Source organism: Vulpes lagopus, chromosome 22, assembly GCF_018345385.1.
Source record: "Vulpes lagopus strain Blue_001 chromosome 22, ASM1834538v1, whole genome shotgun sequence".
NCBI classification, from domain to species: domain Eukaryota; kingdom Metazoa; phylum Chordata; class Mammalia; order Carnivora; family Canidae; genus Vulpes; species Vulpes lagopus.
The window spans coordinates 4,771,940-4,844,028 of record NC_054845.1 but is presented as its reverse complement, the minus strand read 5'-3'; the positions used below and the strand labels follow the sequence as shown (position 1 = coordinate 4,844,028).

At 35.4% G+C, this 72,089-nt stretch overlaps 1 long non-coding RNA gene across 1 annotated transcript; it reads left to right on the top strand.

Moving 5' to 3' along the window:
* The first annotated feature begins 21,371 nt into the window (after positions 1 to 21,371).
* Positions 21,372 to 57,002, top strand: LOC121480739. Its single transcript, XR_005985094.1, has 4 exons — positions 21,372 to 21,522; positions 25,038 to 25,120; positions 54,610 to 54,678; positions 56,593 to 57,002. It is a non-coding gene; the product is annotated as an uncharacterized LOC121480739 (long non-coding RNA).
* Positions 57,003 to 72,089: the final 15,087 nt, after the last annotated feature.

Below are 72,089 nucleotides of genomic sequence, written 5' to 3'. Positions count from 1 at the left end.
ATAGTTCACATAATGGTACTTTGACTCTAAGGACAAGATGATTTTGTTTTATTAAAAATATTAGGGACACCTGGGTGGCTCAGAGGTTGAGCGTCTGCCTTTTGCCCAGGGAGTGATCCCGGTCCTGGGATTGAGTCCTGCATCAGGCGCCCTGCATGGAGCTTGCTTCTCCCTCTGCCTGTGTCTCTGCCTCTCTCTGTGTGTGTCTCTCATGGGTAAATAAATTTTAAAATCTTAAAAATAAATTAAAAAAATATTAACTTGGGACACCTGAGTGCCTTAGTTGGTTAAGTATCTGTCTTCAGCTCTGGTCCTGATCCCTGGATCCTGGTATTGAGCCCTGTATCTGGCTCCCTGCTCAGTGGGGAGCCTGTCTCTCCCTCTCGCTGCTTTCACTCTCCCCTTCTCACCTCAAATAAATAAATAAAACCTTCTAAAAAATTAACTTGGTGGAGAGGAATAAATTGTAACACATATCCCATTAAATGAAACTCCCAGTAAAATTAGACTTTCCCCATTCAGATATGAATGCATTGGCTAGAATTATACTGGAGAATGCATCCCACAAAATAAAAATTTAATTTGTCATATAATACAAATGCTGTATTATGGAATATAATTATTTGTGGACATTGGTGAGACATTGAGATACTCTCATAAATGTTACTACCTTCATTTTACCATGATTTCTTTTCTTTTTTTAAATCTAAACTTTTTAAAAAAGATTTTATTTATTTATTCATGAGAGACACAGATAGAGAGGCAGAGACACAGGCAGAGGGAGAAGCAGGCTCCTTGCAGGGAGCCTGACGTGGGACTTGATCCCAGGACTCCGGGGTCACACCATGGGCCAAAGGCAGGTGCTCAACCGCTGAGCCACCTGGGCTGCCCTATTCTAGTTGTATAAAAATAGGATCCAGTAAACAATTTTTCTATAATAATAAACAATTATTCTAGTTGTATAAAAACAGGATCCAGTAAACATTTGTTGGATTGTTGGGTTGCTGAGGGAAATTTCTAGAGTAGAGTTCTCTGACTACATAAAAATCCTATATATGGCATGGAGAAGTTGCAGCCGAGGTGGTAGAATTTTTAAGCCATTCCAGACTTCACTTGTCCTTGAGGATTTTCCTTTATCCACGTGTTCACATTTAGTGTGGATCAGTGAGGCTATGATAATCATTAGTCATATTCACTGTTATTTCCACATCTTCTTCTGGGAATATAATAGGATTCCATTTCTCTAACCCTGCTTGTTAGAGATGGTCTTATGAATTGATTTGACCAAGTAAATATGAATAGAAGTGACATACATGTTGCATCTGGGATGACGCATTTATGGGAAAGTGCTCAATCGTTCATGGTGATGTCCTCTGCTGTGGTAAACAAGGGTGATCCAGATAATGGAGTTTTCAAAAAAGTCTGGGTCCTTGAGGGGGGATGACATGGAAAAATCACTTTATTGACCCAAGATTATGTGTTGTATGAAAAAGAAATAAGCCTTTCTGTTTAGTGCCATTGAAATTTGGGGGTCGTTACTATTGCCTCATCTCGTCTGATTTTGCCTGATACAAAAATTGGAACTAGAAGGAAGGTGCTGTTATTAAAACTCTCTCTCTCTCTCTCTCTCTCTCTCTCTCTCTCTCTCACACACACACACACACACACACACATGCCCTATGAAACTAAACCAACAAGAGCAACCTTTGAAACATGTATCATCTATTTATTATTTTTTATTATTTATTTATTTTTTTATGTATCATCGATTTAAAGGGTCAAGTGGAAGATAGAAAAGAAACTGTTACCAGAGACCAAGAAGATGATGACTCACAGTAAGATATTTGTAGAATTCTCATCAGTGGTGAAAGAAAAGGCAGAATAGTACCTAAGGCATTTATTGTTTCAGGTGAAAGAGTGAGAAACAGAGGGTTAGTGGTGTGTGTAAGTTGCTCTTTGGCATGAAGTGTGAAAAAAAAAAAAAGGTTGTGTTCAGAAAACAGTGGCCTAGTTTGTAAACATGTACGCAGTCCACAAATTCAGGAAGTGTTGGGGGGTTCTGATGAGTCCATGTAAATCACTCAGTTGTGACAAACGTGCTCCTCTGGTGGGAGACACTGATTATGAAGCAGGGTAGTCAACCCTGGGAGTGGGGGTAAAGGGGAAATCTCCTCCTTCCCCTCATTTGTGCTAAGTGTGAATCTGAAACTGCTCCAAAAAAATAAAGTCTTGACAAAATAAATAATTGGGATAGGAGGGAAGGACATTCTTCTGGCTTCTCTGCTGTTATTTTAATACAGGATGTAAAGATTTTAGCTCTCATTGATCAGGAATATATCAAAATGATCTATTTTAGTGATATTACTTTCTATTTTATAGATTTTAGCATCTCCTCAAACACCTTGTATTGGACAAATAAAACTACCTCAATAATTTAGTTAAATGATTGGCCAACTGGTTTTGGGAGGCTGTATCTTTCCGTCGATGTGGATGATATTTATTATTTCTGAAATGACAGTTGAAATACTTGTGTAAAGTTGTGTTTCTGTTTTTTGAAAATGTATTTCCCCTCGTTACTCCAAAGTCTAGCAACGTTTCTCTAATTTCATTGCCTCCACAATGTGAATGATATTTATTAATCTAAAGGAAACGAAACTCCTCTCTTTTGTTCCATAGCCCTCTTCAATCCCTTGTCACCCTGTGGCATGGCTGTACAATGTCACCACTACAAGAAAATGAACACAGATTCAAATTTAGATAAATTTAATTATGTGTTTCGTTTAAGGAGGTTATCTGGGCTAGATTTTCATGATAAGTTAAGATGAAAGTGGGTGGTCTAGGGCAGGATTTCTCAGCCTTTGTAGTGTTATTTTGGGCTGTATAATTCTTTACTGTGGGGAGCTGCCCTGTGAACTGTAGGATCCTTGTGGCATTCCTAATCTCCACCTAGTACAGGTTCAATTAGCCAGTAGAACTCCCCAGTTGTGACAACTGAAAGTATCTCCAGAAATTGCTAACAATCTCCTGGGGGGCAAAACTGCCCTCAGTCTATTGTGATAGATAATAAGTATATATGTAATATTTATAATATATTTAATAAGTCTAAATAAAATGTTGACAAATACTTAGAATGTTACTATGTTTGCAAGATGATAATAAGATTATTGTACAGGGCCAGCCAGAAATGCATATTTAAATATAGAGGAATTAAATGTACGATAAAGGAAAAAAAATTCTTCAGCTGTAATTTCACATTAAATGAATAGGGAAAAAAATATTCTTCAGAGGTTTATTTTCTTATTGTATTCATTACTGCTATCCGTTTAAAACAACACCAAAACTTTCAATAGAAAAAAAAATGGGGAAAACATAATCAAACGTACAGAATCAATGATTTGGGATAGAAGAGGGGACCCTCACATGGAAGTGGGAGCTATGCACCAAATTTATTAATATCATGAACATTTTGCTCTTTTTGCTCTATAAATGTGCGAGGAATATGCAGATACATATTTCTCTATTCGCCCGCACACATTTGTTAGAAGCCCTAATGAATTTTAAAAAAATGTCTGTATGCCCTGATATTCCATAAATTTCCTTAATCATATTCAATTTTTCTCCATCCCTTCATCACATTTAATCCCCCCTCCCAATTTAAATTAGTGTTTTCTCTGAGTGTGCAGGGCAAGACAGGTCCTTTTTGATAAGCCAAAACAATGGTACTCTTGCACCATAAAATAACTTTCCTCACTGTATGTGCCAAAACCACCTTCTCTAGTTCTGAACACTATGGGAAATAGGATTTTTCAGAAATGGGAACTTCCGACAGGAAGACAAGCATCTGATAACAGTAACACATCAGAACTAGTCTGGACATGAACAACTTGTGATACATCTGAGTGAAGGAAATATCTACTTAGTACAAAAGAAGTGTCATATGTGGTTTCAGAAAACAAACAAAAAACAGAGCTAACAGCAAGGGCTGTGAGCTGGTTATCGCAATCACAGCATTCCAGAATGGGTTCCTAAACTAATTTGTTGTTACCTGACGGAAAGGAACAAAACAAAAAAAAGAATCTCCAGCATGTCACCTTTCATTAAAATTGTGTTTCTCTGAGATTTTGTTATTTGCAATTGCTCATCTGTTAAATTAAAACTTTTAATTCTTCACAGTTTGTCACCTTTTTAATTCTGGTCTGTTGACATGCACTTTTTTTAATAAATCCAAAGAAAGTTGAAAATGCAATTTGAAAGCAAATTAACAATTTTGCTGGCTGCTAGAAAAAAAGGAAAAAAAGCTTCATGCTTCATCTGTATTGTTTTAAGTATGTTTTAAAAAGGGAACCAGCCATGTAAAGAGGTTGTTAAACTGTTTTTCCTAAACAATTGCAACATTAGCCAATGGAATGGAGTTGCTAGTAGTTTAAAGGTCTTTTCTCTGTCATTTCTTCTCTTTCATAATATACTGGAGGACGTTGGTGATTTGAAATAAATACTTATTTAAAACATACAAAAATCAGCAACAAATGAATCTTAATATAGTAAAGAAAGGAAAAGCAAGTAGAAAATAACAAAGATATATGATAAATAAAAACACAAAGTGAAAAGCATAATGTATAATAAGCCCAACAACAAAAATGGGAAGGTAGATATAGAAGAGAAATATCTTTATTTCTAGGGAGTTTAGAAAATTACAAAATGGCAAATTCTCAAGATCCATGAAAAAATATTAGACATCACTAATAATGAAAGGAATGAAAATTAAAATCTAATGGTGAAATTTATTTGGCAAAATTAAAAAAAAAAATCCAGGAGCAATATTGCCAAGAGTATGGAAAAATAAGATCTCTTACACACTGTTGATAAGACTGGATTGTTGCAGCATTTTTGCAGAGTGTATCAATGGTTAGGAATATATTCCTGGGAAAATGATTCATATGCACATTTTCACTGTAGCATTGCTTGAAATCTCAAACTATATATCTGCGGAGGAATAGTTTTAAAAATGTAATATAAAAAAATAAAAATAAAAATAAAAAAAATGTAATATAAATAGTAGATGCTATTTTTTTCTGCTTTACACAATGTCAATCTGTGTGTCCTATCTTGGAAAAATGCCCATGACCAAATAAGTATGGAATCATGTTGCAGACGTGTATGTCTGTATGTCTGTATGTGTATAGGTATAGTGGTGTGTATGTGCAGTACATGCGTAGTTGTGAGAACTGCAATGAATATAAAGTACCAGGTACATATGAAAAAAAAAAAGAATTAGTAAATATTCACCACCAGCATGAGTATTGCTAATGCCACTACCTCGATGCAGCCACTCCTACCACCTATCACCACCTGGAATTGACCAAGGGACTGTCAGACACGGGAATCCTAGCAGGATCTGATTTAGGAATTACTTAACAGAAGAAAATTGCAATTTGTGTTTAGGTCCTGGGCAAACACGGAAGGCTCAGAAATATTGTGTGTGAGAGAGCTCAAGGAGGGAGAGTACAGTGCACTGAATCATCCCCAAGAGCGATGCTATTTTAACTCTTTTTCATTTTCTTGGGCTTTGTTGGTGCTACTGCCAGGTGACATATGGTATTCACCTGATATTTGCATCACACCATACCCATAGGGTAGACAATAAAGTCATTGGCTTGATTTGAAACCTAAGTAGTCCAAATTTCGCCCGGACAATGATTCAGGAAGCTCCTTGGTACTTGTTCTGAATTTCTGAAAGATATTTTGGTGGAGAGTGAGGGAACTGGGGACCTTCCTGTTGTACTTAGCACCGAAGCATTTCACGATGAGGCAGTGTATCAGTTATTAATTCTGAGGTTCCCCTAGAGGGGCCATGTATCCAGGCACCAGGTCTGAGCCTTGCCCCTTGTTCCCCATCTCTCCCATTTGGTGGTATGCAGAGGTGTAAATGCCTTTGAGACCTTCCTCCATGAGTTTCACTTTATTTATTTAGTTTACAGTCTTGAGGTCTTTTATTTATTATTTTTTTTCTTGTACTTACCATGCCATGAATCCATAAGGAATGGGTTCTAGTAGTTCAGGTTCCTTTCCATTGGTTCTCACAAAGTATGCTTCTCTGGCTGGAACAGGCTGGCACTTCAGCTGATCCCAAGTACCTTTCTCTTTGGCTTCCTCCTTTTTCTAATAATTTTCCTTCACACTCTTCAGGAAGCTAAGTCAGCTCTTTGAGTGCTTAATAAGCTCAATACGTACATTAATTCCCTTGACAAGAATCTTGCCCTCGACTTGTGTGTTTGCATCAGTGCCAACAACATGCTGGATAGCACTGTAGACTCTTCCAGTTTTGCCATGGTAAGATTTGTGGGGTATTCTTTTTTTTTGAACAGTGCCCATTCTCTTGAATTCTCCAATATCACCTTTCTTGCAGATTCACATGTATGTGGCCAAATAAACAACTCCCTGTCTTCTAAAAGGGCTAGAGAATACATAGCAGGTGCCTCTCTTTCCTCTTTTCTTTTATGTTGGTCATTTTGGTGAATTACTAGAAGATGGACGTTCTGGGCAAAAAGCCCTCCATGAGTTTTAATCTTTCTTCCATTGATAACTGTCAACACCAGAATGGATGCTTTTCCAGGACCGGAGCCTGGAGCCTGGGAGACTGTTGCTTTCTCATCCACAAATCTAATTCAATGACTGACTCGTAGGGTCTTCCTTTGCTATTGCTCCTACACCTAGCAGAGACATTTATCTTCTCCCTTCAAAGTAGATCAAATATCTCATTCTCCTCATTATCCTCTTACAGCCATCATGCCATAACATGAACATTTAGAATAAATTGAACATGTTAATTAAGACTGCTTTTCAGATAGTTCTTAATTTCCCACCAGTAAAAAGATAAGGCACAATTTGTGTCGTCAGGTTTCCAAGGAAGAGTGAAGGCTGTTTTAAAGTCAAGCATTAAAACATATTAAAACACTTAAATATACGAGTTTGAATTTGACATTTTACTGTTCCTTCATGGTGGGTGCACCTTTCAGCTAATTTTCTTTGTTTTAACCCAGGGTGAATAGAATTGGGTTATTTCACTTGGCTGTATTGTGCTTCGAACTATTTTTATTTTTATCTGTAAGCATTTCTTTTGAGCTTGCCAAGGACCCGACTGACATGTTGTACTGATATCCTGACGTTACAATCATTTGGGTTGGGACAGAATGTAGGAGATGTGGAGGAAAAAGAATAAAAAGGTATGTGTATTTGAATCTCTCATTCTTTGCTTGACTTTAGTTTTTCATTGTCTGCTTTTTAAAAATTTCTTACCAGTAAGCTTACTATAATCTAGTTATTATTTTGTTTTAAAGATGGGGCTAGAGCAAAATGATATAGGGCCAATATCTTTTTTTTGCAAGGGCCTCCATACCCCACACACCACAACTTGGAAAGGGTGACTTGGACACCGAGGGCTCTGAGCCTGAAGCTTTTCAAAGCATTGACACAAGATTGAAGGACTTGAGGGAAGGAGAAAATTGGACCCTGAGAATCTGTCCAGCTTTTGTTCAAACAATCAATGAGAAAGATACTGGCCTTTTATGTTCCCAGCAGTCTCTTTTGAACAAACAGAGGCTGTCAGGCTTCTGATTTTTTTTTTTTTTTTACCTTGTTGATTTTCCTTTCTGGATAAAAAAAATGTACAGTATAAATAAGAGAAAATTCTCAAAGACAAGTCAGGATACTGCATTCAGTAATGCCATTGAGGCACTGATACCATAGCTTGGGTGAGTGGGTTCAATGTCATAGGGAAAAAAGGAAAAATAAAAGTACTGCGGTTTGACTTTCCTGAATAAATACACAACACAATCTGAAAATCTTTGGACTACTTTTTGCCAAAATATATATATATACATATATACACATATATGTATATATATATAGGTAATAATGCATTCGTAGTTAATGTTGAATAGAAATGTGACCCTTTGGTGTCCATTGTTTTGCTTACAAAGCTGCATTGCAGCAGTTTGAAAAGTATTTATAATTTGATATATTGGACATTGAGTTGCCCTCTTATTTATTTAATTTTATTGTTTCAGGCACTACAGAAAAAAACATCTGTTTTGGTTGCTTTACTAACTTAGGGTATGATGAGGTTGGTAAGCTTAGTTCAAGCTAAAATTTTTACGAATGATATTGCACTTTTGAAATCTATTACCATTCTAGTGGAAAACTGATCATAGTAAGCTAAATATTTATAGGCTTCTAGACCTTTTAGTACTACTAATTCTTTTTTTTAATATTTTATTTATTTATTCATGAGAGACACAGAGAGAGAGAGGCAGACGCAGGCAGAGGGAGAAGCAAGAGCAGGCTCCCTGAGAGAAGCCTGATAAGGGACTCCATCCCAGGACCCCGGGATCACGACCTGAGCCGAAGGCAGAAGCTCAACCCTGAGCCACCCAGGTGCTCCTTAGAACTACTAATTCCTATGTTTGTCTTTCTGACTAGTAATATTTTCCACACATACTGTTTGCTTTCCCTACATATGTAGAGAACATTGGGCTAAAAAAATTGAATGAATGGATGACCATAATCCAAAGAGCTTTATAAGCCAATAACTTTCTAGAGAAGCTGTTCTATCATCTACAAAATAGAGGAAATAACAATCTGAATATACAAATTAAATAACACATGAAAATATATTAATAGAGCATAACAATGCAACATTTTTAAGGCAGTTAAAAGACTAGAGAAATATTTATGTATATTTTATTCTTAAAGATGACCTATATGAACATTGAGATTTTACATATATATGTGTATTTTTGTGTGTATATGTATAGACACACAGGTCTATATAAAACAATGTATATCTGCATATATTTTATGCTTGTCTGTAAATCTCCATGTATATTTAAGAAAAATCATATGTGTTGAATATCTATATGTGATTCTAATTCCATTTGAGTTTACTTATGTATAAATGTATATTTATATATGAATTTACTCTTGGGAATGTGTTTTCTGGAACTTTCTGTATATGTTTGTACTTACAGTTGCCGTGGCCTAAGCATATCGGTGATAAATTTTATTAAGGTATGGTATTGAGAGGTATGGTAAAAATAATAACTGGATACGGAGTCAGAACAACTAGTTCTGAATCATAGATAAGTTAATACTCTGAGACCTTTAAAAACTAAAATCACTTTTCTGCAATATGGTAAATATATTGCCCAGTATACAGAACTACTGGAAAGTGTAAATGTGATTTTGTTACTGGAAGGGATTTATCACACCCAAAGGGCCATAATGCTGCTATCTCCATACCATTGTTTCCATGTCAAGTTTTAGGAATGGTGAGTGAGGACATGTGACATATGTTGGTACCTAGAGCAAACTAACACTTTGGGGAAAGGGTGGGGTGAAGGTGGTAATACTTTAAGAAGTGAGGATTTGTGTGCCCCCTCTTCTGGAGGGCAGAGTTTCTACGCAAATTATTTGTAATTCTTGTGCATGGGATATTTATTTTACCCCCTGATTTGTTTATTCATTCAATAATTTATATCAGCATGAACTCACAGATACTTATTTCATTGTAGGCTATAATCCAATATAATTCACTTATTGTCTTGCTCTAGGTGTCCCAGTTTTGGTATTTGGGAACTCTTTGCTTTTGCTTTTGCTTTCCCTTCCCTTTCCTCCCTTCCCTTCCCTTTGCCTGCCTTCCTTCCTTCCTAGCATTTCTTTTTTTTTTAAAGATTTTATTTATTTATTCATGATATCTATCTATCTATCTATCTATCTATCTATCTATCTATCTATCATCTATCTATCATCTATAGAGAGAGGCAGAGACATAGGAGAGGGAGAAGCAGGCTCCATACAGGGAGCCCAACGTGGGACTTGATGCTGGGTCTCTAGGATCATGCCCTGGGTTGAAGGTGGCACTAAACCCCTGAGCCACTGGAGCTTCCCCTTTCCTAGCATTTCTTTACTTTTTTGGCACTACAAGACACTCCAGATTCTTGTATATTTCATGTGCATAGACCTAAAATCTACCATTTCTCCAAAAACCCATGATTCCCTTTATTGGAGAATGCTATTAGAAACCGAGATCTGGCTGCTATGTGTCCTTGTTACAACCTAGACGTGGTTGCATCTAGGCCCTCTTGGCTGACCCACAAACATAGATGTGTGCATATCATCCATTTATAAATAAATCTCTATATAACCTTATATATCTATATTAAGTTGAACATGGTATTTCTACCTTTAATCCATTAGCACATGGATTATTTTAGTTGCTTCCTCCTCCCTGTCAACTCTAACAATGAGAAACTTGACAGCCCATTCACTATTGATTTACTCAGTTGTTTATTTCCAATGTACATGTGTAGCAGTATCAAAATTGTTAGCCCTTTTTCTGTTATTTTTTCTACCACTAAATAGAGATATTTGGATTTCTTCTTATTTTTAAACTTTTACATTCTTACCTAGTAGATTGTTTGCTCTCTTCTCCCTTTGCTCTACTATTTTTTTTTTTTTTTTTGGTTTAAAAGTCCTGAAAATACCTCTTCTCTCCACTTAGATATAATTTCGTCAAGTAATAAGTTTTAAGTTTGTAAGATGTATATCAAACTATTCAATTGTCTTTTTTAATAGGTCCAGGTTACAAGGAATTACTCATTTAGTTCATATTAGTTAAGAAGAAATCATTAAGAAAATAAAACAAACAAAAAAAGAAAACATCAGATCATTGACTAATTTTGAACCGTTAGATACTCTTAAGATTTAAATAGATAAATTTTGATATTAAAGCAATATTATAACTGCATCTGGAAATATACTTAAAATGTTTTTATTTCTTTGATCATATATCCTTTGGGTATAAACTGCTTCTGTTTGTCAACAATAGAAAAAAATTAGGTGGTGTATTTGGAAGTGAAAAGAATTATAACCTCCATTACTGGGTCAGAGACCGTATAAAGTTATGAAATATGATGCTATTTGTAATGCCTTTTTTTTTCCCCTGTGGAAATGGGTTTTGGAACACTCGCAGAACTATTTCAGTGCATAGTTTTAGGGAAAACAGGAACAATACAAAATATTTATTGCATAGTGTTTGTGCAAGATTCCACAGAATCTGTGTTCTAGGTATAGCAGAGGTGGTGTCCCATTGAAAAGGAAAGCTACGACAGCAGCAAAAGAATTGAAAATTTGCCTGGAAATACATGCTTATATAAGACAACAGTGTAGTCATTACACAGATTTATTCATGTATTGACTCCTGCCAATGTTACATCCAAAATCATTTCCACACATGTGAATTCCCATGTTCCTGTTTTTAAAGCACATATATGTCAACCATTGGTTCTCAAAACATTCAACATCTAGCCTATCTCTACAATGCACAGGACGGCCCTCCACAAAAAGGAATTATCCAGTTCAAAATGTCAATAATGCTGAAGTTGAACAACTCTGATCTAAAAAATGGATATGCAATATTGTTCATAATGTTGAAAATGGTGAGCCTATGTAGATACACATTTAATTGGTGCAATGACTTCTGACACCAGTTATGCAGAGTGAGGCCTAACTTTAAAGGTTAAAGACAATTGTTCTTACTTTAGAAACTGGTTACAGGTTTCAGAGTCCCCAGGCCACCTGCATTTCTGACTACAAATTTGGAGGTCCTTCCTCACCCCCTCATCATTTTGGTAATTCACTAGAACAACTGAAAAAAATCAGGAAAATATTATACTTTTTATTCCAGTTTTATTATAGCCAAATAATACAAATCAGATCAAGTCAAACTGTAGCTTGCATGTCCCCTCCCTTTGTTGTGGTATGTCAGTGAGAGACAATATGCAGAGTATTGTCAACCAAGAAAGCTCACCTGACCTCGATGTCCAGGGTTTCCATTGTGATTTCACTGCATAGGCATGATTGATTAAATCATTGGCTATGTGACTAAATTCAACCCTTAGGTCCCCTGTGCTTCCTGGAGATTAGGCTGATATCTCATGCCTTAAAACTCTAGTACTCCAACCACATGTTGGTTTCTGGCATGGCCAGCCTGCACACTGAGTCACCTCTTATACATAAACTCTCTAGAGACCCTCCATGATTCACCTCATTAGCATATATTGTCAGGTTCCACCATGAATAACAAAGATACTACTATCACCTCAGAAATACCAAGTATTTAGAGACTTGCCCAGAAACCAGGGGAAAAAAAACCCAGCCAAATTCTTTATTTTACAGGAGTTGGTTTACTAAATAGATGAAAGTGTAATGGTGAAATAACATCATTATAATCTGGATTTTTATTACATTTATTTTCTGATACTGAATTTGACAAAATATGGGCAGGAGGCAGCTAACTGAAAACATTTTAAAGGGCACATATACAAAATGTAAATAAATAGGAAAAAATAATGTGTAATTTCAATTAGAGAAGAGGATAAATTGAGAGTATACCTAAAAATATATTAACTTGGATATTAGTCTGCAAGTTTTTACATCCAGGAAGACAAAATTGAAGTAGTTTAGTGTAATTCAGGGAATTTGTATTTGTTAGAAAATTTTTTTTCTGACAATAGCTATATATTACTGAAATTACAATTTGAGATAAATGATTTTAAAATCTACAGAAACTTAAGAGAATATAGAAATGCAATAAAGGACATTTACAAGACCTAATGATAGAAGTTTTAGAATGAAGCAAGATGTTAGTTAATTCTCTTTAGCAAATACCAGGATGTATAATGCTCAGGTATTATTTGTCGAGATACACAGATTATGAAAAATTATAATTGCTAAAGTATACAAAGAAAGGAAAAACAGCATGCCTAAACAGAGAGAGGTTATTTGTATTAACTTGGAAGAGGTATACTTAGAAAAGTAATTTCAATAGAAGATAGGATGTGACGTGTTGTTTCAGAGAGATGCATGCAAAAACTATGTGTAAGACAGAGAGGAGGAAGAAAATAAATTGCAAATAGAATGCTATGCAACATACCTGTGTTAAAGCTTTTTAAAATGTTAAGATAAACAGAGTTGCAGTGTCATAAAAAGAAAGCCATTAAGGGAAAGAGATAATACTACAACATCTGGGAAGTGTCATATCTTAAAGGGCTACATCCCATTGACCATGATTTGAAGGGAAAACAGTGGCTTTCTTTTGTAGCTATGGTTATAAAATCTGGGTGGGCAGGGATAGGAGCATTGTTAAAGTTGAGGGAGGAAGACCAAGAAATATGTCTGGGGCCTAGTGCACAAGAGTAGGGATGGAAAAATAGATCTAACTTTGATTTTGAAAGATCTTATTATTTATTTATTTATTTATTTATTTATTTATTTAAGAGAGAGAGAGCACAAGTGGGGGAGGGAGAAGCGGACTCCCCACTGAGCAGGGAGCCCACGACTTGGGGCTCCATCCCAGGACCCCGGGGATCATGACCTGAGCTGAAGGCAGATGGTTAACTGACTGAGCCACCCAGGTGCCCCCAGAGCTAACTTTAAAGGAAGAAGAAAATAAGTAAAATTATTGATAACAAAAATGAAAAGTTGAATTCATTCTTATCGTTTTTAAGATTCTTACTTGTTTAAAGGGGGAAAATAGTAACGAATGTGTTTCTAAATATTTTCAATACATGTCATTCCTTTAAAAGTTCATTAAATGATGCTTCTAGTATGATACGCTTTGACAGCTTCCAAAGTAAATGTCTTCTCAAGGCTCTTTCCTCACTTCTGAATCTAGAACGTTGACCACCAGGAGTTTTCTTCATAGCCATTAAATCTTGTCTGGCCTGTAAACAGAGAAATGTAAGAGTTCTTTGGGAAGATGTATTATCCTCCACAAAAGAAGTGCTTGGATGACATTGTTCATGGCATTTCTTTAACATATTGCACATCATTTTGATTTTTAGTTTGATTCATTTGTATGATGCAAAGGAAAGCAATCATCATTTGTTATTTGTGGTTTGTACTGTAATTACAATTGAACTTACTTTTAGACTGAATTTCTTGAAATATCATTAGAATATGAATGTTAATAGATAAAAAGTTGTAAGGCAAATACAAACTCTTAACTTGCATTTGCTAATTAATATTCTTTTAGATATCTTTGTTCTTACTCCGGTTCCTGTAAGCCAAACACAGCCTGTAATCAACGGGGCACCACTCTGAACTCTGCAAAAACTTTTACTCAGATGCCTCCTACCAATATCATGTCCTGGGTCTGAGAACATACTTCTCTCTAGATGTATGGAAAAATATCATTAAGGCTTTACGAAATTATTCTCTGCTTTCATTTTTTAAAATAAGCCATACTTTATGAATCTGAGCTAGCTGACTTACTGTAGGAACACCTAAAGCAATTTGAACACCTGGTAAGGAGAAAACTATGACTATGGAGAGGTATTGTGGCCACCCATTAACACACAGAATGATGACTTCAGAGATGGCTTTTCTTTATAAAAGGCAAGTAAGTTTTATCAGGAGTATAGAGAAAGTAACAACTGCAGTGGATGGCCCATGGCTTCCTGTGGATAGTTAACAAGCAAAGTAGACAGTTGGTGAAGAGTAATGTGAATATATTCCTACTCTCTGATCTGACTATTGACCTGTCCTATCAAATGTTCGATCAGAACGTTAAAGCTACAGGGAACTCTAGAAATCCTATGGTTCAAGCCTCCTTTCCAGGTGGGTGTCTGTCATAGGTAATTTATAAAAAGTATTTGTTGAATCATTAAATAAATGAGGTAACAGACAGAGAAAGTAGAGAAACATGATAAAATTTTATGCTGGTTTCTAAGCAAACCTCATCTAGTGTTTTCTCTGTTATATCGCTCTTTCTTGATATCATATTAAATCTCCTAGTGAACAGTTGGTGGGCATATGTATTGAATCATTAACCAAAAATACAGTTTTATAAAAACTTTTTTGAAGTGGAGTAACTCACACGGTCTGTGATCTACATTTTCCTTCTTACTGAGTGGATAGTATCTATCCCAATTTTTATTAAACACACACGTTTGCATGTGCAAAGATATCAGCAGAAATTTCTATCACTAATGGGATTCAGGAAGATTTTGTAGGATTATGAACATATTTCTTTAAAATTATTTTTAAGGGCACCTGGGTGGCTCAGCGGTTGAGCGTCTGCCTTCAGCTCAGGGCGTGACCCCAGGGTCCTGGGATCGAATCCTGAGTCGGGCTCCCTGCATGGAGCCTGCTTCTCCCTCGGCCTGTGTCTCTGCCTCTCTCTGTGTGTCTCTCATGAATAGATAAATTAAATTAAATATTTTTAAAAAACACATCTGAGATTAAAAATTATGAATTCTATTAAAACACATAGTAAAAAAAATATTCTTCCTTCCCTGTCCCTCAGCCTTCCAATTCCTACCCCTAAGATATTTGATGCTTCTGATTTTATATAGGTTGTGTGTGTGTGTGTGTGTGTGCACATGTATGTGCACCCATGCACAATTGTGTCTATAGCTATGTTTATATGTATCATTGATATCATTTATAGATATATAAAATATTTGTATATATAAATACATGATGTAAATATCTAGTCCTCCCTCCTCCTTTGTTTTACACAAATAATGGTGCCTATTTCATTCATTCTTCAGTGTATGTGTATATGCATATTATATATATCTTTATATAAATATGTCTTTTATATATGGGTATACATTTATATTAATTTAATATTTTACCCTGGGGATATTTTCACATCAGTCATTGCATTTATTTCTCATCCTTTATAAAGTTGTGTAGCATTTTGCTGTATGGATGTGTCATTATGAGTATATTTGAGTGCTTTTGATGAAACTTTAAGTTTGCAATATTTTATTATTCCAACTGATAAGCAAATAAATATACTTGCATATATTCTTTTTGACATAATTATCAACAGAAAATTGTAGGCAGTTACAGTTTTTTTCTGTTTATCTACATTCTTGTAATTTTCTTCAACAAACACATACTGATTTCAAAATTTTTTTTTTTAATTTTTATTTATTTATGATAGTCACAGAGAGAGAGAGAGAGACGCAGAGACACAGGCAGAGGGAGAAGCAGGCTCCATGCACCGGGAGCCCGACGTGGGATTCGATCCCGGGTCTCCAGGATCGCGCCCTGGGCCAAAGGCAGGCGCCAAACCGCTGCGCCACCCAGGGATCCCTGATTTCAAAATTTAAGTTCCATTAAGAAGAGAAAACAGTGATATTAATCCTCTTATATGAAGTGACCACCATAATGATTTAACTAAAAAAATATGCTAAAAGCCTTATATGTAGGTGTATTAACAATATTTTAGATTTGTTTTGGTCTTTATAGGTTCTAAAGTTTTTCCCAACACAATTTACATATAGATAGGAAACTAATCAAAGTATAATTTTTTCTCATGAAAACTTTTAAAGTACTGGCTTAGTAGTTGTAACATGATCAGACCATAAAATGTTGGTGTTGTCCTGATGTCATTGCAGGATAAAATACTGCAGGTTAATACAACTAGTATTTGTTCCTCCTTTGTATTAGCATTTTAATGTATGTGTACTCTAATGTTTTTATCATTTATATTTCACTCTTAATTATGATATGAAGAGACATTTTCAACCTTTACCTATTAGAATACCTTATTTTAATTAGAGCCCAACTGTTGTAAAGAGAACCAAAAACATGTCTTGTTATTTTTATTATATTAATTTAAAAATTATTTTTCTTAGTCTTTAGGATGACTGTTGTTTTAAAAGAATGATTTGTAAAAGCTTCCTGGGAAATCAAATCATATGACTAAAGCAAAGGAAGATGTCTGAGTTTATTCAAAACCATGAAAAATGGGAACCAACTCTTAGCAACTTTTCAATTTCAATATGTGGTTTTCTTAAAGCTTTTTTTGAGCATTCAGTTTGGAATCCAAGCCCACTCTCCCTATACCTACCCCTTTCAATCACTCACTCCATGTTCCTCTGCTGTTCCTCAGGATTCAAACATGGAACTATCCAAGTCTGATTGTTCACATTGAGAATGGAGGTTAATGCAGACCATGAATTCAGTTAGTATTTAATCATTGATACTATTCTGTATGTGTTCAGTAGAGAAATTTTCTTTCAGCCTTTACTGTATGCCACACCTAAAAATCAGACTATAAGCACAGAAATTATCAATTAAAACATCTAAACCACATAGCTAATTAATACCTTAGTCAACTTGGCAGGGGAGATTGTGATCTCATCTAATTGTGGAGCGGTTCACAGATACTAATGCAAGTAATCATATGTTTAAAATTTCTCTCCTCCTCCTCCTCCTCCTCCTCCTCCTCCTTCTTCTTCTTGTTTTTCTTTTTCTTCTTCTTCTTCTTCTTCTTCTTCTTCTTCTTCTTCTTCTTCTTTCTTCTTCTCCTTCTCCTTCTCCTTCTTCTTCTTCTTCTCCCTCCCATAAGAGAAAATCACACTGAATTCACTCTACCAGCTTTGAAGGTAAAGGTAAATGATTTCTACGATTGAAGAAGTAAAAGCAACACTAGATATTTCCTCTCAGCAGTTCTTTACTGAAAGGCTTAATTCTTATAGAAAACTTTACAATTATCACTCTCTACAACCTGCTTTCAAACATTCCTAATTTTACTTTATTTTCAAAGCAAGTTTGTATTTCTTTAAGATATTATGTAGTCTTTATATTTGTGACTTTTGTTCACAATGGGAATGCCACTAAATTTGCTCAACATATATGTACACCAAAGGCAAGGTCATCTATATCTAGATTTACTCCGCTTTTACTAAAAGAAGGAAGATCCTTGAGATGAAGGTCAATTTAGCAGGTACTGTGATGCAAAAGCAAAATAGCCCCCCAAAAAACACACAAAATACTAGTCTTTCACATGGTTGATGCATCGTCATTCATATTTGGTAATGGCTAGATTTATAAGCACTGCAATTTTATTTGACAGATAATTTTTGAAACTAGAATGCGTGTTCCAAAAATTTGATTGCTATTCTTTAGCAGAAATAATTTTGTTACCGCCTTTAACAGAATCTCATTACAGAATGCCTTGGGGAAGGGGTGGGACAGATAGGAATAAAATGAAACAAACAAACAAACAAACAAACTAGAAACACTTTCTTAAAGTAATAACAAGGAATGGATCTTAAAAGTATATCATTTTTATTAAAACACTACTTTGGGATATCAAAAACCTTTATGACATACACATTTACATTCCTTTCTGGTAAGATTCTGGACAAGTAGTTTTATCTAAGTGACTAAATTATATAAATCGAATCATCATACTAATTTTAGAGATCAAGCAGAGCTAGAGACACAGAAGACCTTATATTACTAATATTAGAAGTATTTATTAAAGAACTTCAAGTAGTCACCCAAAGTAAAAGAATTGTTTTGATGATGAATAATCCACAATGCTTTATTGAATTTTAAAAAGTTAGATTTATATGCTGGGTACTACTCTACAATGTAAAATAATGTAACAAACTAATATAAAAGTAACCTTTCTAAGAAGCTATAGTGGTGTTTATTTACAATAAATTACACATTGCATTATTACAGATTGTCTGGTATTAGTAGCTTACACATAATTAATTGAATAATGACTGTTTCACAAAGTAGATAACCAATTTAAAAATGGCTAAGAGACCAATAATAGTAAACATGTAGCAAGCAAATCTCTATAAATCAACAGAAAATTTCATTCAAATTATACAAGACCTACTGTATTCAATTCATGCTGGGGAATTTGTAGAAAAATATAATACAGATTTTTATCACATTCCAAATTCTGTGTCCCATAGAGTAAATATTTATGTTTAGGAAGGAGAGAAATCCAGAGTGAAAACAGGTTTTGAAAAAATTGAAAGATTAATTTTTAAATGCTGTTGGTACACAAGATGCAAAGCATGAATACAGAAAAATGAGAATCTTCTTCCAGTTTAGGTTGTAAACTTGAATACATCAATGGCAGCCCATAGGCACAAGCAAATAGTGATCATAAAATATTATGTTTGCAAATAAGTAAAATATATAAAGAGAAGTATATTTGACATGTACTCAGTAAATTATATAAAAATAGATGGCTGAATTGAAATTTAAATATCAGCTAATTAGTGTGCTGTAATTCTCCAAACATACAAAGTAAACCTAATCATCAGAGAGTAACTGAGTAGTCGCCTCTTTATTGGTGTCCTTCTCTAGCAGGAGTAGTACTAGGATTTAATATTAGTAGTAGCATAAGGAAACACTAACTGCACCATATCCATGACTTAGCCCAATAGGGATCCATTTCTCACACATGTGAGGACAAATGAGGGTATTCTTGGTCAGCATCAGTTTTCATCTTATGGATTTGGCTGTCCTCCGGGTCATCTGAATCCAGAAAGTACCTAGGGAAGACCGAAGGTGGGAAGTCACACCTGCAGTTCTTAACTGCCTCAGCCCTAAAACAATACAAATTACTTTTTCTCATGCTCCTTTGGTGAGGGCTTGGAAATGGAGCCCTGGGCTGAGGATACTCTATCATGGAAAGGGAAGCACCAATTTTGCTGGGCAGTTAGCCATTTTTCCACCAGAATGCAATACAGCCAAGTTTATTTTCTATGTAGAGATAATTAGGATAAAAATTAATTTTCTTCAAGTATTAAGAAAAATTTTGAAGTAAAGATTAATTCATTACACACACATCCTACTATGTGCTTCTGTGGATAGACTTAACCACAAAAGGCTGGAAATAGCCAGAACTGTTCCACTGAAATAAGAAATGCAACTGCATTATGCTAATACCTAGGCATGACATGAAATGAACTGATAATAATGTTGGTTTGTAACCACGAATCCCCCCAATTTCAGGGCAGTTTGTACCAGTTTGTCACATGGTTTAATGATAACAGTGAGATTGCTGATTTGCCCATGGTCTCTGTAAGACACCTAGAGAAACCCCACCAGAGACTCCATTTGGTCATGTAGAGATATTCTGAGTCTTTTAAAATAAGGTCTGTTTTCCCTATTAACTTACATTTAATGGGTTGGTGAATTAAGTCTATGCAAGTTTGATGACTCATCTCAAATTGTACAAGAGGTCAGTGGTTGAGTCATATTTCTTGGTGAAGGCATAGCTCTTTTTTCCTTGAAGACATTTGGCAGCCCTTTTGCAGAAATATTTTGCAAAGCTGGTGGGTGGTTAATAGGGAAAACAGACCTATATTTTAAAAGACTGAGAATATGCCATAAAATTTTAACACCCATTGAGATTTTAATAGGTGATCTGAAGAGTCAGTTTCTGTGATCAAATATATTTTTCAAATGATAACATTTTATTTTTTATTTTTTTTTCAAATGATAAAATTTTAAAAACTTAATTTGTTGCTGTTACTTTCTGTTCAAGAAGTTTATTTTTATTTTTTATATAGAGGTATTCAGAAACTTCTTATTTAATTTTAAAACACTTGACTGTGGAATACCTTTGTCCTAGCATATGTATTTACAACTTATGAGGTATTGATATGCTACTAAATAATTTATGGAACGCTGATTATTATTTTTTTCCCCAAATTTTATTAAATCCACCAAAGTGGATTACAGTGGAGTGAGAGGTTATATTAATCTGTTCAGTTGAAATTAATTTGTTCTTTACTCATGTTCTTATGGCCCATTATTTAAACAACTACATATTTATATTATGAATAGCATATAAATGTTCCAGGAAGATAAGGATGTCTTTTTCCATTGCAGAATCATCTGTCGGTTTATTGTGCCAAATAGTTCCTCAAAACGTTGATGTCAAAATCCAGAATGTAATTCGAATGCATTGTTCGAGATGAATAAACCTTCATCTCTTTCTTATAAGGAATGATTATAATTTTAGTTAATAACATTATTAAAATGACACTTCAAGGGGTACATTATGAATATGTCAATACTTATCTCTCTTTGTCTATATTTATTCACTTATTTTCCATTCTTCTACATCCAAAAAATGTAGAAGAGGTTATCTTTATTGCTTGTTGAATTTATCAAATTCTGTCATGAACTGCAGTTTTACTCTGATACAGCTTACCTCATAGACTTTATATCTTTTCTAGTAAGATTTTGGTGAGATTTCTCAAGATATTAGGTTATCTGTACACCCACTTTTCTTTGAATACTCTCTGCTCCTCCTCCAGTAATACTGGAGTCCCTGTAACTATGCTCCTGGAACATGATTCCATCTCACCTGCATAAAACAGAGTCAGACACATAAACTAGGGAGTTGTTGACTGTTATGGACTGAATGTTTGTGAACCCCCCAAATTCATATGTTGAAATCCTAACTCAATGTGATGATATTAGGCAATAGGGCCTTTGGGAGGTGATGAGTCATGGAGTGGAGCCTTTAGGAATGGGATTAGTGCACTTAAGAAACAGACCCAGGAGTCCTCATATCCCTTCTGCCATGTGAGAACATAGAAAGACAAAGAAAAATCAAAACCAAAAAACCTCCACCTGACTATGAATCAGGAAGTGGGCCCTCACCAGACACAGAATCTGCTGGTAAGTTGAGTTTTAACTTCCCAGCCTCTAGAACTGTGAGAAATAAATTATTGTTGCTTAAGCCACCCAGTCTGTGGTTTCTTTTCGCTGTTGTTATAAGGGTCTGAACTAAGATAGCTATCCTAATGTTTTGTTTTCCCGGGGAGATGGAAGGTCGGAGGTCAGGCTGTCTGGTGGGGAGAGAAGGTACTAGAGGAGCAGATGCAGGCGCCATGCAGTGGCCTCTGCAGAACACGTAATTGTGATATCCCATGACCAGCCACATAGCAAACACTGAGGGCTGTAAATTTTGACCTGCATTTGCAACCTAGTTGGGGGTTTTTGTAGAACATGGATAAAGTTTAGGTGCCTACTCACTGATTTTTGTAATTTTAGATCATCAAAATGGATATTTTAGTTAGAGATAGGGCTTGTTTGGAAACCAGAAAAAAATTAATAAAATAGCTTTGGCACTATTTATAGTTCTATTATAAAGTAAGGTTGTTACCAAGCCTAGTTATGCTCGCTAAAACCGACATTATGAAATGAAGTTCACCATAACTGGAATCTTTTAAGAAATGCAAAACTGTATAGTTAGTGTTTTTTAAAAAAACATTTGGTAATGTCATTAATAAATTAAAAATGCTTCATATTAAACAAATGATTACGAATGACAATGGAAGTGTAATTGACTTAACTTCTGACTTCATTAATAATTTTCTTCTCAAAATGTTTCCAACTCATGGATTTGGTTTGTTTTTCATTTTCGGCAGCATGGCTCTTTGAGAGTAAAGTCCTAACTTTTTTAAGACTTACAAATGTTTGAAAAATTCAGTCTTTAAGCAAGATAGTTATTTTTCCAAATACATTGGGCTCTTATTCTGATTTAGAGTATCTCTCTGGTGTGTTTATTGTAACATACATCTTCCTACATCATGTGACTCGATGTCCAATATGTAAGGTATGATTATACTTCATTTCAGGAGCAGGGAAAGACCTTGCGTGATAGTGATTAGTTTGACTGGAAAAATGCAGAAGACAAAATATGTGTTGGTCTTTCATTTATTTTTTTCTCTTTTTCTTCCTATTTTTGTGCTTTTTTTGTGAGACATTTTAATTAGCTATCCCTGAAGTACAGTAACCTATATGATATAATCTCTCAAAATGAAAAGGTCATGCCTAAATGGGGAAGATGGTGAACCTGATTTGAATCTCATCCTAAAAATGTCAAGAGATGTTTCTAAAGAACTTATAATTGTTCCTCTATGTATTTTCTTTGCAAAAGGTCTATTAAAGTGGTAGCATTATGACAAATGCTCAAAAACGAATGACCAAAAATTCTTATTCGTTTGTTAACTTTAAAATCAGATATACTAGGAAAAGACATTTTCCTACCTCCTATGATAGTTATTTGTTGGTGTCTATTTTTTAAAGGTTTTTATTTATTTATTCTCGAGAGAGACACAGAGAGAGTCAGAGACATAGGCAGAGGGAGAAGAAGGCTCCCTGCAGGACCCCAGGATCATGCCCTGAGTGGAAGACAGACGCTCAATCGCTGAGCCACCCAGGTATCCCACTTGTTGGTGTTTAAACTATTGCTATTAGGCACTGAAGAATAGGATGAAAGATGAGTTTATTTTTGTTCTCTTTCCTAGTGCTACTCCCTACAGAATCAACCAGTAGGGAGGAATTGTTACTACTCACCTCTTCGATTTATTTCAGTTCATTTCTTTCTTTCTTTTTTTTTTTTTTTGAGTTCATTTCTTTCAGTTCAGTATGGTTTCATGTATATTAGTTCATTTTTCCAGCAATATATCAGAAACTACACAGAAAGAATAATGAGCAAGTTATTTGAGTACAGTGTAAAAAATCCCCACTGGTATTTTAGTTCAACTACACATGAGGGCATGTCCTGGTAACTCTCTCTGTTTTTCCTCCAAGAGATAACACATTACTCTTTTTTTATCTCACATGTTTTCATTGGCTTTTACTTCACATACACCCGGATCCACACAGAACGTTTCATAGTTCACACCACTATGGTGGGCTTAGGATGGCCATGGAAGCCCATTAGAACAATAAAACAAATTGAGTTTGGTTCCAAATGATGGGGAAAAAAATCTCCTTATTTTGATTAGCCTTAAAATCTGGGGACTTCCAGTAGCCATCTTGAAACCCATCTGAGAGTGGAAGCAGGTAGAGGAAATGCATTGAAGAAATAGAGAAACCAGGTTGTGGTGATATACTTTGAGCTCCAAGTTGAGCCCAGACCTGAGATTTTCAACAAATGAATTACATGATCTAAATTTTTCCTTTCTTCTCTTTAAATCAGTTGAAGCTGAGTTTCTGTTATTTGCAAAGTAACATACTTTAAGAGATACACTAGATGTAAAAACACTGAAATAATTTATGAGAGGAAAGGTCAGCATTAAGAAGGATTAATACATTTTACTTGAAGAACATGTGTCTTGAGTTCAACCACTTATCTTTCTTGTAGACAATTTATAGGTGGGTCTTGTTTTGTTAATTCACTTAGACAGTCTCTGTCTTTTAATTAGTATATTTAGATCACCCACATTAAAGGGATTATTGATATAATGAGAGTATTATCTACCATATTTGTAACTGTATTAGCAGGTAAGAGGAATTGAAGTAGGTCTTTAGTGTGAGTTTTTGTAGTTGTTTGCTTTTATCCGTATAGGAGTTAGGACACGTTTATTGTTTGCTGTAGTTGTATTGTCAGACCCTACAATTTCTTCTAGTGTCCTTGTTTCTGACTCTTCTGTTGTCTTAGAATTTTCCTGGTGATTCCTTAGAGTCTGAGGCATATAGGTCTTCTAGTCGCAATCCTTCATATCATCCTGGGGTTCTTTTGATGCTGTGGTAATGTGTGAGGGAAGGATTGTGTGCTCTAGGCCTATGATTAGCTATGATCAGGCTTCAAATGAGCCTGAATTGGGTATTTCTCTTCCCTCAGGTTGGTTAATCTTTGGTAAACAAGTTTTCTCAAGGGTAGGCCTTGTTAAGAAGAGTGGAGAGCTCTGAATATATTTCAAAATGGTTACTTTTCCTCTCCTCCTTCCTGAAGTACAAAGAGATTTTTCTCTAGTTTTCACAGTAAGAATAATGGGTTTCCTGGAGGTGAAACTCACAAGAATGTGGGGATCCCCTACTATTGGGTTTCTTCGGAGTTTTTAATTCCTGAGCTAGTCTCCCCTGAGCCTACAACAATTTATCAATTACGTTCCACAGCCGTCGGCCTGCTGATGTTGGCTTCAGCTGCAAGCTATTGCTCCTGGGCTTCTCTTCTGGGAAACTGTGATACTCTGAATGCGCTAGTCGGTCTTCCAGACTTGGGGCAGTAATTTGCCCTGTGACTTTAATTCTGAGTCTAAGGAGAGTTGTTGAATTTTGTTCATCTTTTCTCATGTCAGGACATGAGTAATGACTTCCATGCTGCTTACATGTCAGACCAGAAACTAGAATACTTCAAGGACTTATCTTTCCAACAACGAATTTCTCCTAATTATTTTCAGAAACTATGAAGTCTTGGTCACAAAATCTCCATGGTAGAAGAGTATATCCATTGAAAGAGGCCTTAATTCTCATGTATCGTAAGGTAAGTTTAGATTCAGATTCACTAAACATTATTATGTGCCAGAGAGCTTGGGAGGTGCTTGTATGTCTTTTTTGTGGCCTCAGTTTTGTGATGTAGATATGAGACTGGATGGAGGTTAAAACGATGGATTCCAGAGACACATTGTGTGAGTTTGAATCCCAGCTACAGCAGTTAGTGCTGGATTGGTCCTTAGTGGTTTACTAAGCCTTTCTGTGTCTCAGTTTCCTCATCTGTGGAAGTGGGGATAATAGTGCATGTTTCTGAGAATTAAATTAAATGATAGCATTATTGTCAAAACACAATGTCTCTTAAATTTTGTTTTGCTTCTGTGATCTGATAATGCATTTTTTGCTAGTTCAGAACATTTCTTTACAAAGGTTTTTGAGGGTTTTGTCACTGGAAGCAGCCCAGTCTATTCCTTTCACTGATTCTGATCATTTAAATGACAACTAAAGCACCATTCCGTTTGAAGCTTAAAAATAAAATGCATTGACTGAAATTTTAGTCTAATATACAAGAACTGTACCAATTCTTATAAAAGGATATCTGGGAAGATTTCTTATATTGCTAGAGAAAGCTGTTTTGATATCATATAATGATATGGTCCTTGTGTCTCTGTTATTCAGCACAGTTTCTGTGACTTTAATCAGACCACACATTTTTATTTTTTTAAACCCATAAAGTGACATGCCAATGACTATTCAGTGTTGTCAGTGAGGATAAATGCTGTGCTGATAAGCAGATATGCCACTGGACATCAAACCAAAGGAGATGAATAAATCAGCCACCTAATTTTAGACTCTAGCTGCAAGATCTTGAAGAACAACAGCGACAATAGATATTTCTCAAGGAAACTAGTCCATAAAATATAGCTATATTTTAAATTTTCTTTATTAATTCTCAGATTGTATGATGTGGAATTGATTGATTCAGTAATAAAAATTGCAAGAACCTGGAAGTGGTAATGTTAATGATAATAAGACCATTGTTAGTTTCAAAGTTGAGCTACTACCAAAGAAGGAAGGAAGTGGAAATACACTATTTAGAATAATCCTTGAAGGTAATTCCTTGAAGGTAGTGCTGTTGTTGAGAGAGGTCAAGGAACTGTGTGTTTTCCATTACCTGATTAATCAGGGAGATGACTGTGTTTCACTACCTTAAGATTATATTTCAATATGTCAAAAATACCACAATTATCTAAAGTCTTCTCTAGTTAGCACTTATTTCACAAAGGGTAGAAATAGAATTCTAGTGTGTACTTTGTATTTGTTCTCTCAGTATACTATCCCAACAGACAAGCAGCATTGCTGAGACTGAGACGCTTGGACATTAAGCTCATACAATGAATAGAAGACCGGCTGGATATAGAGCAGGTTCTCCATACGCTGTGACATAAAGTTCCTTGTTCTCTCCACCACAATGCAGCGCTGTAATGTGTCATAGAATTTCATGGTTTAAGAGTTCTTTACAACCCTCCGGTCCAGCCCATTTGAGAACTATCACCTGGGAAGCTTTTTAATCCAACTATTGCCAAAATAATACCAAATAATACCAAAAAATATATATAATACCTATATATATATAATACTAATAATATATAATGTAATATATAATATATATTGATACTAATATATATGAATATATAAGTATATATTATAAATATATATAAAATATATATATAAATGTGTGTGTGTGTATATATATATATATATATATATATATATATATATATATATAGGACTTTTTTCTCTCTTAAAATCAAGTAGCCCAGACCAATTTAACCATGTACCTAATGTATCCTTCTTAACATTTTTTCACACCATAAGTTTCAAGGGAGTGAATTACATCAATTGTGTTTTCCTCTAGGGTATGTAAGTTTCCTCCTGATAAAAAGGATAACAGTAAATATGTTCTTTAGTTTTTCTCCCAGAGAGAAGGAAAGAAGAATGGGGAAAAAAAAACAATTTAGAGTTAAAAGAGGCTTTTTTTTTTTCTTTTGTCAAAATATCGTAAAGACTTTGAAACTTCAGAAGTGCTCACCTAAGCAAAAAAGAGCACATCATTAGGCAAACTACTATATAACTGAGAGGTAAATACTAATAATATATGAAATAATGTGGTAAAAGGAATCTTTTGTGTTGCTAGCATACTCAGCTTATTTCCTCTTTTCATGAAGCTCTTAAAATCCCACATTCTGCACCAAGTCTTCCCTAAACTCGTAAGATGATCAAACATATCGCATCCGATCTAGCTATCCTACTTAGCTGTCAAATTATGATCTTTCTTACCTACTAAATTCTACCCTTCTCTCTTAACTGTAACATGTAAATATAATATTTGTTTGCCTACTCATTCACTATTCAATTGTTTTTTTTTTCACTTTGAGTCTTTCAGTAGTGTTTATTTCATATTTTAATTTTTTGAATGTATCTATGTAAAGAATTGTGAAATCTATCCTATGGTGGTACATGCAATAAATTATTTATGTGAACTATAGAAAAGAAATGGAGAGAATTTAGGGAAAAGCTCAAACATGGGCTTCCATGGCAAGTCTTTAAGCAGGCAAAGGCAAATGACTATTTGAATTTTATAGGCTAATTGCAACTAACTTCACTCCTGTGTGTGTGTGTGTGTGGGGGAGTAGTGGTGGGGGAGGGTGTTAGAGATAAGATCACTGCTGAAAAGCATGAATGAGGAGGAGAAACAAACAAATAATAACATTGCCTGGGGGCCATGTCTGCATATAAAGGTACTCTCGCCTTAGAGGAGGCTAGTTGACAAGGTCCTGGTATCTAGATACCTACTGTCCTGGTGGTAATCTGTTATATCCCCAATATCATTGTGGGTCTGGAATTTTGATATAAAATCTTGTTTTGGACTGAGGACTCAAGGAATTAAGTGGGAGCAATTCCAAAATGGATAGGATAGAAGCAGATTAGAAAATAAAAGAGAGGGATCCCTGGGTGGCGCAGCGGTTTGGCGCCTGCCTTTGGCCCAGGGCGCGATCCTGGAGACCCGGGATCGAATCCCACGTCGGGCTCCCGGTGCATGGAGCCTGCTTCTCCCTCTGCCTGTGTCTCTGCATCTCTCTCTCTCTCTCTCTGTGAGTATCATAAATAAATAAATAAAAAAAAAAAAAAAAGAAAATGAAAGAAAGAATTACAAAGAACTTCAAATAAAAAGTACCAACATTTTCAAAATGCATGAAGAAGTGTAGTTCTAAGAAATGCAAATAAAAAAAGAACAAACATAAAAATGAATCTATTCTAGATAAAACTACAATAATAGAACCTCTGAAAAAATTTCATTTTATTTTTATTTTTAATGTTTTTAGGATTTATTTATTTATTCATGAGAGACACAGAGAGGCAGAGACATAGGCAGAGGGAGAAGCAGGCTCCCCACAGAGAGCCTGAGGTAGGACTTGATCTCAGGACCCCGGGATCACACCCTGAGCTGAAGGCAGGTGCTCAACCACTGAGCCACCCAGGCGTCCCTCTGGAGAAATTCTAAATATGTTTAGGATTACCAAATAATTAAATAGAAATGTAATGTCCACTAAACATATGATGAAAATGAGTATATTATTCAGAGTTTTACAGAGAAATAGAACTGATAGGATATATGCATCTTTACATCTCTCTTTTTATATATACACATATCTGTACATCTATCTCTCCAAAAAAATACCTTCACTTAACATCTAGAATACTGTTTGACCAAATATCTGAGTATTGTGGTCTAGGCAGGTTGGCTTGTAGAATTAACCATCATCGTCGGGCAGGAGAAAAAAAGAAAAGAAGGAAGGAAGGAAGGAAAGAGAAATATGAAAAAGAATGTCAAAACTTGGAAACCAAATTTATATCTGGGGTAGAAGCTAGATTAGATTAGTCATGGTTGAAATAAGAAATAATGAATCAGTTGATCAATCTTAGATACCCCATCACTGTACACTGATAGGATGAAAAGACAGTTCAGAGGCCTTGATATATTGTTAGATAGACCATTTTTAAAGGAAGCTTACCCTGATGATCCATACTTAGGAAATTCTTAAAAGATCCACTTGAGTCAGACAAAAAAAAATGCAAATGAGGAGAGTAGAAATTTTAAATAACAAATCTTGATGAATTTACCTACGAATTATAAAAACATCACGGAGCTTCAGAGGACTTAAATTTCACCACAGTGTGACATTTAACAATATATAGCAAATAAAATTTACCGAACAAGAATTAATTAAGAATCCTGCGGCAACAACAATAAGATAAAAAAATAGATAAGTTTGCTCTCACCAAAATTAGGGACTTGGGTTTAACAAAAGCACTATGGACAGAGATAATGGATAAAAATAATTGAAAGAGAACACTCTCATTGTATTAAACCAGTAATGAGTAGATCTTTAGAATACAGTAGGAGCACTAGAAAATCAACAAATAAAGGACAAAAAATCCAACAGAGACAAAAAAAAATGAGCAAAGATACAAACAAGTAATTCATAGAAAGGGAAACACAAATATGAATATTTAAACTCATAAATAATTAGAGAAATTCAAGTGTTTAAAAAGGTGATATCTGCTTATAGTCATTGGGTTAAAAAACATTATAAAGTTGCAAAGTACCAAGTAGTAGTAAGAATTTTGGAATACTGGACTGCTCATGCACTGTTTGTGGAAGTTTACATTGCTTCGGCCATTCTAATGTGTAACACTTCCATACGTTGTCAAAATATTTATATTTATACTCTGTATACATTCATTTCATACCTGGCTGTACATATCACAAACAGGGCCATAAAAAGCCAAGTATAATGAAGTGAGGGAGTTAAAAGAGATCTTTATGTACCTAAGTGGAATTATGTACCTAAATGGAAACTATATAAATAAAATATAGTGATTTATGCTATGGATCCCTAAAAAATTAGAAGCAGCAAGCTAGTTGTGAACTCAGTAGAGCCAACAACTTCTAGGAACACAATACTTAATGAATAAAGTAAGAGACAGAATGTAGTCTTCACAAAAGACACTTTCTGTTCATTTAAAACATTCTCACAAAACATCCTATCCTGTTTTTTAAGTGGACATATAGAAGGATATGTATTTAATACAGTAGAATTTTTGCACCTGGGAGAATAGAAAGGAGAATGAAGTGTGAGATTTTAAAAATAAGAAATAGAACAAGGGGAGGTACCTTACACAACACAGTGATTATAATTTGCCAGAGAGTATAATTATTTTTCTCTTTATATTTGAGAGAATAGTAAAAAAATAAGATAATAAGAAATGATAATATTAGCTACTATACTCTGTGAGTAGAGAAAAAAATTGATGTCAACTAGATAATGTAGCAAGTTGAGGAGTTGTTAATGAGTAAGTGTGCACAGACAAGACAAGGGTGTCCACTGTCTCCTCTACTACTCAGTTGTTTTAGGTTCATTAGTCAATACCATCAGAGAACAGAATGAGAAGAATCAGCACCAGAAAAGTAGTGAAACTATTTTCGGATGATATGATTGTATAACTAGAAAATAAAAGGAGATCAATGCTAAACCGAACACACATAATAGAACTACTCAGTAACTTAGAAGAATATAACATTAATATAAATAGTCTTAGATTTCTGGTTGCTAGTTTGTCATCTCCAAGCTTGGACTTGACTGAAATGTAAAACTTCTGCTCTATAGTAAAACCCTATGAAGAGAATGAAAGATCAAACTCAGGTTGAGAGAAAATATTTGAAAACATACATAATAAAGAGCTTGTACCTAAAATATACAAAGAGCTCTTAAAACTAAACAATAAAAAAAAAATCTGATTAACAAATGGGTGAAAGATCTGAATAGACACCTCATCAAGGATACATAGATGGCGAATAAGTATATGAAAACATGCTCCTCATTGTTTACCAACTACGGAATTGCAAATTAAAACAATAAGACACTACTACACACCTATCAAAATATCTAAAATCTCCCAAACTGACTGTAACAGTTACTGGTAAAGCAATAGGAACTGCCATTCATTGTTGGTGGGAGAGCAACATACCACAGGCTCTTCCACAACCTTGGAAGAGAGTTTGGTAGTTTACCACGACATCTAGCAGTCCATCTCCTAGGTATTTACCCAACTGACCTGAAAAGCTCCCCATATTTTTAGTTAAGAAAAATCATGTTATCTGGGACTTGAGGAAGCTTGAAATATTTTCACTCCTCTTGTTTTCATAGCCAAAATGTGATTGCTGAAAAACACCCAGACTAGGATTTCAGCTTCAGTGAGGACAATATAAACTTTTTTTTAATAATAAATTTATTTTTTATTAGTGTTCAATTTGCCAACATACAGAATTACACCCAGTGCTCATCCCATCAAGTGCCCCCCTCAGTGCCCGTCACCCATTCACCCCCACCCCCGCCCAAGGACAATATAAACTTAATTGAAGTGTAAGGGGCAGTTACTGAGACAGGTTTTTCCCTCTACCCACAGGCAAACAGATACAAATGGAAGAGTACAATCTCCTGGAATATTACCTAAATTTATTCCAAGTTGAGGCTTAGATGCTTATGCATTTTGACCAAATGAAAAGATGCCTTCAGATACATCTTAACATTTTTTCTTATGATAAAGATAGATGGAGCATATTTTTAGCTATAAATGGGAAATCTCTTTTTCAGCAATTTTCATGCTCGACAAAAATTTTTGATAGAGGTGTAAGTTATTTTGCAAATACAAATAATTGAGTTCCCAAAACTTGAAACAATAAAGATATTATGAACATTTTCAGATTTTCAATAATAAAAGTAATCTGTTCATCATTAATTGTTTATCCACATGTAAAGGTGGTAAATACAATAATATTCAAATATTCAGACAAAGTTAAAATCATATCTCCTTTGAAGCTACTGAGGTAGAGAAAAAGAATAAATATAATTAACACCTATTTCCCACACAGTTTTGTAGTAAAACCCACAGATTTTTGTATCATATATTGTAAAACTAGTTTATACTTACGTACCAATAGATATGTATATTATATTAAGCCATGATATCCATATCATATGGATATTATTAGATTTCCTTTCCTTTTAACTTGTTCTAAGTTCTGGTATATACTTACATAATTGGCACATATTACTTATAACTTAAAACTTTATCAAACAATGTTTCTGATAAGTGGAGTACAACTTATTAGAAGCAAATTGCTAACAATAAATTACAATGTGTGGATATTAAGCATCAAGGACAAATCTTCAGTTATTCTGTTAATATACTTTTATATTTTAACTGAGTGGATAATTATATTCTTTATTCTTTGAAAGTGAAAACAGTTAAATTTCCCAGAGTAACAGAGAAGAATCAGATGAAAATTTCTTATACAACAAATGAAGAGAAAGATTTATGTTCAGAACAAAATTAAGGATTTATTGTTTTCAGGAAGGTTTGATTTATGAAACTTTCATATATGAAAGTGGTTTACCCTTCCTTGATGCTGCTATATCATAATATGTTTCTTTATAAACTACACTTAAAATTAGTCTAATATGGTGATGCAAAAACTGGGAGAGCTTAACTTCTCTACATAAACATTGATGTTTTCATTAGCGATAAAAATCTAAGTTTTGTCTAATAACATAAAAATTATACCTTTAATATTTTAAAGTCTTAACATCTTATATTTTAGAAAAAAAGTGACTCATTTGTTATTAGTACAATATATAATTAATATTTCAGTGTTATGTTTTTACCTGGCTATGTGTATATCCTTTAAGGAAACTCCATTTTTCAGAATCTACTTTACTATAAAATAAAATAAAAACATGGGCTTTTAAATTGTCAAGGTATTTATGTTAATTTATGCCATTAAATATTAATTATTATTAATAAACTTTAAAACTCTCAAAGCCCCTATTTGTATTAGTAAAAAAAGATATATATCGAAAAACAATGAGTTATAAAGTTATTTTGTATCAGTTAAAGATGTTCCTTTTGGGAGGAAAAGTTTTCAACTGACTCAGATTACTATGTCCACAGATACATCGCTGAGATGGAAGGTACCTGCTTTATGATGGGGTTTATCTACATTCATTCATTAGGGTTTATCTTCCATCTATTAGTGTTTCAAAGGCACCCAAGTGCTTACTGTCTCCCGCTCTCCAGGTTCTATTGGTGATTGTGTAAAAATATCCAGTAGGATGGTGAAGAGCCAAATCCTTGTAAACTAAATGGAGCCTGGCACAAAATTTCATGCATCCCTTACGCAGAATGATCTAATCCTGTTCTTACCAGGTGAAAGCAAACTGTTTATGATATTCTATGCATATTGGAATGGAGAAAAAAGAATTCTGGAATCACAGCTATATTCCAGGTACTATAGGTGATATTGATTTGCTCTACTACAAAACATAACAGATTATTAAACAAACAAACAAACAAACAAACTCAGAAGATCCCTGAGTTTGAACATTGGTCCTAAAATAAGAATTTAGGACACCAGAATATTTACTTACCATCTCCCATCCACAGGGGTTAACTAATGTACTCTGGTGGGGGTGGGGGTACATTAGTTAATGTACTTCAGCCCATCCCACCTGACTGTTTCTGCAGTGAGTAAAATCCCTCAGGCAGGAGAGGCAAATGTAATAAAAAGCCATCCATGTGTCTAGGAAAAATGAAAGTGCAAGAGAAAAGAGTGCCCCTATATGGGTGTGTCACTGATAGCATCTGCTAAAAAAAACTTAAAAATAAAATCTTCACTTGATACCTCTACTCCAGCTACTGCCCTATTTCTCCAGTTACTGCCCTATTTCTCCCCCTTTTATTTATTTTTATTTTTTTTATTTCTCCCCCTTTTAAAGCACAATTCCCTTAATAAGTCTTTCATATTTGTGTTTCCAGTTTATTATATTCTCTCTTCAACCAACCCCAATCATTTTCTCACACCCTACGTATCACTGAAATGATCCTTGTCTACACTGGTGCAGCGTATAGTTCTGTGTGTTCTCATTACTCAGGGGTACCTAGCATGTGGAGGATGCAATCTAGCGTGTATTCTACTCACCAAACCATGCACTTGGGTCCATATGCTTCCAAAGAGAAGCAGTATTTTTTTTTTCTCATTTGAATAAATGCACAGTGTAGCTGCTGTGACCTGCTTATTGGTGTCACCAGTGATTGCTTACCTTGCTAACATCAACGACTGATTCTGAGGAATCCTCTCAGGCTATGAGCAGCATTTGTCAGAGGTTACTACTCACTTTCTCCTACTTTGCTTCTAGTACAGTGCATGGTCCTGTTGTTGTTGGTTTTTTTAAAATTTTTTAAATTTTTATTTTTTTGATGCCATTGCTCATTTTTGCCGATTTCTTCTCATCTCTCAGATCTCTAAAACTTTGCGTGTCCTATAGCTCAGACTTTGAGAACTTTTTTCACTTTGTATCAACATATTCTTCTTTGGTGATTTCATAAATTCTCATACTTGATGACCGCCCAAGTTGTATTTAGCCTTGATGGTTATCCAGCTTGACTTTACAATAGTCGATCGTCTACTGTCTATTCCAATCAGAAATCTTGTTCTCACCTCCTACCCTTAACAACTACAGATCCATGCCTCTCCCCCTTCTTTCAGTAAGTGACTATTCCATTCTTTCCCTTGTTCAGGGGAAAAAAAAAAAAAAAAACAACAACCTTAAACATCTTAACTTCTCCCTTTGTTTACCCACTTCCATGGCCAATCCAGGCAAATTCTGTTAATTTCACTATTTCACTTTCAAAATTTATCGTAAATCCTCAGGTTATAGATAGTGTTTAAAGCCATGAAACAAAGTAATGAGATTACTAAGGGACTCTGTCTTGAAAGAGAAAAATATGTTGGTATTTATTGAGCTTTACTATGTGCCAGGCACTTTCACCTACATTAAAACCTCTAAATCACCCAGTATACACAGTGCTGGTTATCTGCATCAGGAATGTTGTTTCCCCCAACAAGAAGAAACCCCAGTACTCTGAGTTTCTCTGTAGAAGTTGCTACACCCTCCAGTCCATACCAAATTTGCATTCTGTGCTCTGGTGCTGGTGGCATATAAGAGTTACACACTACTCTCACTACAGTGAGAATAATTCTTCTCTTTCACTTCACTTGCTTAGCATTAGACCCAAAGAAGTATTTTCTTATTTCTCTGACATCAGAGAGAAGGAAGACACCTTTTGTTTCTATTTGCAGCTCTTTTTTGCTTAAGGATCAGATACATCCCCATGGATCTTCGTCTCCAGTGTTTCAATAAAGGTCATTACATTCTACTCAAACCTTCCTACCTCTTTTAGGATATCTTTTTTTCCAAGGCGGTTGCCAAGTCTTTTAGCTAAATAGATCTTGGTGGAATCCTAAACTTGTTTAATCATTACGTCAGTGTTTGTCGAGAACCAGCTTTGCAACAGGTAGACATTTGTGAACTTGTGTTTATACTGATACCTTTCACTCTAATCTAAGCACCTGAATTGTCAACTGAATTTGCAAAGGACGTTCTGGACTAATTCTGAATTTAAACATAGAATTTGGTTTTGGTCAAATCTCCATATGTTCCCTTTCACTTCTTAATTTTTCTGCTGATTACTTGCTATTCCCTTCATGATGCTTTTTTTTCCCCCTTAGTTGTTAGGCAAGATGCATGAATACTATCTGTGGCTCAGCTTGAAGTTTAATATTAGTGGTTTTCTTTGCTAGCGTGCCCTTTGATATTGACATGGCACTGCAGGGATGGCATTAATGATAAACCCCAATTTATTACTATTTTAAGTCATCTTATTCATTGACTATAGTCTGAAGAGCTAAAAGGCATTTTAAAAAAATGACAACTAGTAATTTATGTTTACTGCAGTCCCTAGAGAGACACATCAATATCAAAGTTCCAGGGCTGGCTGAGAGAGTGACTGTCTCACCATACCACAGAGAAGCCTCCAGGGACCCTTTGGCAGTTTGTTGGATTTTTTAGCAAACGATGAGGAAGATGGTACCTGAAGAGAGGAAAAGTTGGGAGGGGAAAAGTTAAGATTGAGAAGGAATTTATTAGATATAACATATGAATAATAAACGTAGTCAGCATTACCAGAATGCATATAAAGATAGCTTTTAATGGTATTACACAATTTTAAACTCATCTTTTCCTTTAAATTTCAGATTTTAGACTCGAGCATCTTTGATTTAGGTAGAACTATTGTTAATTTTTATTTTATTTTGATATTTTAGAAAATACTTTGTTTTGATATTTGGAAAATTCAGGATGGTATATGCCACCCTGGGTGAAACGCTAGTACTAAGGGAAGTCTATATAATGTAACTTTCAAGTACTAGGGGACGTTTTCTTAAGGAGTGGCACCTAATTACTGACAGGAGGCCTGGCTAGAAACTATCCTGGGAAAAAGGGAGTAAATAGATTTTTTTAATAAAGAAAGGATTATATGGACAAAGATCTAGAAACAAAACAGCCCAATTATCTTTAACCATACATTTAGCATGGCCTCTATGTCTGAAGTGTTAGGGGTGGATGCTGAGCTGGGAGAGGAGAAAGTTCAGCAAGGGTTTTTGAAGGGTTTTCAGCAAGCCATTTTGAATTAACTTGTATGTCATTTAATGTTATTAGAGAATTCTAGAGACAACTTGGGACAATAGAAGAATTTTAAGTATTGGAGTGATAATATATATACTTTATGCTCTAGAAAATGTTTCCAAAATTTGTTAAGAGTTTGGCTTACAAAGGGGCAGACTAGAAGTGGTAAAAACAGGTGGGAGGCTTTATTAATAATCCAGGCAAGGCGGAGTGTCACCTAGTGTTTAGTCTGGCCACATGTTTTGATATTTAATTACATTTTATCATATCAAGTTTTCAATTTTATGAAAAAAAAGTATTGTCTCCCCAGGAACTTAAATTTGAATTTTCCTTCTTTTGAATGTTTACTGTACTTTGTTGGTATTATGACATTAATAACATTCTATCTCCTACTACGGTTTTGTGTATTCACTTATAGCTTTCCCCAATATTTGCTGAAATCTTGGAGCATTGTGTGATAATTTTCTGCTTATTTAGTTTTGTATTGGAGAGATATCTGTAAAAGCGCTTATAAATTTTTAACAAATACATTATTACTTTACCAAGTATCTCCAGAATTCATGTTGTATCGACAATTGGATAAATTAATATTTGCAAGCGAGCTAATGAATAACAGTATAACCCATCTAACCCAACCCGAAATGTGGGCATCTCTAGTATCTGAAGCTTGCTCTATTCATAGATAATCCAACAATGATCCAGGGTGTTTTAGTATGAATGTCTCCCCAAATAGGTACTAGACAGATAAGTCCCCCAAATTTGGAGGTTTTTAATTACCATAAATAGCACTGATACATTAGAATTGTATATATAAAGGCTCAAGATGTGATTAAATCGAAATGTAGTTTTAAATATTTCAGTTCATCTAGAGTCTTCAAGTGATGTTAAGACCCTGAGTGCATCTTTGGATACTCTCGATACCTGTTACCTACAAGAAGAGTAACTCATTTTAATGAGCCAAATTTCTTATACTCAAATGTTGTAAGATGGATGCTGGGTGCTTTATGGGAAGGCTTGGCACACATTTAGTGTTTATCAGAAGATAGCTTTAAGTTATAAATGATTTTAGATACAGGGATATTCTCAGGGAAATTTGCAGGCCTGTAAAAAAAAAAAAAAAAAAAAGATACCATAGCAAAACCAAACTAGCTATATGATGAATTGTTACACAGACCGGGGTTGTGGACCATGCTAGTGTTTGCTGTATGGGGATAGTTTATAGTGAGAAAGCTTTATTCTTTACATTGGGAAATACACAGAGCCATAAAAATGTGACGGTTGGTTTAACCTATAAAGAGTTTTCTAATCAGTTAGTTCCTGACAGGAGGTGGAAATTGTATCTTATGAAAGATTTATTTTATTCCTCTCCCTTTAATTTTCAGAGCTCAGGAATGCTTTGAAGATGTTAGAGAGAACCTTATAAATTTTCACAGCATCATATAGAAGCTGTGTGACTAGAAAACATACCAAGAAAATACTAACTTGTTTGCACATGCTTCCTAGTTTCATTAATTCACTCCACATTCATATTGATAAAGATGGAAATTATAAAGGGACTGAATTTATGGATTGAGTTACCAATTTAATCTCCATGGCAACATACAAAAATGATAAAGTAATTAAATGTAACATTTATGGTTTGCTGAATTATTTAGTTGTCTGGTAATTATTAGCATGATTATAAAATGACATAAACAACTGTGGCTCAAATGTGTGATTATGTACAATATACGGCAAGCTGGCACTTATTGAACATATTTTGCTGATTTTACAGGCAATTAATAAATACTCACATTGTGCAGCTGTGCTGAGAACACTAAATAATTTACCAGGAAGCATGCCTGTGTGTGTGTGTGTGTGTGTGTGTGTGTTTGTGTGTGTTTCATCTAGATAGCCTTATACTGGTACTGAGCTAAGTCATTAATAGATCTAAATGTAATTTAACTATTTAAGTAGTAAAAATGTTTTAAGTGGAAGTAAGCCTCATTTTTTGGATCCCATTTTCAGCCTCATTTTGATTTCTAGACAGAACATACCGTCACAACTATTATAGTAAAAATATTCTATATTTACACTTTTGTCGAAATTACCAATAGACATATACTTTTTTTCAGTCCTGTCTGCTGGACAAGCAGGGGCTCAGGGTGTGGAGGTCAGTGTAGGGTAGAGTATCTCAAAACATGGGTTTGTTTATTTATTTATTTGTTTATTTTAAATATTTTATTTATTTATTCATGAGACATAGAGAGAGAGAGGCAGAGACAGAGGCAGAGAGAGAAGCAGGATCCATGCAGGGAGCCTGACGTGGGATTCGATTCCAGGACACCAGGATCGAGACTTGAGCCAAAGGCAGGCACCCAACCATGAGCCACCCAGGCATCCCTCAAAGCCTAGGTTTAGAGTGAGAGAATCCATATACCTGCTTTATGGCTGCAACTGATGAACCAGAACAAAAATACTAGAACTAATGTATTTCTAATAATTAAAAATCTGAAATTCAGTTCAAACCAATTCATTAATCTGAAAGTGGGCAATCAGGGAATAAGAGTACAAAACATATAAAGTTCATAAGACAGAAGCTGGAAAAAATTAACTCACCACACACACACATGCTTATATATACACACATGCATACACATCAGTTTATTTTTTTTTTTTATTTTTTATTTTTTACACATCAGTTTAAAATACAAAGTAGGGATGGACCCTAAAGCAATTTCTGCAAAGACCAATGAATAGATGTAGTGACTTTTACTCTTGGATGTCCAGGGCAATATCAATATGGGAGGGAAGGCTGGATGGATGATATTATAGGAACTGTTTGGTGGGAGATACAAGTTTTGATAGGGGCTGGACATAGCTGAGCGATCTCCACGCCCTTAGATAGACGTATGTCTGAGGTTGGAAAATATAGCACAGGAGGCACTATACTGTCATCAATTTTTCCAAACCAGTAATAAAATCAGTAATAATGATGATAATAAGAATACTAGAATTGATGACCGTTATTTATAACCCCTTACTCCCACCCAGAGAACCACCCTCACCTCTTCCACTGTTTACTATTTCTGTGGATGTGCACGCTGGGCATCAAGTGATTCCATTCCCTGGGAATAATGCTTGATACTTCCTTCACAGACCTTTGCCTGGCCTCATCACGGCCTATCCTTATGTCCTGTTTATGGTACTTCTAAATATCCTTCATCTTATGATTCTCTTCATTTCTGTCCCTTTCACCTACTCCAAGCCATAATCCTGGATCAACTGGAATATATAATAAATGCTCATCTTGATTAAAAAACCAAAACCATTTCATTTGTTCTCCGCTTACTTCCTTTGTGGAAGCATAATTCTCCATTCCTTAAGTCTTGCAAGAGTGAACTAGAGAGTGAAAAACTTCCTTGATCAAGGCTTGAAATATGCTTCTGTATAGTTGGGTGTCCTTCTACCCAACTGTGCTGGTGAAAGACATGCCCATCTAGGTCAGTAGGGAGGATGAGACAAGGTGAACACACAGCTTGCTGTAAAAAGTTAAAGTAATTATCTGAAAATTAATACCCAATTCTGAATCATCAACCGTGGATACCGCTGAATGTGAATCAGTACAAGATTGTGTTAAAACAAAATGAAATGAAAATCTATCTCTAAATTCCTAATGCATCACACGAGGTCTAGACTAAAACAGTATTTCCAGTGTATGGAAGCGATGGTGATGTTGAAGACCACGATATTGAAATTCACCTTTATGAGCCGTTATGCATGCCCAGGCATGAACAGAAATGAAGGCTCCAATCATAGTAATGAAATATCTTCAGACGTAAAATGATGCATGGGAAGTAGTGGATAGCTAATGCCTGAGGAAGTAATGGGTTTTAGAAGATGATACAAAAGAATAAAGATGTGGCAAAAGAAAATAAACTTCTAGATCAATAATAAAACCTCAAGGAGGCAGAAGTATTTTAGTGCACTTAAGTGTGTATCATACCATGGGATGCCAGTCGTCTCATGGCTTTCTTCACAAAAGTGTGTTTAGAATGATAGTGAATGGATAAATGATTTATTCTGCTAAAAGAGACCTATTCTGGAAAGTCATTAATACCCGTATAGTGAAACCAATAATGGCGACAATGTGAATTTGCAAGTAGCTCTGCACGTTGGATATCTACAGACAGAGCTGGAGGCAGGGAGGTCTAGGCTACTTGTGATGCCTGTGGCTGATAGACGGGCTCGTGTGTCAATGTAATGTCTCTTTAACGATTCTAGAAATACTGAAGAATGCTTGATGGGGGCTAGATTCCTCCTTAGATTCGGGCTCATTCACATATGAACATAAATTGTAAACATGATTTTACATTTTGTCAACATTAGAGGATACCAGGTAAGAGGAGGACATCACACTTGCCAGTTACTGAGTAGAATTAAATGGCCATGCCAATATTATTTTCCATATTGTATAATCCAAAATAAAAATAACTACAAATTTGTTCATGAGAAACTAGGTGATCAGTATACATTAAAAAACTTGCTTTCATGCTTTTACTAACTCTCCCTCCCAAACTTATTTTTTCTTCTATGCTATCTTACTGTTTCTGAGTTTTGTCTGAATAATGGTAGAAAATCAGCTAGCCATTATTTAGAAATATGTTCTTTGGAAAATTGTTACCATGAGTACATAAGAAGTATAAGCAGTAAAAGCTCCATGCTGAAGTGTAAACATGTTTGTGATATTCCTAAAAGTATTTTCCTGATATTGTCACTGTTTGGTTGGCCATAGCTTCTCAGAGAGCAGCCAGGATTCCTGGTAGCTGACTTGGAGACAGTGGAACTGAAAACAATCACAAAAAAATAAATTCCCTATTTTGTATACAATATTTAAATAAAAGAATGTAATTAATAAAAATCCTTTGAATTGAAGGAGTTCAATGTAGCTTAGTTTTTGAAAGCAAATCTATAGTCTTTGATAAGTAGAAACACTAGCAACTCCAGTATTTTTGTATTTTGTGAAAAAACAGCAATTGTAATTTCTATGATTGTTTATTTCTATATCAAAAAATAAAAGCACTCATTTATTTATTAATTCTCAAGTGTGCAAAGATTTTGGCCAAATCAAATCTAGGTACCTAAAAAAAATGTAATACATGGCATGAATAAATGCACATGAAGGTGACAAGAATGTGAAAAAACAGTAAGAAGAATGAATAGTAGGTGAAAAGAAAAAATAAGTGATTCAGAAAATGATGTAAGAGAATGGCAATTTCAGGATGAACTATTTTCTGTAGTGACACTAGGTTTTATACTTCTGGGATTTGCAAGAAATGTAGAAACCCATTTGAAACTCAGAGTGATATAGAAAGAACCTAGCAAACACTTATGGTTCCAGATCTTTTCAGAGATTCAGTATTATTTCTATTTTATTGATGATTACAATTAGGCTGCAAGATGTGAAATACATTATAAGGTCACAGAGTCTTATGTGTTGAAGTATCTATTCCCATGTGCTTATACAAATACGAGCTCCAGGTTTTGCTTTGGGCTTTGTGTAATGATCTCTACTCACGTGTGTCTGCGTGTGTGTTTTATTTTGGTTTGTTTTCTCAAGTAAGCCTCAAAGAATTATAACACGTGTTTTGGGGATACAGGCACATTTCTGTAGGCATTATTTATTTCTTAAACAGTCATAATTAAATATTCGTAGGCTTTTTAATGACATGATAATACAAAGGCATGGAGTATGGGCAGTTATGTCACAGGAGACCCTAAACGATTATTTTATTCCCCCCCCCCAGTATTTTTCTTTCTTTCTTTCTTTCTTTCTTTCTTTCTTTCTTTCTTTCTTTCTTTCTTTCTTTCTTTCTTTCTTTCTCTCTTTCTTTCTTCTTTCTTTCTTTCTTTCTTTCTTCTTCTTCTTCTTCTTCTTCTTCTTCTTCTTCTTCTTCTTCTTCTTCTTCTTCTTTTTGTATCTCTCTCTCCTCCATTTAAACATCTGGCTCCTATCAGAGGAGGAATGTAAGAGAAAGGATAGCAGTGCAGAACACTTATTCCTATATTTAATTCCAAAAAAAAAAAAAACCCTAAGCTCTGACATAGACAAACTATTAGGGAGAAACATAGATGGAGCAGACCTCACTCCAATTCCCACATCATTGTGCCCCCACCAGAATCTTCTGGGCTTGGCAGAAGGTGACATTGGTATATACATATCTACGTTTCTTTGTCGTTGCATTACATCTTGGTTTAAGATCAAAACTCTGAAACGACAGCAAGTCTCCAGAAAGGTAACATCTGAAGGGTCTTAGCTTCTTGACAGCCTCATTCTGAGTTTTATTTTAAAGAGTACTATGAAAGCAGTGGAATGGTTTCTAGCTGCCTCCTCATGGTATGGAAAGTAACAGAGAATCATCTCCAACCTGAAGTGTCCATGTGGTTGGGAAAACAGAGTTGAAATAAGAAACCACATGTTCACCAATGGGGGGCGAGGAAGAATGAGAGAGTTATCAAGAAAGATGTGGTCTATGTATACAATGGAATATTCCTCAGCCATTAGAAACGACCAATACCCACCATTTGCTTCAACGTGGATGGAACTGGAGGGTATTATGCTGAGTGAAGCAAGTCAATTGGAGAAGGACAAACAGTGTATGTTCTCATTCATTTGGGGAATATAAATAATAGTGAAAGGGAATATAAAGGAAGGGAAAAGAAATGTGTGGGAAATATCAGGAAGGGAGACAGAACATAAAGACTCCTAACTATGGGAAACGAACTAGGGGTGGTGGAAGGGGAGGAGGGCGGGGGGGTGGGGGTGACTGGGTGATGGGCACGGGGTGGGGGCACTTGACGGGATGAGCACTGGGTGTTTTTCTGTATGTGGGTAAATTGAATAAAAATTAATTTATAAATAAAAATAAATAAATAAATAAATAGAGGTCTAGATGCTTGAAAAAAAAAAAAAAAAAAAGAGTTCTCAAGAGATGCCCGTGTGGACAGATGACTTCAAGATGAGGCAGGTGCTTCTCTTTATAGAACATCTAGATGTTACACAAGCTTCCAGGAACTTCAGGGCAGCTCTAGGAAATCGAGCAGATCCCATTTGACTATAATCATATTTCTTCAGGGGTGTGGAACATGAAATAAGCATTAACTCAAGTCATATAAAAGATGATTCTACTCTGAAATGGTTTTATGTGTCTACTTGACTGGGCTATGGGGTACTCAGATATTTGATCGAACATTATTCTGGGTTTTTCTGTGAGGGTGTTTTTGGATGAGATTAATGTTTAGATCTGTAGACTGAGTAAAACAGATTGTTTCTCTCTAATGCGAGTGAGTCTCCAATCAGGTGTAGTCCTGAAGAGAAGAGAAGGTGAACCTTTTCATTTATTTACAAATAAGTCTGAGGTTCCCCAGCAGTGCACCATTCATTTTCCAGGGGCATGGAGAGATATTTAAAACTTTCTGGGAACCTTAGTAGCAATGTTTTTCAAACATCAAGACAACTATGAGCTTCAAGTAGTTTCCACATTTGATGGGTGACGACTTTTTGATGATCTTCTATGTACATGAAGCTCTGTTTTTAAGCAGTTGTGAAGAGAAGTGAGTTAGGATGACAGTCTATGTGGACAAGGGAATGAAGGTTTGAGATGTTACGTAGTGATAACTTGGTGCCATGTTGTTGGGACATAAATACATATTAATATGTTTGGACCTAACCATGCAATAAATAAAATTGCTAGCTATTTCTTTTGGCTTAAGGGGGCATGGAAAAATTACGGATACTCGAAATTATAGAGAACTTTGATGAATCCATTGATTCAATAAACATTATTTGAATCCTGTGTGACAGGTGCCGTCCATGTTCTGGGATACAGTAGTGCATCAAACAGTCATGGCTGCTGGCTCCATGGACTTTACTGTCTAGGGCAGGCTTTGGCCAAGGTGCTAATATTTGACAAGACAGCACAAGCATATGAATTATGCTGAATAGAGTGAACACTCTCTACTCTTTATATGTCTTGTTATCAGCTGCAGTCCCTTTTCACTCCTAGATTTTTTTTTTTTTTAATTATGTGTGTTCTATGTCAGGGTTGTTCCTGGGTAACACTGTAGGACAGATGGAGTGTTGGGCACCCTCTGGCATTTTTTCCTGTGTCCTTCATCCATTCATGGCACAATTCCTCTTCAAGTCCCTAGACTATTATTGGCTTTTGCGGCTCCACAACTTTATTTTGCCCTTTCTTCTAGGATAGCTTTATTAGAAATGGCCCATGTTACAGCCTACACCTCTGAATTTCACTCATCCATTAAAATATCCATTTTCTGAGTAAATTGCATTTTAATAGAATAATTCAAAGTAATAAATGGAGTTATTTCAGTAGAAATATATGTATATACATTCATGTACTGAGTGTGAACTCAGGAGAGCATATTATGGGAAATTCTTGGGAAAGTCTAATATTGTAACATAGTATCTACTCATCTCAGTGAAAAGGGAAATTATCTCCTTTTATGTGTACAAAGCTAGATATTTGATTATCATATATTTTTATCATTTGTCCTCAGTAAGTTCCTTTGCATTCCATCTGTACCTTACCTATTTTAGTTGCTTTTTATTATTACCTAAAACAAATATCCCCCTGTATCTTCTCACTCTCCCTTGTATACATGAACACTTTCTTAACATTTCCCTAGTCTAAGTATTTCTCCAGTTTAGAATTCCTGGAAGTTTATACTCTTCTAAGCCATATCCTTAAGTCCTTTAAGGTCAATATTTTCTGATAAATTGAACCTATAAATACCATACTGCTTGTCCTAGATCCTATTGTTCTTATTATCTATATCATCCATACTTTTGCATATAGATTTAACCTCCAATTCTTTATTCTGGAATTTTAACATTTTTGTCTCCTCTGCATTACTGGCCAGATAGCTTGTAGACTCCTTTTAAGTTTATGGCCATCTCTGTTACTCTTGAAGTAATTTTGTTCTGAGATACAAAAGTATTTTAGCCTTTTTTTTCCCTAGAGAAATGAAGCCTGAGTAATTATTCATATTCCTGTTCTTTCTTGAAAGATGTAATTCAAAACAATGGTGAGGGAAAAAGAGTTATGAGGCAGAGAATAAGGAAAAGCAAAGATAAGATGGGACTGTAGGACTGGTTACAGCTTTACCAGAAGACAGAACTGCCACATGGAAGGTCTTTGAAGAAGCTATGAATCACTGCCTTGAGTTGCAAGAACATGATAGGATGGATCCTTCCTATATTCTGTCTCCTTTTTGCTAAAATTTACCCCAAAGAACACCTGCACCTTGAACTTGCAGTCTGTGTTTCTCAGACCTCTGGGTCACTTTTGCAAAGCTCTACCGTATTCCATGCTTGGCCTGGACAAAACAAAACAAAACAAAAACAAAAAAATCTAGCATTTGTTATTTTTATAAGGAAAAATTATGCTCAGTATTTGAAAAAAAAATTTAATCTTATATTACCTTATGTTAATTAAGTAGTAAAACAAGGATAGGTTTACTGATTTATTTAATGAATAATTTATTACATGCCAAATATGCCAAACATTTGTTTTAGGTGATGCTGTTTGATGGGAGTGAACTAATACACAAATTTACCTCTTACCATGTACCCTACAAGTTAGTGGAGAGAAATGAACACAAAATAAAATAGCTAAGTAAATTGTGTGATATTTTTGATGGTGATAACTCTGTGAATGAAAGCAATGAATTAGATAATGTGCTGAATGAGAGTCTATGGAATTTAAAATAGGTGTGTTTGTGCAGCCCTCTTGTAAAAGATGGCATACGAGCGGGGATTCAAAAGAGGTGAATGAGTGAGCAAAAATTTAAAGGACGGTAAAGTGTTTAAGGCAGAATGAAAAGCTAGAGCAGAATTCCTGACATGGAAATATTCTTGATGTGCTCGAGAAGCAGAAAGGAGGTCAGTGTGGCTAAAGCAACGTGTGTTAGTGAAAGAGAATATTAAGAGATAAAATCAGAGCAATAGCAGGACCCAGAAAATGTTAGGCCTTTATTTATGTATTAGATTTTATTTTTCATTTACTTGAGAGAGAGAGAGCACGAGAGAGGGGAGGACCAGCTGGATGAACAGATTCCCCCCTCAGCAGGGAGCCTGATCCAAGGCTCCATCCCAGGACCCTGGGATCATGACCTAAGCTGAAGACAGACGCTTAACTGACTGAGCCGCCCAGGTGCCCTAATGTTAGGTCTTTAAAGGTATGCACAGATTTTGGCTTTTATTTTGATGGAGATGGAAAGCATTATGGGGTTTTGAGCACAGGACAGACTTAATCTGACCTATTTTAACAAGATCTCCGTGACCACTTCTCTAAGACTAGTTAGTGGGCCATTGCTGTCATGGTGGTTTACATCAGACAAGTTGGTATGGAGTGATGTATTGTGAGATCTCAAACCTTATGTGCTATCTGGACATCTGTCAGCCTCCAGACCAGCTGTACGTCACCTGTTCCTTAAATTGATAAGTTTCACTTCCCTGCCAGCCCACAGAGTTATTCCAACAAGTGAATCACCGATGGAAACCAGGGGTCACCCAATTCTCTCATTACTAACAGGTCTGCCTTCCATAGCCCCTTGCTGGTTTACTCTGCAGAACGGAGTGATAATTTTCATTATATTTGAAAGTGAAGCAATACAATTTGTGTGTAGACTGAGTATGGAGTGCAAAAATAAAGAGGATTTAAGAATAGCTCCATGGGAGAGCGAAAGAAAGAAGAGAAAAGAAAAAATGTGCTTTTTAACCCAAGCTACTGGAATAATACAGTTGCTGTTAAGTGACATCGGGAAGACTGTGAGGAGAACATATTGGGGTGGGTGGATCAGGAGTTTAGTTCTGGATATATTTTGTTTGAGGTGTTGTATCATTTTGGGATTGGCCATGCAAATGAAATACTTTATGTATTTTTGGAATGAAGCCATACGAAGACATGGGATAAAAAGAGACTGCATGTGGGTAGAGAGGGGGTCTGCGGTGGCCACGGAAATGAGCTGCCCAGATCCCCCTCCAGCGGCTGGGAGCACTGTTAGCATGTCGCCTCCATCTGAGAACTACTTCAGGGTTGGCTTCAGTTGCCTTTGCTGGGCCAATGACTGGTGGAGCCAGAGCTAGTAAAACCTAGACCACATCAGCCCAACTGAGGGCAGTTCTGACTCACTTCTCCCACTGCCCAATCCTGCCCCCTCTCTTTTTCAAGGTCTTCTTCCCCAATACATGGGCTGTGTGCCACACTCCATCCTGGGGTCTTTTTTCAGAGAACTGAACTTGTAATATGGTCCAAAAATTGAACATTAATAGCCCTCATGTACTTAGAGGTTAGAGATTCAAGGGCCAACCATAAGAGTAGATATCCAGGCAAGTGAGAGAAAATCTGAAGTGTACTTCCTTCTATCCTAAAAGATGACGGTCATTCAAAACATGGGGACAGATCGCCTGCATCAAAAGTTGCTGACAGAGTGTGATGCAGAGCCAGGAATTAGCACTGGGTGTGGCATGTGTCGGTGATGACCTTCAGAGCAGTGTCAGTGGGAGAGCAGGTGCAGAGTTTGAAGCAAGTTCTGAGCAGAATGCAAGGGGTCCAGAGAGGGTTGGTTGGTTGTTTATTAAGAGGAAAAGAGTAATTTTGCATGTTGATTACGAGGAGTAATGGAGAAAACAAAAATGAGGAGGAGCCAAAGGGAAATGCCGTCTAGTGCAGAAGTGGAGGGGCTTGACTGAATTTCAAAAACAGACCATTAATTTAAAATAAAGGAAGCAACACAGCGTGGAAGTGAATAGAAGCTGGTCTCTGGAGACTGTTGAAAACATATGAACTTTATTAAACATAATTCCTATGGCGTAGCCAAAGGGGAGGTTGCTTTTCAATCTCCTTCCTTTTATAGGCTCCGACTCCCTCTCTGATCGCATCATGAAATATCACTCCAAAGCTCATTAAAATGTTCCCCTCTCACCTCCCTTATCTAAACACATAGACACGTGGCCACGATGGATCTTGTTTCTGATCCCTCCTTTTTGTTAAGACGGATTTCCTCTTCTGCCATGAACCTTACCTACCTTTCTTTCTCTATCCTCATTTCCTTATTCTATAATTATAACAACAACTTTCAACTTTCAACTTTTCTCTATAATTTAGAGAACAATCTTGCTCCGCTTTATTCCCAGCCTCCCTTGGTCCTAGCTAGCCCTCAGTGAATATTGAGTCCTCATTTCTGGGAAGCGTTCTTCTTTCACTACTACTTCCTTCCACTGTTTGGAAACTTCCTCAATTCCTTCAACTCTGCTTAAGTGTCACCTTTGATAATGACTACAGTGACTACCCATGTACTCCCCGTCCATTGTCCCCTTATTTCTCCCGATTCCCCAGATACTCTTTATCCAGTTTGTACCATGTTCGTATATACTATATTTGTTGCTTATTTATCATAATAATATACACATATTATATGTTATAATATATAATATTATATATTATAATAATAATTATATGCACATATAATATACACTGTTTATCTCCCCACCGTGATGCAAGCCTCACAAAGGCAGGGTCCTCCTGTCTTTTGTTCATTGATGATTCCTTCAAGCCTAAAGCAGTGCTAGGCACAGTGTAGGTGCTTAATAAAATAAGTAGATGGGTACATTTATAATTGCTATACATTTAAAAACGTATTTTATTTAAATTCGATTTGCCAACATGTAGTATAACACCCAGTGTTCATCCCATCAAGTGCCCTCCTTAGTGCCTGTCACCCAGTTACCCCAACCACCCATCCACCTCCCCTTCTTCAATGCAAGCCTTTGTTTGTTGCCCAGATTTAAGAGTCTCTCATGGTTTGTTTCCATCTCTAATTTTTCCCCACTCAGTTTCCCTCCTTTCCCTTAAAGTCCCTTTTGCTATTTCTTATATTCCACATATGAGTGAAACTATATGATGATTGTCTTTCTCTGTATAATTGCTATACATTTATCACAGTAATCCCATTGTCAACTTTTCCAAATTTACTTAGGAAATTATATAAGCTCATCCTTTTCTGAGTATTTTAGCACTTAGTACCTGTTTGATATTACTTTAAAGTAAAAAGCCATGGTCTTTAACATTTATTTAATTCAAGAAATACTTATTATACAGAAGTATTTATTGATCAAGTGCTGCTTGGTGTTTTGTGGTATATAATGTTGTATGGTGCTTGCTCCCTGCTGCCTCAGTTTATAGTCAGCTACTAACAAATGACAATGAAGAAAATATTTCCTGTCTGGTGACAGTTTTGATGGACTGGTAATGACTACTTAGAAAACTGTGCTGAGTCGAGATATCTGTCAATTAGCTCTGCTGTCTAGCCTCTTGTGAGTGGACTGTGGCCTCATGGGTGAAGGATGACAAGGGGTGACAAAGGGTGACAAGGGGTGAAGGATGATTAGAAGTGTCCAGTAAAACAACCAGGGTGCAGTTGTGCCCGTATGGTCACAGAGTTGTTCCTTCATTAAAGTCCGTGAGCAACATAAGCCTCCAAGCCTCCATCTTACAGCTTTATGAGACTCAGAGGAGGGAGGCCAACTCATTCACGGTGACAGTCATTTTTGGAGATAGCCAGGCCTCACTTTCATTTGTTTCTAGGTGAGTACTTTCTCTTTACTAAATGGTAAGTTACGTGAAGTTAGGGATTGATTACCTTTATTTTGCTCAAAATTCCATTCTCAGAAACTAACATATAAGGGGTGCTTAATAATTATGTCAAATCAATAAAAAGTATTACTGATTATGCAGTAAATTTATATAATAGGATTTTAGGATAAAACCTCCCTATTTTTCACTGAGGAGCTGTTATTATAGATTTACTAGAGCATAAATAAGACAAATCTCCAAATGTAGAATTTGTAGAGGAAAAAATCTAAAAATACAACATGACTCTTAAACTCTCACCCATTTCAACATGTGGAAAAATGTGAGGATGGGAAATGAGAGGAAAATGATATTTCATGAGGGGTCTATCTCTTAGTAAATATGCTGTGTGAATACTCATGCCATGTGTTTGTATGGTAAGGGTTGTCTATCTCTTTGAGGTCAGAAATATCATGGGGTGGGGAATCCTAAGAGAAGACTTGGAGAGAGTGGAAAATTCAGGAAAATGGTGAAGAGATCCCTCAATTTGAATCACTGGTTCTCCGCTCCACAAAGACCTGAAACCCCTGGTTGTTCCATAGCATTTGATGGAAGGCTCCAGCTGTCTCTATCTCTTGGTCTATATCCAATCCTAGAAACACACATTAATATTTTGTTTCTATAAAATTAGGGCATGCACATGGTCCCCACTCAGTATCAATTTCCTGACTTTTTGAACAAAATAATAAATCAACTATCTCATGGCCTCCGTATTACTCAAGTAAAAATTAGTTCTTTTGTGTAAATAGCTTTAACAAAGGCGAAAGAAAGACCTGTCTCTACATGAAAATATCGTTGATATTTGAAATGTTATTTTAACATTTGAATGTGTAATTGATGAAATATATCTAGGTAATTTTGCATTAATTTGGCATTCCAGTAACCATAGGCATTATTTTGCCTGTTACTCTAAGAACACTTATGCCGAGATAGCGCTCTTCTCTTACTTTAATCAGCATTAACAAAGAGGAAGGAGGCATCACCGTCTGCCAGTGAATTAAGCATTAATCATTGACTGGATTTTAGATTTTCTAACAAGTTGAATATAGCTTAGGTCCTCAGTGCAATAAGGAGCTTCCTGGAAATGTAGATTTACGATCTTTAGATCATTTACCCTTAGACAATATATGATGTAGAAGATTGAACAACAATATAGTTACTCCAAAACTTAGTTTAAATTATTTTTTTACCAAATTATTAATGTAAGATAATTTTCATATAACATGACTCTCACTTTAAAATTAAGGAAAAATTTGATTAATTGAAAACCTTGGCTATGTTAATCAAAGTTTTACTATATCTTCTTTCAAATTCACTTTTGATGTTAATTAGAAATTTAATCTTTAATTCTCATGCCTTTGTGATTATAACTATCCTCTTACATATTGATGTACGTTCAATTTTTAAGATACAGAATTAAAAGATTATAAGCTGCAAAATATTATTCCTGTCATAGGAAACTCTTAATGAAGGGAGGAAAACCTCAAGTAATATATTATAGTTATTAGTTAATACATTTATTATAAGCCAGTCTTAAAATAAATAAAAGCTATTCTATATTTTTGTTAAATTTTTATACGTAATTATTTCATTTCTTGATTCATCATAATAATTTTAACTTTTGGGAATGTATTCATTTTTTTCCCTAAATATCATTTTTGGCATATCTTTGAAATGACTTATTTGAACGTCAAACACCAAACTTTGGCCATCAATTGATTAAAGTGAATACAGACCATGAAGTAAGTTAAATTATTCTGTCCCTTTATCCTCTATCCATCCATGTACTCCTTGTGATTTAGTTCTTCATAATGAGTCTCTGGAAGGATAAATTCCTGACACATGGCCTTTGTCTAACTGATGGCATATTTTCTACTACAGTAAACAACCTATTTGGCCCATTTACTCCTACAAAAAAGATTACATTATCCAGTGACTTTGGCATAACTTAGTGAATTTCCTAGGTGACCAGATAAAAAGCTTTTTTGTGTGCAAGGCAAAATACACTGAAAGGCCAGGCAGTGCCTCATGTAAGCTACAAAATTGTTTAGATTCCAAGTTCAGAAAGCAAACCATGGCATTTTAGTTCTGATTGGCCATTAAGTGCCGTCCAACTTCATATTCAACTTCTCTGAATCTTTTTAAATCTGAACAAGGACTGTAGAAGTTCATTCCAGCTATTTGGTAATTTGCTATCAGCATCTTTAAAATTTCTCAGTTTTTGATATTTGATATATGTTTCCCTTTATTAGTGATTTCACTGATTTCTACAGAGAAAACCTTTACCTTCAACGATCTTAGTGTTGGAGTTTCGTGATATTGAAAGAACTTGGCTGTTTTTTTTTGTTTGTTTGTTTTTTGTTTTGTTTTGGTAGGAACAGAGAATGAAAAATTACCAATGAATAAAACAGAACGAAATTACAATGCTCAATTCAGGCAGTTTAAATACATGTTGCTTCTATATTTTTTAAATATCAGATTTCACCCTGTATTTTTACCTGAATTTATGCTTACTTTGAGCCAAAATGAAACTGTGACTCCACTTACTGGTTAAGAGGTTGATCAGCCCTTCAAGAACTAAGAATTTGCGAAATTGAAGGTCAGTGTAGCACCAACTAAATGAAGAAATAAGATAAATGTGAAAGATACAAGGTAGGTCAAGAAATAAATGAAAGAGTGGAAGTTTGATTCCTGTAATATTTCTAACTCATTTTTAGAAGTTGGGCAGATATAAAATAAGTGCAGATAGGATCACCTTAAAAGTATCTCAATTAAAAGTGCTTAGGATCACTAAGATAATTTAATAATGAATGCAATAGATGTCAAAAAATGAATTTTGCCAGCAGAACTTAGCTCAGAAGCTCAGAAATTGTGAATATGTCAAAAACACAATTTATGCTTCGGGTAAGTACTGTTGTTTCCATAAAAATGACATACCTTTGTTTAAAAGCCTAACAAAATTTCTCCTGAACAATGTAAAACATTTTCTTTTCTGTGAAGAAAATACAGATGTATAGAAAAAAGGAATCAAAAGGTAGGGTTTTAAAATAATCCTTACTTTAGCAGGGTATGGTATAGTATCAAAGAAGAGGTGATAAAAGGTTAAAAAAGAAATATAAAATTTTAATAGAAACTGTCTCGTTAATATTACAGATAGGTATGATGCTAATAATCAAGCTAATTATCAGGTTAACCAATCCCTGCAGTTTAAGCAAATCTCTTAAAAGAAAAAATGTTATGCCTTTGTCATCATTGTGAAAATAGCTTCAGGAAGTCATTTCAAAGACTAAAATGCAATATTAAGATTCTAATTCCACTATTTATAAAAAGGAGGTCCTACTAAAATATGCACAGTGAAGGAATGGATACTGGTTACTGAGAAAAATCATGAAATAAAATTTAAATATTCACTTTAAAGTTACAAATACCTAACCAATATTCTTGCTAAGTGGTCACTCACCCAACATCTGAACATTTTCAATGGTTCTGTGTCCAAGACTGTTCATTTATTCTTGAAATGAATCTGAACGTTAGTAAGCTGAATTGCTGATTATTTTTTTTAATCTGAAAAATATGAATGCCCTCAAGCAGCCTAACAACAATTCGTTGGTTTTAGATGAATTCCTATAAGTAGTTCAACACAAGAGTAGTGTTTAGACATTAGGTATCATGAGAAACAATGTAGGTTATGGAGGATCAAGAAGAAAAACTTGAATTTTCCATTTTATTTGATTCACAGATTATTAATTGTCATTTTAAAAGTCCTCAAGGTTTTGAGCAAAACAACATTTAGCACCACCCTCGTGCCAGTGGTCCAGCTGTATCTTCATACTAGACAGATTGGGGGTGTGTCAGCAGTGTTTAATGTTCAGCTGTTCACTAGAGCCCCACTGCCAAGATGAAGAGTTGTCAGATACACATGGCATCTCTGCACCATTTGCTAATATACCGAGGCAATAAGCAATAGCATGTTTGTACCCAAGGTTAGAACAAATACTTTTCACTATTTTAAATCCAGTTTATATGACCGACGCTAGATTTTATTATCAAAATTTTCGTTCAAAGACTAAATGAATTATGTATCTCCATACACCCATAATGATATTGGTCACTATGCTTGCTTATACATAGGAATTTACATTTCTTTTACAGAGGACTTGAAATTTACTATTTATTTTCCTTTATGTCTTCTATATTAGGTTGACTCAATAATTCATGAGCTACTCTTATCCAGAGGAAAAAAAAATACAACGTGGATACCTTTAAATGTAAGCCATTCCTTTTTTGCCTATCCATTTGTTCCTATTCTAAAATAATCACTTTTGAGTTTTAGGTTTATGTGATATGATATCTTCAGAAGACAAACTTGAAATAACCTATTCTAAGTATATCCTAAGCATCCAGTGGGGAATGTATTGTAGCATTAGAAATTGGGCAGTATATAGAAGTATTTGTCCCATTCCTGAAAATAACTCTGTGAGATAGTAACTGTACCAACCCTATCCCCAGCAAATTGTAATAACCCCAATTTCAAATTTCTGGAATATACTACCTCTATTGACAAACTCTTTCCTTAATACAAAATATGTACGTCAACCATCATAAGTAATTTTTTTTTTTTTACTATTTCCATGTCTTCCATAATTTACCTATGAGAATTTTGCAGGCTAGAATAAGACTGTGCCCAATTTGAACTCAGGAAACACAGAAATTAAAACTATTTGTAATATTCCTAATAAATATAGAAGTGAAAGAATGGCTTATGAAATATGGCTTTTTATAAAGTAAAAGAAATCCTATTTTTCTATCATTATCATTAAATTAATATTAAAAATATTCCAAAGGACCAAAAATGGTTGTTCCATCAGAAATTCATATTATTATCTAAACAGAAAGAGTTGTAAAAATATGAAGTTAAATATGAAGCCTATGTTCCATGTTTAGAAAATAAAAGTTTCACAATTTTGTTTATTTCATAAATGAAGACAAGAGATAGAGGATAGTGACTAAGTAACTCTGGTAAATTTTCTCAACTGGGGAATATTTCAAGTTGTAATTTAACTCACTGAATCATGAAATGGCTCATATTGAAGTAACTGGAGTTTGGTTGATTAATGTGCTATGATTTGTATGGTAAGATGAAAAATTAATAGGGAGAGACGGACTGTTATAAGAGCTCAGCAAATCTAATCCAGTCACAAACATTAGATGAAACGATAGAATTAATCTAATGATGAATTGTTTTACAACAGAATTGTATCTGTGTCTTTCAGATAAACCAATAAAAGTTTTTACATAACTGTGATAAAAATGTGTTTCACTAGGTTTTTTTTTTTTATTTGTTTGTTTGTTTTACAAAAGATAACTTGGATTTGCTATTGTAGCAAAGAATCTCTAAGGCTATTTCGTACCAGTCTATGGTGCTCTGGTTTCTGTTCCATCCAAGTCTTCATGGTTGCGACTGACATGTAATTGAGTGTTGGACTCTTGGTTCCCATACTGGGTTTGGTGATGTGTGTGTGATCCTTTCAGTATACCTGAGATAAAACGTTATTTTTCTGTGCTCTGATTCATTGTTTTCAGAGTAGAACACCTGCAGTGGGGGGCAGTCAGGGCATCTATGGGTTTTGGAAACTAAATTACATGGAAACATTAGTTTCTGTGAAAATTCATTGTTTCATAGTTAAGGTCCGTGTAGATAGCTACAATTTATATTCTTATATCTTATGGACCAACTCATATTTATATGCTACTGCTATTTGTGATATTTCAGAGAACTGCTTTTGAATTTGAGAGTAAGTGAAAATAAAGAAGAATGTTGTTATAGTTTAGATTGAAATAAAATATTGACTCACATAGTTCTTTTCAAACCTTCGGTTTAGGCCAAGAGAGAGGCAGGGTTTGCTATTAAAACCCAAATGATTAGAAGATATATAATCTACTTATTCTGCTGTGTGTGTGCGTGCATGTGTAAACTGTATGTTTATATATTCAGGGCTTCTTTTGCTCAGTGATTAACAGAGGATACACTTTATCTCCATCTCATTGTGAGATGTCAAGATGAATCAGACAAAACTATTTTTTCCTTCTTCCATACTACTAACCCAATATATATTTAAGTATGGGACTTTATAATTTTATACCTTTTTTTAAATATTTTTTTCTTTATTTATTTATGATAGTCACAGAGAGAGAGAGAGAAGCAGAGACACAGCCAGAGGGAGAAGCAGGCTCCATGCACCGGGAGCCCGACGTGGGATTCGATCCCGGGTCTCCAGGATCGCGCCCTGGGCCAAAGGCAGGCGCCAAACCGCTGCGCCACCCAGGGATCCCGGGACTTTATAATTTATTGCAGACATTTCTGATCTTAATAAAGTAGCAAGTCTCCTATTTCAGACACAGAATTGTGATCCCTCTTTTTGAAAAAAAAATATATAAATAACAAAGCTAGTGATTGGATTGTTTTATCTTTTGGATGTGCTGTGCTATATTAATCTTGAATTGTATTGCTGAAATCCCATTTCACTTTTATGTTTTCCTGGGTTATGTCATTGTTTTAGAGAGCTGAATAAATCTATATGTCTGGAGTTCATTCAGATCGGTGCTCCAGTATTACTCTTTTTTACCTTTTCTTAGCAATTTTCTCCTTTTATGATATATAGTACACATTTTGCTTTGGTTTGAAACTATTTGTGGAAGTATACCTTTCCTTCTCCCATCAAATAGTTGGGTAAAAATGACTATTATCCCATTCTCCTGTGAAAATTACCTACCATTTACTCACATTCTCCATTTATCTGTTAAGCTCTTTGCTTGTGGTTGATGACTAACAAAAAGCAAGAGGGGAAGTGACATTACCAAGATAGTAACATAGGCTCCTCCTGACTTGCTCCGCATCACAAGATGAACAAATAACAACTATTCAATAGCAAGATACCACCGAGAGAACCCTGGGACACAGTAGTGAGGCTGAGGCATCACTTTGCACTTCAGAGACCAAGACAAACTGCATTAGAAGGGAAAGAGAAGGGGCTACAGGTTGACTGCTTTGCCCCTCCCCCGGGACAATGGTGCATCATATGGAGAGACCTCTCCTGAGCCCCTGGTTCCCCTAGTGGGAGAACAGAACCCAGTAGGGATAGCTAGACCTGCCCAGCTTTGTGGGTTCCTTTGTGGGAACCCCTACTCTGACCTCACACCACAGGAATTACAGGGAGATCTGCAGGGCTCAACCACTGGGAATCTGACTGTGATAGAGAAGAGGAAAGGGGCTTACAACACCAGCAGCCACATCTTGGCAGGTTGAGTTCATAGCTGCTGTGCCCAAGTGGTAACCCCAGCCAGCAGCTCTGCTCATCTGCAGAACCATGCGGGGGTACACTATGACCAGGGAACTTGGCAGAATGGAAAACTGCCTGGTTCAGACCCTCAGACAAAAAAAAAATGTTACTGGCCCTAGAGCCTGATTTGCCCATGCCTCGCCATGATGCTTAGTCCTAGTCCCACCCTCAGTAGAGAATGTCTTCCAGCCTCATCTGAGAGAAGGCCTGCAGAGCTGAGTGCCCCCAGAGCAAAGCCAGTTCTGGGAATAATGGAACATTGCCATGCTACACAGGCTGGGGATTAATTCACAGCCAAGGCTTAAGGTACCTCTCAACTACAGAACCTGTTTGGGAAACTGAGAGTAGGCTGGAGCAGCCCCTTTTCTTCTTGCTATGGCAAGGAATAGAATCATAGCCCCACTGCTGTAGGGAGTGTCTTCTGGTGCCATCAGACCAGAAACCCTGGAGATAATTTCCAGAAGCTGTGTAGCTCGGCAGCACTCTAACCAAGAGGCAGTTAGGTGGAGAACAGAACAAAGTCACTGGCCCTGTCAGATCAAGGAACTTGAGGTGTGAGTTGGCTTGAATTAAGACATCAAAGAGCACTACCAGCTTAGAACAACTTCTTCCACTATATCAGGGCAGGAAATATAATTCATAATCCTGTTTATTTCTGAATCCAGCTTCAGCCTATCTCACCAGGGAACATAACCGAGAAAATAGGAAGCTGCATGGCCCATTCAACTTTATTCAAGTACAGTGGCACTTGAATAAAGGGCATAGCCCATTGCTTCCCCATCTGCAAAACAAAACAAATGGCATCATCTGCCCAATAAATTTAGTGCACGCTGTAACAATAACTCTCCAGGCCCTGAGTTCTTTCCTGCTATCCTGTCAGGGCAGGAAAGTTAATTTTTTTGCCCTGTTTATTACTGAATAGTTAAATATTCCTGACCATCTTTTAATCTAGGTACGTGCAGAACCCATCCTACAACCACACTTATATAGGAAACCAAAACATCAGTTTTACCCAACTGTTCTCAGTCAGTGGCACACATGCCCCTGTCCTTGTCCTCAGAGCTCTAAGAGTTGCCTCACACCAAAATAGACCACAGTAAAATAGGCCCCGTCTGCTTAAGAGCATTAGTAGCAGACATAACCAGAAACCCAGACTGAGCTAACTGGTGAACTGTCTCTGCCAAAGCAAACCTATAAAATTTGAGAAAGGAACCTGATGACTCAAATGCACAGATAGTAACAAGGATTCAGGGGTCATGAAAAGTCCGGTAAATAGGACATTTCCAAAGGAAACCAATAAAATTCTAAAAACTAACCCTAAAAAAGTGGAGAGCTATGAAATATTGAAGAATTCAGAATAATCCTCTTAAAGAAGTATAATGAACTATAAGAAAACACAGACAACTAACAAAATTAGGAAAATAATACATGAACATAATGAAAAGTATGACAAGGAACTAGCAACCATCAAAAACAAACAAACAAACAAAAAACAAAAACAGTAGTCCTAGAATTGAAAATATAATAACTGAACTGAAGAATTCAGTGGAGAGATTAAAAAATAGACTAAACCATGCATAAGGTGGAATCACTAATATGGAAAATGGGACATTAGAAATTAGAAGGGCAAAAAAAAAAAAAAAAAGAGTAGGAAAACCCTACAGGAATTATGGGACACAATGAAAAGAAACACTATTTGCATTGTTGGAATTTCTGAAGGAAAAAAAAGAAAAAGGGACAGAAAATACACTGAAAGTAAAAATGGTTGAAAACTTTCCAAACCTGGGGAAAGAAGTGAAGATCCAGATCTATGAGGCCTAAAGGATCCCAAGTAGGTTGAATCAAAATAGGGCTACACCAAAATATATAATAGTTAATTGTCAAAAATCAAAACCGAAGAAGCTTCAGAGCAGCAAGAGAAAAGACAGAAATTACAGTAAAAGTCACCCCATAAAAGGTATCCACTTTTGGTGGATCACTCAACAGAAACTTTTCAGGGCAGAAGAGAATGGGACGACATATTCAAAACATCGAAAGATAATAACTATCAACCAAATGTTCTATGCCAGGTAAAGTCCTTCAGAAAAAAAAAACAAGAAGAGGGGGATAAAGACTTTGCTGAACAAACAGAGCTGAGGAAGTTCATTACTATTAGATATGCCTTACAAGAAATAATAAAGGGATATCTTTAAGTAAGTAAAAGAATGCTAATTAACATTGTAAAAAACATTAAAAAGTAGCACAGGACTAGTAATGATAAATACATAGTCATTGTTAGATTATGAAGTATGGCAATAATGGTGCATAATTCACTTATAACCCTAGTGAAAAAGTTAAAAAAAAACATAGTAAAAATAACCATAAATACAATAATTTGTTATTGGTAACACAATATAAAAAACATGCAAATTATAACAGCAACAATCTAAATGTAGGGGGGAGGAAAAGTAAAAATATACATTTTATGAATTCTATTGAAATTAAATTGTTATCTGTTTAAAATAGGGTGTTACAAGTTTAAGATATTTTATTTAAGCCTCATGGTTAACACAAGGGAAAATGTAATTACACAAAAGAACACAATATACTAAAGCATACTGACACCAAAAGACATAAAAACACATAAAAAGGTAGCATGATAGGGTGCCTGGATGATGCAGTCGTTTGGTCATCTGACACATGGTTTTGGTTCACGTGTTGATTTTAGGATTCTGGGGTTGAGCTCTAAGTCAGGCTTTGAGTTCAGAATGGAGTCTGCTTGGCATTCTCTCTTCCTCTCCCTCTGCCCCTCCTACTCATGCTCTCAATCTCTCTCTCTCAAATAAAAAAAAAAAAAATCTTTAAAAAAAGGTAGAAGGATAAGAAACAATAAAGAATCTTAAACAACCAAGTAAATAATTAACAAAATGGCAATAGTAAGTACCTACTTATTGGTACTTTTAGGGTAAACAGAGTAAATTCTCTAATCAAAATGAATGAAGGACTAAAATAAAAAAAAAAAATATAATACCTACAAGAGACTCACTTTAGCTTTTTAAAGATAGACACAGGAACACCTGGGTGATGCAATTGGTTAACTATCTGACTCTTTCAGCTCAGGTCATGATCTCAGGGTCTTGAGATTGAGCCTGCCTCAGGCTCCATGCTCAGTGCTCAGTGGGGAGTCTGCTTGAGATTCTCTTCCTCTTTCTCTGATCCTCCCACCCACTGTGAACACACACTTTCTCTCTCAAATAATCTCTTAAAAATGCATTACTTATAAAAAAATAATAAAGTTAGACAAAGACTGGGTGAAGTCATTGAAAAAGACATTTCAAGCAATTTGTAACAATAAAAATAACAGAGGTAGGTATACTTATGTCTGACAAAATAGACTTTAAAGTAAAAATGGTTAAAAAGAGACAAGGTAATTATATAATGATAAAGGAGTTGATACATCAAGATGATATAACAATTGTGCCCAACGTTAGAATACATAAATTTATAAAGCAAAAAACTAACAGAGCTGAAGGAGAAATAAACATCAATGTAATAATAGTGGAGATGTTAATCCTCCACTCTCAAGAACGGATAGGTCATTGAGACAAAGAATAAGGAAACAGCAGATTTGAACGATGCTGTAGACCAAATGAACCAAACCAACATATACTGAACTTCTATCCAACAACAATAGAATGCACATTCTTTTCAAGGCACATAGAACATTTTTTAGGATAGACCATATTCTAGGCTATAAAACAAGTATAGGCAAATTCAAGAAGACTGAAATCATATATCAGATATCCTCTCTGACAACAATGGCATGAAACTAGAAATTAGTAACAGGAGGGAAAGTGGACAATTTATAAACACATGGAACTTAAATAACATTCTCCCAACCAACCACAAATCAAAGAAGTTAAAGGGGGAAAAAAGTTTTCTTGAGGCAAAACAGAATGGAAATATAACGTATCAGAACTTGTGAGACATAGCAAGAACAGTTCTAAAAGGGAAATTGATAGCAATAAATATCTATAGTAATAAGATCTCAAATAAACAATGTAACTCTACTTCTGCAGAAAGTAGAAAAAGAAGAAAAAACAGATCTTAGAGTTAGCTGAAGAAAAGAATAATAAAGGTTAGAGCAGAAATAAATGAAATAGAAAAACTATGGAAAGAATTAATCAAAGAGGCGTTCTTTGAAAAGATAGACAAAAATGACAACTCTTAGCTAGCCAGAAGATGACTTAGTGTATCCTAATAAAACATTGAAATGCTGTGGTAATACAAAAGCTTTCATTAGACCCGTGCTATAATTATAGTTCTTTAGATTTAATTCAATGCAATCATAATGATTAGATGTTATTGACTAAATTTGTCATTTACAATTCGAGATAGATATTAATGCAATGACCAACTTTACTACATATTTGAACATGTTTCAGTGTAACATCTGTAGCAAATAAAGACAAAATATAATTTACCTATAAGGTTTGGAGTTGAGCTTCATTTTAAAATTATTTCCTCATGAGACCAAGTAAATTGAGAGTTTGTTAAATATTTAGGTATAAATGTGGTCAGAATTTCATTCTTCACATTATGAAAAAATGCATAAAAAATGTATGCATACCTGAGCATGTATAGTATGATTTTAATTTCCCTCTCTCTCTCTCTCTCTCTTTTTTGAGAAAGAGAGAGAGAGTGCACTCATGGGTGGGGGTTGGTGCAGAGGGAAAGGTAAAGAGAAAATCTTAAGCAGGCTCCATGACCAGCACAGAGCTTGATGCAGAGCTTGATCTCATGATCCTGAGATCATGCCCTGAGCCAAAATCAAGAATCAGGTGCCTAATTGGTGACTGAGCCACCCAGACACCCCTATAGTATGATTTTAAAAAGAAGAAGAAATATCCTAAAAATTTCAAGAGAAGGTAGGGGGAAAAAAAAGAAGGGAAGGGAAACGGAGGGAGGAAGAGATAAAGGAAGGAAACAAAAAAAAAGCTTAAAGGAAAGAAAAGTAGAAAAGAAGAAGTGAGGAAAGAAATATTTAAAAGACTGAACAAATGAAGGAGGAAAGGAAGAAATAATGTTCTATTTTAGGTTCTTTCATGAAAGTTATAATATTTAGTTGTGCAAAGTAACCCTGATTTTCTTATTTTTACATTTGGGAAACAGTAATTTGAGAGGGGCAATCAAGATTATAATTCTTTTTTTAAAAAGATTGTATTTATTTATTCATGAGAGACACACAGAGAGAGGCAGAGACACAGGCAGAGGGAGAAGCAGGCTCCATGCAGGGAGCCCAATGTGGGACTCGATTCCTGGTCTCCAGGATCATGCCCTGGGCCAAAGGCAGGCTTCTAACCTCTGAGCCACCCAGGCGTCCCAAAATTATAATTCTAACCCACTATGGAGTTGACATTATTTCTCTCTCTAATGTAAAGTTTAGTAAATACTATCTTTTCTTCAGTGTGTCTCTTAGTGAGAAAAAGATCAAAATGCCAAGGTAAAATGTGCACTAAATCACCTAAAAATGATGAAAACAATGCCCTGCCCTCACCTACAGGTCAAGATTAAACGAATCTTAATTAAACTCAATCATAGCAAGATGAATATAGAAGTTTTTATACAGACATGAGTTTGTATTAGAAGCAAAGTCTGTTTAGTGTCCCTGTCTTAAATCCTATTTTCTACCTTTCAGTAGGTCTTCTCTGACCTCTACTCTCTGTCTAGCCCCATGACCATGCTTGTGCCATAGTTGTAGTGTTAAAGAAGCTGGGCTCAGGACAGTCATAGTCCCTCTCTTATTCTCTTTAGGTGGGGAGGGGTTATGCCAGGATAGTAAGAGATGGAGGGTTACAGTATAGACATGATATAGACCTATATTTATCTCCCCACTTAATCTATAATGTAGTGCTTATGTGAATGGCCATTGAGCATGTGCAGTGAAGACGACTGCAGTATAGAAAACCCTTCCCCTTTCACACTATTTTGAATTTTCAAAATAATTTCCTGAGAAAAAGTTTAAAGCTTTTAATGACTCTTAAAAACCAGCAAAGAGAAACAAGTCTCATTTGGAGGAACATGATAAATTGATATAAAGAATATTTGGGGCGTTTGTGGATAGATTTCCTGAAGGGAGATACTTCGCCAAAGAGGGAAGACTGGAGAGTACTGCTTTCTGATCTCAAGTGTAGATCAAATAGGTTCCAACAGGATCCCTTGGAGAGTTTGAGATGTTCTGTGCTTTGGGAGACATCATAGACTTGGGTCTGACTCCCTGCTAAGGATGATAAGGAGAACGGACAGAAGGCTGGGCAAGGAGGGCAGAGCTATTGACTGCATGTGGGGAGAGAAATGGCCTGGGGCTATATTAAATCTTGGCCAAAGAGATCTCCTAAAGGGTGAAGAATCTTGAATGAGGAGAGTTTAGAATAGAGTGGATAACCATATCCAGGAAAACATGAGGATGATAGGAGAGCCATAGTCTGCTTAGGAGAGTAGCCTGCCCCAGCCATGTGAGAGCTTTCATGTCCTATCTCTAGCAGCTCCCTTCCTTTCCCCTACCATGGATCCAAACCACAGCTCGGATAGGTGGTGAATACAAAATGGAATTTGAAAGATAAAGAAGCCAAACCCAGTCTCTTGTCCCAAAGTAGGTCGCTAGCCAACTTTTGGCCATTGCAGGCACAAGGTGGGTGGCTTTCCACTGGATAAAGTTGATTGATATCTTGGATTGAGCCATTTTAAATGCTGATTTCCTTGTTATTGTCCATCTTACAGAGGTCATAGACCTGTGTATTGTTTGAGAGTACACATAAAATAATCCTGGAGCTTGAAGAATTTAGTCGCAGGGGGAAAGCTTTTTCCATTGAATGAATTACAAATGGACAGTAGAGATAAAATAAAACTGGACTTCGATGAGGTCCCACACATGATGTTTATTCTTTACAACAGGTACTCTAATATTCCTAAAGGTAAAATTTTATTAGTCAAATACTGTGCCATTCTACGAGTGATTCAAATAACTCAACATATCTGTGTTTTCCAAATGATTTAGATATTGAGATAGATGAGAGCGATTTGCCCAGCATGTTATAGACATTGTCTAAATTGGCAGTGTGTCCCTGGTTACCACTGCATAAGAGCTGAGTTTGTGCCTCCCTCCATTTTTATCACTGATAGGCTTTTTTGTTTGTTAGTTAGTTTGTTTTATTTTTTTTTTTAACTTTTATGCCTCCCGTGGACACCTAACCAAGATAGTTTGACTCTGCCTTCATCTTAACATAGGCCAGGGCTCCCTTGCTTTTCAGGTTTCATATTTCTCTCCTCCTCTTTGAATATATCTATGCCTCATTAATTTAAAATTGCTCTACCTTTTATATCGAGTATTAAAAATTAACCTGAAATACTAGGAGATTAGTCAACCTATAAGGAGATATTTAAAAGGCAGGCATGAGTAATTCCAAGTAATTTCCAAAGGAAGGCAGCCTAGGTCCTCAAGTAGTTATACCACATTAAAGAGTTATAAATGGTTATATCTTCTTTACCTTATAATATGTATGATAAATGTTTGTATGTTTTATGGATGCCCACAGACACACTGACACACACACACACACACACACACACACACACATATATATACATATATGTACATTTCAGAGGTTTCAATATCCTACGCTATATGTTCAAAATGTTGATTACTGGGAAAAGCATTGATAAGAACAGACCTCATATGTGACATTTATTGTAATCTTTTGCAAGATACAGACTGTTATGCGAGATAGTGTTTTGAATTTCACAATAAAATATTTTCTCATTTGAAACATTTAAAGTGAGTAGAACATAGCTTTAAAAATTCAGATCCTATATGGTGTGAAGGGAAAAAAAAAGTCTAATTCACGATTTTTGAAGTAATTTTTTAAAGAATTGAGAAAACATATTTTAGAAAATATAAACAAAAAGTCTTCTTATGCTAGGGAAATATATCCACACAGAAGTGATTTGCTCAACACATTTTTTAAAACTCTGTACAGATAGCCGACTTTTTATCTTCACAGGAATGATAAAATATATTGCTGGGAATTCTCTTACTGTGTAAGTAGGAAATTTACTAAACAAGAATAAAAACATATTTTACTGAACGTGGGTCCCATGTGACTGTCATATAAATTGGGGTTAAAAAATTCAATGGGGTATTTCTTAAGCATTACTGTAACTACCTAAGTAGATTTCAAATGAAAATGAGAAGGAATATTCCTTTAAAAAGTTATCCTGTTATTTACAGTGCTTTGTAATATCTCAATTATTAATCCCTTTAATTCCCTTTTTATGATGAAACAAGCACTTAAAAACATACAAACAAATCTGTGTATTTCTTTCTTTTTTTGTAAATCTGTGTATTTCTTAATTTGTTTTTATAGAAAACAAAAAAATGCATATTTAGTAGGAAGAACAAATTAGTATATAAAATTAAATTACAGAAACTGGGAGACTGAATTGCAGGACTGTTTTTTCAGGCTTTTCATTTTTATTTTCCTCCTTTGTTCCCCACATCCTGTAATATACACTGGGCCTTCAGTCAATGAGGCTTAGAAGGGATTTCTTAGATGAAAAAGAGATCTACGCATTAGCTTTAATTTTATCTCTAGTGCTCACTGATCCACAGAACAAATATTAACTCCTCTGGAGATGCCAAGCATATGAAAAGAAAGCCCTCCTAAATTACATTATGTACTCACACAGTTTTTAATAAGACTGTGTGAAAAATTAGAAACACATCACATTACAGAATGATAGGCATATTTAGACTAGTTTCCTTAGGAGAATCTCTTATTTTAAAGTTGTTGTGGATGTTCGAATTTTAGTTACTGCTCCCAGAATTCACATGCAAAGTTTAAATTTGACCAAACATTACATGCACAGAACAGCATTTATTTGGTGCAAATATTTCTGCAATTACTATTTTCTGGCATCAAACAACAAAAATTGTAAAAAATCAACCATTTTGGCTTTCTGCCTCCATGGATTGCAAATATTTTGTGCAAATGTTCATACACAGAGAGATTAGAAGAATGCGTTTTTGTATTTGATTTTAGTTAAAATTTGTACTACTTTATTAAAACTGATATAAGCACTAGATGAGTATTGAACCTTCTGAATGTTTGTAGTCTTACTGCTTATCTTTGTATGCACCAGACTTCTGAAAAAAAAATATTGAGTGGAATCACATAAAGATGGAGTTAAAAGCTGTATTTATTTAGTGTTAAAATTTTAGAGGTGATCAGCTACTTTGTACTCATTTTAAATTATCACAGGCATCAGACATTTTAATAATTGATGTCATTTATTCATTACATCATAATATTTGTTAAGTCCTTATTCCAACAGACACAACCCTACAGGTACAAAAGTAGCCACAACATGTAGTCTCAGCTTAATGTTGCTGACAGAGGGTTTCTACTCAATGGTTGTAGTCCATTTTGATACTTGTTGCCATAAGGAGAGCTGAAGATGCTGTATGGACGTATTGAAGATGTTATATAGACATGTCGGCATATAGAGCAAGTATCTGCAGGTCTCACTGAAAAGTTCATTTTTACTTTGGATATTTTGACTGATGTGGACATTTCTACTTTGGGTATATCCATTACATCTGTGCCTTCTCTCTTGTAATCTCGAGAAATAACTAAAAAATATATATTGAATTTTGTGGAATATTGGTTATAATCCTAAATCCTTATTTAACATTGTGATTAAAAAAAATGTCTATACTTAAGAGTCTATGCTAAGCTGGTTCACTAACATCAGTTAGCAGGTTCGTACAAAGTTAGAAAAAAAGGACTATGTGTATTTCTTGCTAATAAGAAAGCACAATCTGACGGATTCAGTGAGAACTGAGACTCTCTGAAGAGGAAGTAAAAACGCCAAATCTCTAAATAGTTTGAGTAAATATGAATTTTAGGCATGCTACTTTGGAGTTGGAATATACTATTTGGTCATTGGCTGTGCCAGCCTGTAAATGTCAACATCTTCTAATTCAGGTTTTAGAAGAATATTATCACAATTGTTTCAATAATTCATTTTAAATTTCTATATATCATGATTTTAAAGCTTTTTGTAAAAATCGTTAAAGATAGAAAAATTATGAGCAATACAATTATATAATTAGACCTAACATTTACTGATTATTTCTACCTTGTGCTTAGCACACTGCTTTAAGCACTCTAGATCACTAACTCGTCTAATTGTCAGGACAGTCCTGCAAAGAAGGACATATAGAATTACATTCTCATTTTAGAAATGAGGACACTGAGGCATAGCATACTTAAATATCCTTTACAATGTCACATAGCTAGTAGGTGATGAAGTTAAATTGAACCCAGGTAGTCTGGCTTCACAGGCTGTACTTCCTAACCAAACTAGATCTAATTTGTCTCATAATAATATTTAAATTTTCCCAGTATATTACTTTATGTTACAATACAGTCTTATTTTTTGCTGCATTTAACATTACCTTAGCCTACTAAAAAAATTGCAATTACAAATATCAATAAATAAATGAGCAAAATACCAAATCAAAGTGCAGGTTAAAGGATTAAAGGGAATGTGAATACCTGAATTCAATGAACCAAATATACTTACTCAGTATTCTATTTTAGCTTACCTTTGTATAATTAATTTTTTAATTTTAAAAAATATTTATTTATTTTAAGGAGGGAGTGAGAGCTTGTGCCTGTGCACCCAAGTGAGAGTGGAGGTAGGGGCAGAGGAAGAGAGAGAATCTCAAGCAGACTCCCCACTGAGCATGGAGCATGGAGCCAAGATGAGCTTAATGCAAGGCTTTAGGCCGGACTCCACCTTATGTCCTGATATCCTGACCTGAGCTGAAACCAAGAGGCAGATGCTTAACCAACTGGGTCACCCAGGAGCCCCATGTAGAATTTAAAAACCAATTTATTAAAGGATTTGTTGCTGAAAGCATTTATTATGGTCAGCAGTACACTGCTTTTCTAAGCCAATGTGGGCCTATATTGAAAAATCGTACATAGTATAGCATCTCTCTAACTGGACTGACACACCCATTTATTTATTAGTAGGAATCTGTTTCTAAACAAATTGGGTTATAACCCAATTAATTATAATCATAATTTAATTTAATGATTTTTACTAAATTTCTTATTTTCCATTTCTGATTAATCTATAGCTTTTACACTGGTTATTGACATCATTCAAAATTGTGCTCTGCATTCCTTATAGTTTACATAGCAATCCTATTTTTATTGTTCCATAATCTACAGTATGGCAGACTTTGAATAGTATGTTTCCCTTTTGCGAAGTATGTCCATACTATTTGAGTTGTGCAGGTATAAGCCAATTTTTTCATAATTTCTAGTATTCATGTACCATAGTTCGAACCACTTTTTAAATTGATTGCAAGATATGTCAATGAGTTAACAAATACTACTGCACTGAAACTAGACATTGTAAAACCCCTTGTCCATGCCTAATGTATCTCACTACTAAAGACTCAGTTTGCTACCCACAATCCTGAATATTGGCTAGGCCTTCCCTCTGTATTTAAGGTGTGGAAATTTTAGGGATTATCCAGTAAAGAGCATTGGGCAAGCAATGAACAATTACGTACAAAATTCGTCTTCTAATTTCTAGTCTAAAAGATGAATTTTTAAATAGATTTTGTCTCAAAAACACTGGGAGAAAAGGGATAAAGAAAGGAAACATTTGGAACAAGATATAAAGAAGTAGAAATTCCTGGACTTTCAGATTCAGTAATATGAAAATGCACAGCTAACTGTTTAAATTTCCTGTTTTAAGCCTATCAGCAGCTCATTTAATCACTCTTGCTAGAGAATGTGCATTTTAGTTCCTGTTCCTAATGCTTTTGTGCTTGTGATTATAAGCAGGTAAAATTAATGAGTCAAGCTTTCAGCTCAGCTCTTTCATGGTGGTTAGAACTCTCTTCTTTTACATGCACTGTATTTAGCCCAGAAAACTAACTAAAAATACAAACAGACCTCTCTGCACCTTGCTGTCCTATAGGTCTCTATTCACCTTCTCGATTGAAAAGCTCCTTCTAGATACACATTATGTTTTATTACTATACCATGTCTAGCTCCTATCTGTTTATGGCTTAGTTCAGTAGGGCAAGCAGTACTATTATCCATGCTACTAAATCTAGCAGAAACCTATTGTGTGATCTAAATCTAAAATCTCACTTCCAGGGCACCTGGTTAAGCATTTGACTTGCAGTTTCCGTTCAGGTCATGCTCTCCGGCATTCTGAGATAGAGCTCTATATAGGGTCTGCACTCAGCGGGGAATCTGTTTGAAGCTTCTTTCCATCTGCCCCTCCTCCCACAGGCACTCTCTCTCTCTCTCTAAAACAAATAAAATAAATCTCTAAAAAATAAAATCTTAATTCCTACTACTCTGTTTTTATACTATATATATATATGTTTAAGAATGATTGCAATACTATTATTGCAAACCTTTCAGGTATTATGGCCGAAGAATCCAGACGAAATAATGAAAGCTTATTCATGGTCACAAGCTGATGTGAATCCAATATTATTGCTGTTTAGAATTTAAGTTTGATACGAGATAATCAATTTCTGAAATATGAATGTTGTAAAAAAAAGAAAATACCTAAGGCTTTTACTAGCTATTTAGTAGGAAAAAAAAAAGAGAATGAGGAAAGATCATTAAAGGAAAAAAACATCAGAAAGAAAAGAAAGAAAAATAAAAGAATGAGAGAAAGGAAACAAAATGGTATATGTTCAAAATGCTAATGGATCATCGATTTTATTGTCAACTAAAAGTCCCTCACAAAGTGTCTAATAATTACTAGCATTGAGATAATGTAGTATCTTACTGGTTGTGTGTCTTTCCTAGTTAATAAAGGTATCCATGAGTTATGTTTTCATGTAGATGGAAAGGAACAAATTTTTTTAAATTAATTTTTATTGGTGTTCAATTTACCAACATACAGAAAAACACCCAGTGCTCATCCCGTCAAGTGTCCACCTCAGTGCCCGTCACCCATTCCCCTCCAACACCCGCCCTCCTCCCCTTCCACCACCCCTAGTTCGTTTCCCAGGGTTAGGAGTCTTTATGTTCTGTCTCCCTTCCTGATATTTCCCAACATTTCTTTTCCCTTCCTTTATATTCCCTTTCACTATTATTTATATTCCCCAAATGAATGAGAACATACACTGTTTGTCCTTCTCCGATTGACTTATTTCACTCAGCATAATACCCTCCAGTTCCATCCACGTTGAAGCAAATGGTGGGTATTTGTCGTTTCTAATTGCTGAGTAATATTCCATTGTGTACATAAACCACATCTTCTTTATCCATTCATCTTTCGATGGACACCGAGGCTCCTTCCACAGTTTGGCTATTGTGGCATTGCTGCTAGAAACATCGGGGTGCAGGTGTCCCGACGTTTCATTGCATCTGAATCTTTGGGGTAAATCCCCAACAGTGCAATTGCTGGGTCGTAGGGCAGGTCTATTTTTAACTCTTTGAGGAACCTCCACTCAGTTTTCCAGAGTGGCTGCACCAGTTCACATTCCCACCAACAGTGTAAGAGGGTTCCCTTTTCTCCGCATCCTCTCCAACATTTGTTGTTTCCTGCCTTGTCAATTTTCCCCATTCTCACTGGTGTGAGGTGGTATCTCATTGTGGTTTTGATTTGTATTTCCCTGATGGCAAGTGATGCAGAGCATTTTCTCATGTGCATGTTGGCCATGTCCATGTCTTCCTCTGTGAGATTTCTCTTCATGTCTTTTGCCCATTTCATGATTGGATTGTTTGCTTCTTTGGTGTTGAGTTTAATAAGTTCTTTATAGATTTTGGAAACTAGCCCTTTATCTGATACGTCATTTGCAAATATCTTCTCCCATTCTGTAGGTTGTCTTTTAGTTTTGTTGACTGTATCCTTTGCTGTGCAAAAGCTTCTTATCTTGATGAAGTCCCAATAGTTCATTTTTGCTTTTGTTTCTTTTGCCTTTGTGGATGTATCTTGCAAGAAGTTACTGTGGCCGAGTTCAAAGAGGGTGTTGCCTGTGTTCTCTTCTATGATTTTGATGGACTCTTGTCTCACATTTAGATCTCTCATCCATTTTGAGTTTATCTTTGTGTATGGTGAAAGAGAGTGGTCCAGATTCATTCTTCTGCATGTGTATGTCCAATTTTCCCAACACCATTTATTGAAGAGACTGTCTTTCTTCCAATGGATAGTCTTAAGGAACAAATTTTTTACACATTTTCCCCTTCAAAATATTATGAAATTGCTAATTATATGGAAAACAATATTTTAAGACTTTAACGATTAGTTTA